Below are 72089 nucleotides of genomic sequence, written 5' to 3' on the forward strand. Positions count from 1 at the left end.
ATAAAGTGTAAAGATAAATGACAATAATTAAAGTGCGTAAAATAAATAACAATATTTAAATGACGTTAAATAAAATTTCAAATATTAAAATTGCGATAATTAAAATGATAATAAATAAAATAACAGTAAATAAAAGTACGATGAGAAATACAATAAAAGAATTATGCTTATTTAAACTTCCGTAATCATGATGTTTGACGTTTTGATTTTAATTTATTATTCTGGGTTAATTGTCATTTGTCCTGGATTTATTTGAAACCTATCTGGTTTTTGCCCATAATAGTCCATCGATCATAATTATAAAATGCTCGTCAAATTAACCTTATACCCGAAGTCAAATATTCCAACTAATTAGGGATTCAGAGTGTAACAAGGTTTTAATACTTTGTTAATAATTACACCAGGTTATCGACTGCGTGTAATCCAAGGTTTTAATACTTTGTGTGATAACCTGGAAATTTCCGACAAAATTTAAACCTAACTATTATGTAATTCCAACGATTCACGAACAAGTATTTGAAAATAATTACGGATTAATATTAATATTGTTTTAAACAATATTATCATTTATTATTTTATATCATTTACAATCATCATTATTAATACAACTCATTATTAATAATATTATTGTTATTATTATTAATATTATTATCATTATTATACTTGATATTAATTATTATCATTATCATTATTAAAAATGATAATTTATCATTTTTATTATTATTATTTTTATTATTTTGGTATTAATATTATTATTATTAATATTATTATTATTATTATTACTAATTCTATTAATATTAAAAGTATTATTATTAATATATTTACATTTATTAATTATTAATGTTAATTAAATCAGAAAAATACAAAAATTGGTTAGTTATCACTAACTGCTTTTGAAATTTTTTTTCTAATGTGATCTGCATTATTTGATCCAAATCTGCCTTTTGAATTTTTTTAAGTAATCGTGATCTGCATATCTACTTTTTATATTTTTTTTATTAAATCGTGATATTTTTTTTTATATTCCTGCTGCCATCGACGACTTCAAAGCAATTTATCAATTTATATTGCTGTATCAATCAGTCACAAGCACGTTGTATATATTCTGATAATTGTTGAAGAAAACGGAATCTGTTTATTTATTTAAATTTTTTTACAGCGTATAGCTCTGTTCTTACACTTTACAACCATATTTCGATTTCAAATGAATTTTCAAAATGTAATAATGCAATCATGTTAGGAATCATGTACTTAATCTATCTGTAAGTTTTCAAATTACAATTCATTATATCGATTACGAATTCGTGAGTCAAAGTTTAGTTTTCAAAAAGTCAAACGTTTTGTTCTTCGATCAAATTCGTAATTGTTTTTGTGTTTCAAGTTCAATTAAGGATTTAGAAAGATTTTAGGATATATTTGAAACCTAATTCGTGTTGTAAGTATTATCTAAAATGATCTCTAGTTCAAAAATTAATATATTTTTTTGTGTTTTTGGTCGCTACTGCAGTAGCAGTGATATTCATTTTTTTTCTTCTTTTTCGTTTTCCTTTTATACAAACATCTGATTTTGATTATTTATTATTGTTTAAAAATATCTAAAATCATTTTTGGGAACGATTTAAACTGTCTCTGGTCGAATGGAATTATGGAGAAGAAGAAGGAAGAAACATACAGACGGGTTATATATATATATATATATATATATATATATATATATATATATATATATATATATATATATACACACATATATATATATATACACATATATATATATACACATATATATATATATACACACATATATATATATATATATATATATATATATATATATATATATATATATATATATATATATATATATATATATATATATATAAGACAGATTAAATCAGAAAAATAGGAATGGAGGAGTGGTATAGAGGGTTATCAGGTTAGCGAGAGGTTGCGAGTTCGAGTCCCGTCTTGGGCATATTCTTTTTCAAAAAACTTCTAAGGTAGTTTGCAACTCTATATTTATTATTATTATTATTATTATTATTATTATTATTATTATTATTATTATTATTATTATTATTATTATTTACTAGTACTAGTACTATTGTATTACTAAATATTACTACCTCCGTCTCATTCCAATAGTCCACAGATAAAAAACACGCAGTTTTAGGAAATCCCACTAACTTCATTTCTCCACCAATGAAATATCTTCTCTCTCCAAATCCACCAATGAAATATCATCTTTCCTTTCTATTTATGGAAGTAGACTATCAGAATGGGACAACCCAAAATGGAATACTAGCCTATTGGAATGAGACGGAGGTATTATCATTATTGTTAATTGTTAATAACATGGACATTAAAATTTGTATCACTAATATAGTTTATATTATCATTATTATTAATATCATTAGTATTAACATTATTATCTTTAATGTTAAAGAAGTATTACTATCTTTAATGTTAAAGAAGTATTATTATCATTTAAAAGCTTATTAGTATTGTCATCACTAATATTATTATTATTATTAGTATTATTAATTATCGATATTATTATTATTACTAATATTAAAGTTATTATTAACATTAATATTAAAAACATGGTTATAATTAAAAGTATTATTTTAACTTATCATTTTTATCAAAATTTCCATCTTTATTGAAATTATTATTATTACTATCATTATTATCATTCATATTATCAAAGGTATTAAAATTTTCACTGTATTAAATCATCACTTTTAATAAAGATTTCGATTACTATTAAAACAATCATTTTAATTATCATCAATAGAATCATTAATATTATTATCATTATTATTGATATTAATATTATCATTATTATTGTTATTATCATTACTAATATTATTTTAGTATTATTAAAATTACTATTTTAACAAACAAATAATATATATATAAATATATTTACACATAACATAATAAAATTTATATTCTTATCTATTTAGAATATATAAAATGAATATAAGAAACTTATATGTTATTAATATAAAAATGGTATAACTAATAAATTTATATATACATATATATATATATATATATATATATATATATATATATATATATATATATATATATATATATATATATATATATATATATATATATATATATATATATATATATATATATATGTATATGTATATGTATATAAACTTATTCGATTACGAGTATACGTGTTAATTTATATACTTGATATAGGTTCGTAAATCCGAGGACAACTCCGCACTTGTTCAAGTGCCATCATACTCGTAATTACTACGAAATATCATAAAGTATCGTAAGTTTTCATAGCTCCCTTTTTATATATATTTTTTGGTTGAGAATACATGCGCAACTTTTATAACTGTTTTACGTTTAGACACAAGTACTCAAACTTTTATGCTATATACATGCTTTGTCATGCTAAATCCCTGCCGTAATATCGTTAATTGCTGAGGTATAAGATGCAAACTTAGTTATTATGAGTAGCGCTACTGAGAGTGACGTCTCTAGTCAGTTGACCGTTGGTCTTTGACTACATAATAATGATTTAATGACATGAATAACAAGTATCACAGGGTAACTTTTGTTTAGTCGCGATATTACAAACTCAGCATTAATTTTAGATTGGTATTTCTATATCAATCAACACTTTATATTGATATTTCTATATCAACTTTATTAAATCTTGTGGTCTAACAATATTATTAAAATCATTATTAATGATAAACCTATGAACTCACCAACCTTTTGGTTGACATTATTTAGCATGTTTATTCTTAGGTCTTACTTAATGTTTCCGCTGTGTATTTGCTAATTGAAAGCAACATTTCAACGAGTCATTCATGGATAATTTGAAGGACTTACATTTGCTAATTTGATGATGATTACTTGCTATGCTTGGAGTCTTCATTACATTTCATATTAATTAAAGACATTTAATGCATTGTTTATTAAATACAATGTAGTCTATTTATCTTCCGCTGCAAAAACTCAATAAAACGTCTCATATAGATTCGTTCTCGTTTATACAACTATAATTTGATATAATTAGTCACAAATACCCCAGGCCCTATTTGGAGGTGTGACAGATTGGTATCAGAGCAGGCTATTGTAGAGAACCAGGATTGCATTTTATGTGTACCTTATACAATTAGGTACCTTAGCAATGTAGGACTGCAAATTTCCTTGACTATAGTGCCTTTAATTGTTAAATGCTACACTATACTTTAGGAACTTTACTTATCTTATAATGTCGAGCCAATCTAAGAACTCTGCTAATTTCCCTAAGTATTATCCAATTATGCCACCGCATCTAAATGCGACACTATGATTTCTAAAATTCTTGACATTCTTAAGTCATCTATCATGGGTTGTGTATTACATATGTATTACATGAAATATTATCCATTAATTTTGAAACTCCTATATTTGTTACTATTCATACTCAAACGTATATAACTCCCTGTTATATCACGTACTTATATGCCTTATGCCTTTAGGCATCGGTTTGCGAACCAAAAAATGTCATTGGGTTATTGAGAATCTCAACGACATTATAATGTCATCACTACTCATATTCATTACTTTTAAATCTTTGACTTCTCGTTATTTTTTATCAATGAATTTTTTTGACGGATGAAGTCTACGAAACTCTAGAATGGAAGGGTTTGGATTACCGATTTTTGGATTACCGATTTAAAGGATCCTATAGCTCAAGCCCCTAGACCTGAATAGGCCATTACGAATTGAAAATCTTTAATCAAAAGATTATCCAATTACAAATACTTATCATCTAGACACGTCATACTACCATTATTGAAGTATAGACACATCATATCTTATTATATCTTATCATATCGATCTCAATAGACTTTGTCTAACACTTTTCCTAAATTTCCTCCGTAAATTACGGAAATCCTTTTGCCATATATACTATTCGAGGAGACGAATATATCATTCAGTAATCAACACCCACTCGTATCAAAAACCCTAATTCCAAACACATAACATGGATTTCTCAATTGATTCCTCGAGCTCCACAGACAGCGTAACCGGAAAAAATGAACCAATCAGCCATCATCTATTTTGGATGAATTGGGGATGGGTTCATAGCAAACTTAATCAATGGAGACAAGAAGAAGGTGATCCCTTCCACCAACCGAATTCACCTCTTGGTGAAGAACCTGAAGCACTTACCGGTGAACCCGTTCGGAACACTATTTTCACCCTCATTTCCAGGATATCTAATCACGAATATATAATATCTAAAATTCTAGATCTTATTCATCCACTTGTCCGAACTGTCAATCATCCCGGAATAATAGAAGAATTCAACGAGCTTCGCGCTCGAGTAGTGGCTCTGGAGAATATGGTGCGAAATCTACGAACACCAGCAGCAGCACCAGCAGCATAACCAGTACCACCAGTACGATCAGCATCACCACCCACAGCATCAGCTTCAACAACAACATCCACATTCCATACCTCAACATCACACTCGGTACCTCGAATATCAACATCATACGCCCCATAGATACCAAGGAATATTAGTAATAATGAGTTAAGATGTATTGACTAATTCTTCCTGAAGAACTATATATGTATACTTTATATATATGGATTGGAAAAATAATAAATCTTTTCGTACTAAGCTATTATGTTACGTGTGAATCTTAACTAGTATATACTACTTAGTTAATTCATATCACTAATATGCTATGATGTACATCTTTTGTTAATAACTGAACAATCGTTAATCACTGCTTCAGCACAATAAACTCCATTTCATAATAAACCAAGTGTATTATTCAAATACATGTTTGATTTTACACTTCTATTTTAGATGTACTCGAAACTTTTTAGAAAAACATTATTCGAAGTTCACAAGAATTCCACAAGAACTAACATCATATACCAAGGTATATCAATAACAATGAACAATGAAGCATTGATTCATAACTTCATTAGCAAAATATATATCAACAATTATGAAATCTCTAAGGTTTTGGAGATTATTTATTCTCGTTTCAACCGCAAATCAAATGAGGTTAATATTATATTAACTCATTAAATCTATATTATATCTGAAGAATACATATATGAACGTATATCTTCTCTTTTGTACAAACTGTTAATTGTGAAAATATTTTAACGGGTAGGTAAAACCCGAGAAATATTTATATCTCACATTATTATGTTACATTATACATTCTCCAATTCTGATTCGATAATCAGTAACTATACTACTTACATACACAAGATATATGTATCCGTTCACTAAAGAACGACCATTTTCAATTACATATTCTGATTTTAACATATCAGAATCCAAGTAAAGCTTTAGCAGGTGTTATCTTCCTAAAGATCATTGCATTCATGAATTATATTCATTCGTATTCTATGATGAATTATCACATCAACCCACCGAAATTATCATTCATTACTTTTGAAATCAACAAGGCCTATTCGTCAACCATTAGATCCGTTGAAGATTACAATCAGCGTTTAATTATCTAAAAATAAAATTTCTTGAAACCATTGATAACCGATGATTCAAATATGGCTGCATTAAATGCAGAGGAAACAGCAAAATTATAGAAGGACTTAAGAGCTAAAAGTTTGATGATAAAGAATGACGCATTGAAAAAGCTCAGATTTGGAACTAGAAAATGGATTAAGCAAACCATGCAGGAAGTTGTGGACAAATCACAAGGACTAAACCTGTAATCAAAGAATCTAGATGATTCGATTTCTGATGAAAACCACAGAAGATCTTTTTACGCATTCTAAATCTTTATGGATGAATTTTCCTCATTATCATTCGATCTTAGAAATTCTAAGATATCATCGTATCTTTCGTTATAAATATTGTGACAACCCGGAAATTTCCAACCAAATTTAAACTTTAATCTTTATATGTTTCCGACACGATAAGCAATATTTGTTAAGTTAAATTTCAAGAATTTTAAACTATGTTCATACATTCATTCAACCTCGACCAAGTTCCAACGATTCACGAACCATTAAACGAATATGATTATATATGTATATGTGTATATATATTATAACTTGAAACGTAAATAAAATATTAGATTAACTACTTTATATGATTGTATCTGTTTCAAAATGTTTATCAATAGAATTAGAAGATAAGATCAAATGATTGAATTATCAGATATATTGAATTATGATTACAAGTCTCTGTTGAAAGGCCCACGTTGATTTGAGAAATCTTTCCATTTTAATAATATTCGAAAAATGGAAAAGTGATTTATAAATAAGAACAAATTGTCAATCATTGAGAACTAGACAAAGGATAGTGGAAGATTGAATTTCATAAAGACTCGATTGATCTATTTAGTTTCAAACGTACAAAAAACGTTTTTAGTTTAAAAAGAACTTTATTATTAAAACGTATATAACTTTTATAAATATCTAGAACCACTTTTGACAACTCATTACTTAACTAGTATGATAAAGATAACGATATTTATATTTTATTTTATTAAATATATATAACGATTTAAATTAATATTATATATATTTATACGCGTATTATACGTACATAGTTTTATACTTTTACTATACTTGAACTTTACCTTTACTTTATTTTTACTTTACTTTAACTTTAATAATTCACTTTAATAATTCATACTTTAATAATTCACTTTAATAATAATTCATACTTTAATAATTCACTTTAATAATTCATACTTTAATAATTTACTTTAATAATTCATACTTTAATAATTCACTTTAATAATTCAAAAATCTATTATAAATAGAATTCAATAGGTTTCATTATTTCATAGAAACTTGAAAATATTTTTCTCTAAACTCTCTCAATCGATATACATATATATATTTACTCCGTATTATTTCAAGATATTATTAGTATACATAAAATATTACTACAGAGTGCTGTCCGAGTGATTTCGAAATTGTTTTTCGAGTGGGATATGATTAAGGAAATTATAGGTTATAGCTATGGAGGTGATTGAGTATGGTTCATGGGTATGCTCGTGAGGTCAATATAGTGTTTATCATTTCCGTTGCGTCTACGTACCTTTCCTGCAATATTAAATCTCAATATTGATACGTGAGTACTCATAATTTAACTTTTACATACTAATAGTGTATCCCTGACTAGTGCTCGAGTATTTAGGATTATGCATGCTTGTACTTTTGATATTGCCCTTAGACAGATTAGGTTGAATCTTGAATTAGTTACACTTGCGGTTGAGATAAGGTATAAGATATGCATGTCCTTGGAAAGCTAGCGAAAAATTAAGAACTTTTCCTTTAGATATCGAATGGTTTCGATGAACGGATTAGAAGTTATAATCAATTGAATTTTCGATATTTTTATTAAAAATGATTATTATTATCGTCGTTTTTATCGTCGTTCTAGTTTTATCTTATTATTATCATTATTATTATCTTTATCAATAAAAGGGATTTATCATTAAAAATTGTTATTTTTTTTATTATTACTATCGTTATTATCGTTAAAGTTATAATTAGTATTATTATTATTATCCAATTATTATTATTATTATTGGTATTATTATTATTATCATTATTAATATATATATCATTATTTAAAAATGGTTATTGTTATTATTATTATTATTATTACTATATTATCATTAAGATAATTAATAGTATTATCGTTAATAATGTTATAGTAACTATCATTATTAATATTAGTGTAATTAAAACAAATATTTGTAACACCTAATTATTTTGATTACTATTATTATCATTATTATGAACACGATATAAAAGACGATTAAAAGCTATTAAACGAAATGATTAAGAAATAATGGGTAAGAGTATCATGATGAAATTAAATATTATAAGATATTGATTTAGATAAAATTATCGTTCTTATTATTTTTATCATTACTATTATTATTAAAAGTATCGTTAGTATTAAACCTATCATTTTACCAAAAATTATCATTTTAATAGACATGTCATTGTTACTATAAAATATCATTATTATTATTATTATTTTAAATTGAATTATTATTTTAAAGATAATATTAAAAATTATCGTAAATATTAAAGTTATCATAATTAGAATTATCGTTTTATCATAATGTCATCTTAGTAATTATAAATATTGATATTTTTATAATAATTATTATTATTACAAAATAATACAACTTTTACTTACTATCATTATAGATATTATTTTATCAAATAAATATGTGATACAAACATATTTTACTACGTATAATAACTTGCTTTAATAATACCTATCATATTATCTTTATAATATTAAATGAACCCTATAAATTTTATTACTTAATATATATAAAAGTATATTTTAATATATAAATTTAATATAAAATTTTATTTATTAATAAATAAATTATATTATTTACTCTAATAAATCTTTTAAAAATATTTAAAAATATAAAATGACGATATTTAAACTATATATTAATCATGTATAGATTTTTGGAAATTATTTTGAGTCAAATTTACTTTTGTTGACTTTTGCATATTAGTCTCGAGCATTAGGATTGTGGTACACTATGACTTGACCTAATTTGTTAGACAAATATTGACCAACACATAAATATATATAATTAATTTAGGTTCGTGAATCCGAGGCCAACCTTGCACTTGTTCAATGACGTTATATGTATTTTTACTACGAAATACAGTATGGTGAGTTTCATTTGCCTTTTTACCCTTTATATTTTTGGGACTGAGAATACATGCGCTTTTATAAATGTTTGACGAAATAGACACAAGTAATTGAAACTACATTCTATGGTTGAATTATCGAAATGGAATATGCCCCTTTTTATTAAAGTCTGGTAATCTAAGAATTAGGGAACAGACACCCTAATTGACGCGAATCCTAAAGATAGATCTATTGGGCCTAACAAACCCCATCCAAAGTACCGGATGCTTTAGTACTTCGAAATTTATATCATGTCTGAAGGAGGATCCCGGAATGATAGGGGATATTCTTATATGTATCTAGTTAATGTCAGTTACCAGGTGTTCACCATATGAATGATTATTTTTGTCTCTACGTATGGGACGTATATTTATGAGAACTGGAAATGAAATTCTTGTGCTCTATTAAAATGATGGAAATAAATGATTATGATAAACTAATGAACTCACCAACCTTTTGGTTGACACTTTAAAGCATGTTTATTCTCAGGTGTTAAAGAAATCTTCCGCTGTGCATTTGCTCATTTTAAAGATATTACTTGGAGTATTTCATAGCATATTTCGAAGAACGTTGCATTCGAGTCATTGAGTTCATCAAAGATTATTATTAAATCAATTTATAATTGGATAGTGGATATTATGAAATGGTATGCATGCCTGTCAATTTTTGATGTAAAGAAAGATTGTCTTTTAAAAACGAATGCAATGTTTGTAAAATGTATCATATAGAAGTCAAATACCTCGCAATGTAATCAACTATTGTGAATCATTTATAATGTATATTGTAACGACCCGGAAATTTCCGACCAAATTTAAACCCTAATCTCTATATGTTTCCGACACGATAAGCAAAAACCTTAATGTTGAGGCTAGAAAGTTTAAAATCCATATTCAGATAATCAATTACCTTTTGACCAAGCCTGACGATTCACGAACATTTACGTATACATAGATATGTATATATAATATTTATTTGTTAATTGAAAACATTAACAAAGTATTTAATGTATAATATTATACTCTGAGAATATTATTATTTACTAACCTTATAAATATTACAAATATGGATATAATTAGTAGTATTTTTTTAATATTAATAGATTTGATATTAATAACTTTTAGCTATAACATTAAACTTAGATAAATACAAATTCTGTTTGATATCCTTATCTGTACTATTTAATTTGTCTCTCTGATTGATCAATCACTCGATCCTTTAATTTTCAATCAATATCACATAGTATTCTTTTTGTTTATTTCTTTCTGTTTTATTGTTCCATTTGGGAATCTGTCAACATTTTTTTTTTGGTATAAATCAACTGATGTATCATTCAATTAATCTAGCATTATTATCAAATGACATTTATCAACACTTAATCTTCTTCTCTTACTCTCCTTCCTCAATTTTTATTATCAACCATTTAAACTCTCAACACTCACCCGCCACTATCGCCGGAGAACCCTCACAAATAACCACTACCATCATGGAACAATCATCACCACCTCATAAGCTTGCTACATAACCGAGAACCACCTTTATTTCTTTATCACACACAACCCGCTACCACTTCAACCGTTGAGAAACACTCATCAAAGACCCACTTCTTTGTTCCTTTACCATGGCACCATAACTATATCACCACCATACGAGCATCATCAAGAACCCCACCTATTTAACCACCAAAACAACACAAACACCCATCGAGACCCACAACAAAACCCACTTGTATTGCTCCTGTTATTTTCTGTTGTACGACTTACTGTTTCTATTATATACCCCAAACTCCAATCAAACAAGTACTAGTTGATGGGTTACGATTGCACATCGATACATCATTGCTACGGTGTCCAGTCTATTTGTTTCTGTCTCAACCGCTAATAAAACCACCATCACCAAGAGAAACCACCACCATCCTCCGCCTATCTCTCGTTCTCTCACTCCCTCTCTAGTCATGATAAAAACCCTCGCAAAATCATACCCAAACCTGCTGTTGTTATTGTATTACCACCATGACTGTTTCAATTCAGTTTTTCGGCCTGTGTCCATCGAGCCATAAGCTAAACCATTATGTTTATATCCATTATCTTTTGAACAACCATCGGCCGTTGCAATCATCTCATCACCACCAATCACCTCAATAAATCACCTATCTCCACCACTTTCACCATTAAACCTGAATGATGATGATGATGATCGTGTGTCTGTTTGAAAGGCTCATCGTATACACCTTTATGATTGGCTGCAAATCATCTTCTGTAATTTCGTAACCCTACTTGCAACCTTCCGATATAATTTTTTTTTTCTTTTCTTTCTTTTCGTAACCTATCTTACTCTGTTCGAGGTTCTTGAGCTCCTGCTTCCTGTTAAAAACACAGCAATATTGATGAATGATTCGAAGATGGGGATTAACTGTGGGATGTGATAATAATAAATTATTGAAGATGATGACCCGTTTATGAGCTGTAACGATAAAGTGGGGGACGGTTAGATGATTAGAAGAATCTCTTATATCGAATCCTAAGTTTAAGCAAAAGAACGTGTACTTAATTCAATGATATCGGGCTGTTATGATTATGATCTGGGTCAAGTTAATTTTAGTTTAAGTGTTTGGCTTGGGTAAATGCTGTTGGGCCGTAAATGGCACTTGGGCCGATAGAAAATAGGAAGGAACGAGCTAAATGGATTCTAGTTGCAATTTAAAATAAAAACACGATTTGGTAGAGTGGTCTGGGAGGTTGGGAGGTGTTAGCAGTTTAATCAAGAGGTCATGGGTTCAAACCCGGGCTATGACATGTATTTCTTTTTAAGATGTTCAAGGTAGTCTTCTTTTATTATTATTATTATTATTATTATTATTATTATTATTATTATTATTATTATTATTATTATTATTATTATTATTATTAAAAGTATCATGTCTATTATTATTTTTATCATTGTTTTATGAATATTATTATTAACACAAAAATGTTTTGACATTGATATCCTATATATTTTTTAGAATAATATTAGGTAATTATTTTGAATATTGAAAATAAATATATATTAAGTTTAATACATAAGATAATACTTTTAATCATCAAAACAGGATATTTAAAATAAATGACTTAACCTACATTTTTAAATTTGATATATGAATACATAAAATACATATATAAATATTAAGTATTAAAAAAAATATACAAATGAATATAGTTAATAGATTATCAAGATAAGAAGTATATTAATGATATAAATATATAAACTTATTCGATTTCAATGATATGTTTTAATATGTATAACTTAATATAGGTTCGTGAATCCGAGGACAACCTTATATGTGTTCAATGGTGTTATATGTATTTTTACTACAAAATACAGTATGGTGAGTATATAGTTCCCTTTTAAACTCTAAATATTTTGGGCTGAGAATACATGCGCTGTTATATAAATGATTTAAGTTATGGACACAAGTGATCAAAAATAAAATCTACGTTGAGTTGTACCATGGCATATCTCTTTATACTTGGTAACTGCTAATTACGTGAGGAGCGTAAACGCGAATCCTGTTGATAGATCTATCGGGCTGACATCCCCAACCGGGCTGGACGACCAGCATTTAACGGTTGCACAGTACTTCGTTCTCGTTACTACACTTGGTACGGTGTAGGGTTTATTTAAGAATATGCTGCTGTGACTTTTAGTTAAGTATGGTTACCAAGTGCTCAACTGGTTTTCTATACACGAGGAGTGTATTATGTATAAACTTAAAATCTTGTGGTCCATAGTTATAACGCTGCTAGCATTAAACCTATATCTCACCAACTTTATGTTGACTTTTTAAAGCATGTTATTCTCAGGTACGAATTAAGTCTTCCGCTGTGCATTTGCTCATGTCAAGGACCTTACTTGGAGTCGATCATCGCAATGGGACCAAATGTTGATGATTTCGTCCAGGGGGATAAGGACGGGTCGTTATAGGTGGTATCAGAGCGTTGGTCCTAGCGAACCAGGTCTTGCATTAGTGTGTCTAACTGATAGTTGTTAGGATGCATTAGCGAGTCTGGACTTCGACCTTAGCTGCATATTATAAGTATTGTATATCATTCCTAGTGGAAAATTTCCTGCTAATCATTCCTAAGTCTAGACATGCCTTACTGCCTTTATTGCATAGATAGTGTATAGACAAATTTATATCTTAGCATATCTATTATGGTAAATTTTGCCTGATATCTTCCGTAAATTTCTCCGTAATTTAAGGGATCCTGGTACTATATATATCTAGGCATATTATGCATTGAGAATACCATCCAACTATCATTTGCTGTCACTAAGCTTTTCATACCAAAAATCTTTTCTGTGATCGCGTACGATGGCCTCTACGAATCGACCAAGTTCTTCTGACTCCGAAGATAGCGTGACGGGAGCGCACCAACCGACCAACTACCGTGATTTCTTTAGAAAGTGGGGATGGGTTGGCGAAATACTTACCCTATGGAGAAATGAAGAAGGTACTCCATATCACGAGCCGAACTTACCACCTAACGTCGGAGTGCTCGACCCGCTCACCGGCGAACCTGTTCGCAACACCGTTTATACCCTTTTTGCAAGAATTTTTTTGTCTTGAGGCTACCATTAATGGAACTAGAGAAGATATCCGACCTCTACCTCACACTGATAACCAACCAGGGTTAGTAGAAGAAGTTAAAGAACTTCGAGCTAGGGTGTTAACTTTAGAGAGCACGGTACACAATTTGCAAGCACTAGCAGTATCATCAACGCCAGTAACATCACCAGCCTCAGCACCAACAGCACTAGTACCACCAAGAACAACATCCGCGTCACCAGCTTCAACATTTCATTATGTACCTCGAGTATAATCATCGTTCTACATGACGTTCTACATCATTTATCTTAGTTCGACATAGTGATTATGTAATCTCTAATGTTTTAGAGATTATGTATTCTAGTTCTAACGGTAAATCAAATGAGATTAATGTCATATTAACTCATAAAATCCATGATTGCATCTGAAGAAAATATATATGTATATATGTTTTCATAAAGATTGTAATTAAAAATTCTTTAGTACAAAGTGTTAATTGTGAAAATATTTTAACGGGTAGGTAATACCCGAGGAATATTCAGATTTCACATTAATAAGTTACAATGTACATTCTTCGAAGCTGATTTAACAGTCGTTTACTATCCTACTTACATCCACCGATATACGTATCCATTCACCGCAGAACAACCATTATCATTCAATTTCATATTTGGATTTTGACCTATCAGAATCCAACAAGTGGCATAATGAAGAAAACATTGGACAAAATAAAATTTGTTAGAAACAAACGAATTAACTAATTGAAATTTTGTTAAGAATCCACGCTAACTGTTCCAGCTAACTGTTCCTAGCTAACTGATTACATTTTATTTATCGCAATTTAATTATCGCAATTTTATTTATCGTCATTTAATTTCTGTTATTTACTTTACGCATTTAATTTATCGTCATTTAATTTCTGTTATTTATTTTACGCACTTTAAATATCGGGACACGTATACAAGGTTTTGACATATCATATCGACGCATCTATATATATTATTTGGAATAACCATAGACACTCTATATGCAGTAATGCGGGAGTTAGCTATACAGGGTTGAAGTTGATTCTCAAATAATATATATACTTTGAGTTGTGATCGAGTCTGAGACATGTATACGGGTCACGAAACGTATTAATTAATTCGAATATTATATATTAAACTATATATGAATTATTGGACTGTTAACTGTGGACTATCGACTGTGGACTAATAATATTGGACAATTAAAAATGAATTAAAATATTGATTATAACATATGAAACTAAACAATTCTTCAAGTTTGCCACTTGATTCTATCTTAAACCTCATTCGTATCTTGACGATTACAATTCGCATTCACAAATTTTCGTGATTCTTGAAAACACCTCGACCGGAAAGATGAACCAACCGCACTTCATCTACAGAAGAAAAGATTTATGCACCTGAAAAACTCTCGAATCCAAATTCATAATTTTACACATATCGTGTTAAATCCTTTGCCATTTATTAGCAAAAACAACCCTACAATTTCTTTTCAGGAAGCTAATTTTGTCACAGCTCCACTTCGATTTTTTTTTCCAGTGAGACTACTCCTATTATAATCTCGATATTTATACCTTGTCCCTTCACCGTTGTTACCAGAGATCCTTTTATATTCCACGATATCATCATCAGATGTACCAGCAACTCGTTATCTCTTTGGCAAAATCCGCAATCAGTATTTTGAAAATCTCGTAGAAATTCTCCCAGTTATACCGAAAACGTCTATCCCTAAGAGTTACATATCTCGAATGTGAAGTTTCTGAAAAACACCCTGGACTATGAAGTAGTTCTTGAAATGCTGATGAAGCAGCAAAAAGTGTAAACGACTTTAACGGTCAAAAGTTTGATGATACAGTACAGTGTAGTGGTAAAGCTCCGAAAAAGAGAAGGTTGAAAACTGGAAAAAGGTTTGAGCAAAGTATGAAGGAGGCCGTGAACAAATCGTGAAAACTAAACCTGACTTCAAAGAATCCAAACGATTCAGTGCCTGCTGAAACCGTTAGTAAGAACCCTAATCCTTATTCTAAACCTTTCCAGTTGATATTCATCATCATCAACTTATCTTAGATATTATAAGATATCTTCATACCTTCTGTTATACATATTCTCCATATTTCTGGAGATCTTTTCACAACTATTCCTATCTGCGATCATGTATCTCTCCGTAATATCTGCGTTATAAAATAAAAGAAACTGTGTTAGTTTCTAAATTCTGAAACCTTCGAAATTAAAATATGAATGTTTTGAAGTAGTGTTGGAAACTGATGCATGAATTAGTATAATATAATGAAACTTGATCAACTTCATTATATTACAGTAAGTCATGTTAAGTTTCTAATGGAATATGATGATTCACAGTACCGTCATCATGTGCCATGTTACACGGCTCTTACATTCCATCTAATCCCCAAACGTATCAGGAACATATCGTCTTGATAGTTCTATCTTTTCCAGGGTATTCTGGTAATTTAACAAATCAAAATCGTGCCAATACCCTTTCTTTCTTAGAACATTAGTTATATTCATTCCAAACCTCATACCTACGAATTCCGGACCATTGCTCGCTTGGTTCGAGGACGGGAAGGAGAAACGAAGGGACAAAACCTCAAAATAGAAATTGGAATATAAATCACAGCAAATAGGAGAGAGTATTAGCTGTGAATGACAATGATTATGGGAGACATAAGGAGGGACATCGAATCATAAGGGAAGATATAAAACCCAATAACAACCCTGAAACTACAAACCATGCATATCAATACGTATTGCCACGTAAAGGCATGGGAAGATTAAAAACACTATAATCCCAAGATAATAGTAGAAGTAAATAAAATCTTCTGGTGGTAGATGGAAGAGAAAAATGACGGATGTGAAAATTAAGAGTATATCAAGAATCAGAATTGGATGAAGCATATTAACAAAGGTTTTGAAGTAGGAATTAAGGAGAAAGAATAAAAGATGTGAGTTGTGAAAAATAAGGAAACTAAGGGGATAGATTTATAGTGATATATCCGACAGAGAAATCAAAACAGATTTGCCGCATTAAATCAAAGGAGATCCTGTTTCCTAAATCGTCGAAGAACCAAATCTTATTACATAAGATTTTCTTTAAATCTCTTAAATTCCGGAAATCAATTCTAATCAAGTCATCGGTTAAAACAATTCCATATCCACTCATTTCATTCTTTTGTGATAGCTTCACTCGTGCATTTCACATGATCGAAACATTTTATCCAGAAATGATAAAACTCTATTATTACCTCATATTCGTCATGAAAACATTCCCATTGTTATCTATGACAACCTCTACCAAATTTCGGGGACGAAATTTCTTTAACGGGTGGGTACTGTAACGACCCGGAAATTTCTGACCAAATTTAAACCCTAATCTCTATATGTTTCCGACACGATAAGCAAAAACCTTAATGTTGAGGCTAGAAAGTTTAAAATCCATATTCAGATAATCAATTACCTTTTGACCAAGCCTGACGATTCACGAACATTTACGTATACATAGATATGTATATATAATATTTATTTGTTAATTGAAAACATTAACAAAGTATTTAATGTATAATATTATACTCTGAGAATATTATTATTTACTAACCTTATAAATATTACAAATATGGATATAATTAGTAGTATTTTTTTTAATATTAATAGATTTGATATTAATAACTTTTAGCTATAAAATTAAACTTAGATAAATACAAATTCTGTTTGATATCCTTATCTGTACTATTTAATTTGTCTCTCTGATTGATCAATCACTCGATCCTTTAATTTTCAATCAATATCACATAGTATTCTTTTTGTTTATTTCTTTCTGTTTTATTGTTCCATTTGGGAATCTGTCAACATTTTTTTTTTGGTATAAATCAACTGATGTATCATTCAATTAATCTAGCATTATTATCAAATGACATTTATCAACACTTAATCTTCTTCTCTTACTCTCCTTCCTCAATTTTTATTATCAACCATTTAAACTCTCAACACTCACCCGCCACTATCGCCGGAGAACCCTCACAAATAACCACTACCATCATGGAACAATCATCACCACCTCATAAGCTTGCTACATAACCGAGAACCACCTTTATTTCTTTATCACACACAACCCGCTACCACTTCAACCGTTGAGAAACACACATCAAAGACCCACTTCTTTGTTCCTTTACCATGGCACCATAACTATATCACCACCATACGAGCATCATCAAGAACCCCACCTATTTAACCACCAAAACAACACAAACACCCATCGAGACCCACAACAAAACCCACTTGTATTGCTCCTGTTATTTTCTGCTGTACGACTTACTGTTTCTATTATATACCCCAAACTCCAATCAAACAAGTACTAGTTGATGGGTTACGATTGCACATCGATACATCATTGCTACGGTGTCCAGTCTATTTGTTTCTGTCTCAACCGCTAACAAAACCACCATCACCAAGAGAAACCACCACCATCCTCCGCCTATCTCTCGTTCTCTCACTCCCTCTCTAGTCATGATAAAAACCCTCGCAAAATCATACCCAAACCTGCTGTTGTTATTGTATTACCACCATGACTGTTTCAATTCAGTTTTTCGGCCTGTGTCCATCGAGCCATAAGCTAAACCATTATGTTTATATCCATTATCTTTTGAACAACCATCGGCCGTTGCAATCATCTCATCACCACCAATCACCTCAATAAATCACCTATCTCCACCACTTTCACCATTAAACCTGAATGATGATGATGATGATCGTGTGTCTGTTTGAAAGGCTCATCGTATACACCTTTATGATCGGCTGCAAATCATCTTCTGTTATTTCGTAACCCTACTTGCAACCTTCCGATATAATTTTTTTTTTCTTTTCTTTCTTTTCGTAACCTATCTTACTCTGTTCGAGGTTCTTGAGCTCCTGCTTCCTGTTAAAAACACAGCAATATTGATGAATGATTCGAAGATGGGGATTAACTGTGGGACGTGATAATAATAAATAATTGAAGATGATGACCCGTTTATGAGCTGTAACGATAAAGTGGGGGACGGTTAGATGATTAGAAAGTGACGGCATAAAAAAAAGAATCTCTTATATCGAATCCTAAGTTTAAGCAAAAGAACATGTACTTAATTCAATGATATCGGGCTGTTATGATTATGATCTGAGTCAAGTTAATTTTAGTTTAAGTGTTGGGCTTGGGTAAATGCTGTTGGGCCGTAAATGGCACTTGGGCCGATAGAAAATAGGAAGGAACGAGCTAAATGAATTCTAGTTGCAATTTAAAATAAAAACACGATTTGGTAGAGTGGTCTGGGAGGTTGGGAGGTGTTAGCAGTTTAATCAAGAGGTCATGGGTTCAAACCCGGGCTATGACATGTATTTCTTTTTAAGATGTTCAAGGTAGTCTTCTTTTATTATTATTATTATTATTATTATTATTATTATTATTATTATTATTATTATTATTATTATTATTATTATTATTATTATTATTATTATTATTATTATTATTAAAAGTATCATGTCTATTATTATTTTTATCATTGCTTTATGAATATTATTATTAACACAAAAATGTTTTGACATTGATAACCTATATATTTTTTAGAATAATATTAGGTAATTATTTTGAATATTGAAAATAAATATATATTAAGTTTAATACATAAGATAATACTTTTAATCATCAAAACAGGATATTTAAAATAAATGACTTAACCTACATTTTTAAATTTGATATATGAATACATAAAATACATATATAAATATTAAGTATTAAAAAAAATATACAAATGAATATAGTTAATAGATTATCAAGATAAGAAGTATATTAATGATATAAATATATAAACTTATTCGATTTCAATGATATGTTTTAATATGTATAACTTAATATAGGTTCGTGAATCCGAGGCCAACCTTATATGTGTTCAATGGTGTTATATGTATTTTTACTACAAAATACAGCATGGTGAGTATATAGTTCCCTTTTAAACTCTAAATATTTTGGGCTGAGAATACATGCGCTGTTATATAAATGATTTACGTTATGGACACAAGTGATCAAAAATAAAATCTACGTTGAGTTGTACCATGGCATATCTCTTTATACTTGGTAACTGCTAATTACGTGAGGAGCGTAAACGCGAATCCTGTTGATAGATCTATCGGGCTGACATCCCCAACCGGGCTGGACGACCAGCATTTAACGGTTGTACAGTACTTCATTCTCGTTACTACACTTGGTACGGTGTAGGGTTTATTTAAGAATATGCTGCTGTGACTTTTAGTTAAGTATGGTTACCAAGTGCTCAACTGCTTTTCTATACACGAGGAGTGTATTATGTATAAACTTAAAATCTTGTGGTCCATAGTTATAACGCTGCTAGCATTAAACCTATATCTCACCAACTTTATGTTGACTTTTTAAAGCATGTTATTCTCAGGTACGAATTAAGTCTTCCGCTGTGCATTTGCTCATGTTAAGGACCTTACTTAGAGTCGATCATCGCAATGGGACCAAATGTTGATGATTTCGTCCAGGGGGATAAGGACGGGTCGTTACATATATGAACGGGTCCTTTCAGTTGGTATCAGAGCAGTGGTCTTAGCGAACCAGGTCTGCATTAGTGTGTCTAACTGATAAGTCGATAGGATGCATTAGTGAGTCTGGACTTCGACCGTGTCTGCATGTCAAAAGTTTTGCTTATCATTTTGTGTCGAAAATTAACTACTTATCATCCTCATGAAATTACCTGCTTATCATTTTTAGTCTAAGACACGTCTTGCTGCATTGATTGCATGAATAGTGTATAGACAAAAATTCATATCTTAACATATCTGCTAAATCATATCTTTTCGTATCTGTTACTTTAAACTTTGCCTGACATATCCCGCAAAGTCCTCCGTAATCTAGGAAATCTTTTGATATATATATATATATATATATATATATATATATATATATATATATATATATATATATATATATATATATATATATATATATATATATATATATTCTATGTAATTAGAATACCATCCGTTAGCCAAAATCATTTCATATAAAAAAATCCTTTATCCATTCGTACGAAATGGAATTCGTCATCAGTTCAAGTCACTCAGATTCTGAAATGGAATTCCATTCAAGCTCCGAAAGCAGTGTGACCGGAATAGATCAACCAATTAGTCATCACCTATTCTGGATGAATTGGGGATGGGTTCGTAGCCTCCTCAATCATTGGAGACAAGAAGAAGGTGATCCCTTCCATCCACCACATTGCCCTCTTGACGAAGAACCTGAAGCACTTACCAGCGAACCTGTCCGAAATACTGTGTTCTCGCTCATTTCCAGAGTATCTCATCACGATTATATATTACATCAAATTTTAGATTTTATTTATCCGCTCGTCCGAACCGACAATCACCCCGGTGTAATAGAAGAAGTCAACGAGCTTCGCGCTCGGGTAGTGACTTTGTAGAATATGGTGCAGAGATTACAAACACCAGCAGCAGCATCAGCAGCATAACCAGTACCACCATCATCAACGCCAACAGTACCATTACCACCTCCAACCACAACCGCGTCGTAAACCTCAACTTCACAATCTGTCCCACGAGCATCAACGTCATACGCACCATAGATACCAAGGAGTACCAACAACAATAACTGACGAAGTATTAATTCATAACTTCATTGGAGAAACATTCCGCGACGATTATGTAATCTCTAAAGTCTTAGAGATTATCTAATCTAGCCCTAACCATAAATCAGTTAAGCGAACCAAAATGATAGAAGGAAGAGTAGAAACCCTGACAAAAATGGTGTGTGATTAACAAGCTAAACATGCTTTACCAACAGCATCAACAGTACCGTCAGCGTTACCAGCATCGTCAGTACAGTCAACATCCGAATCAACAACACCGATAACATCACAAACTCCGTCAGTTCAAGAATCACTGTGGACATCATTACGAATCAATAACGTGTATATTGTATCAACGAGTTATGAAGAATTAAGTCATTCCCTCTGAAGAAATTATATGTATATTATATATATATATATATATTTATATATATATATATATATATATATATATATATATATATATATATATATATATATATATATATATATATATATATATATATATATATATATATATATATATATATATATATATTTTTATAACAACCCGTCCTTAATCCATCCGGACGAAGTCCATATTGATTACAAACGAATTACAATAGTTGATAACATCGCGAGGTACTTGACCTCTAAATAATACGTTTACAAACGTTGCATTTATTCTTAAAAGGCAATCTATCTTTACATCAAAAATTGATATGTTCGACTAACATTTCACAATATCCAAATGACCTAATCTGTCATTTACTTAATAATAGCTTATAATGATCTTCGATGACTCGAATGCAACGAATGCAACGTTCTTGTATCATGGCTTAAATGGTCCCAAGTAGTATCCTTAACATAAGCTAATGCACAGCGGAAGACTTAATTCGTACCTGAGAATAAACATGCTTAAAAGTGTCAACCAAAAGGTTGGTGAGTTCATAGGTTTATCGTAACAACAGTTATCAAAAGTTTCAATAGACCACAAGATTTCATAATCATAAATATAATACACTCGCAAGTGTATAAAACCATTCTGCTTATGTTGAGGCCTCAGTAACTAACCTTAACAATAATATAATAAGTCATCTTCGCAAAGATGGATATGTACACTCGCAAGTGTATGAATAATCCTCGAAGTACTAAACATCCGCCCACTAGTTCTTATGTCTAGTGCAGCCTACTGGATGGGGGTGTTAAACCCGATAGATCTATCTTTAGGATTCGCGCTTACATGCTCTTATAACATGTAACTAAATTACCTAGCACATCAATCCGCAGAATATCATTTTTAATTACTTGTCTCTATTTCGTAAAACGTTTATAAAAGCAGCGCATGTATTCTCAGCCCAAAAATATATATTGCAAAAGCAATTAAAAAGGGAGCAAATGAAACTCACCTAATGTATTTTGTAGTAAAAATACATATAACACCATTGGTAACTTATAAGGTCGGCCTTCGATTCACGAACCTAATTAATTATATATTTATGTATTGATTAATATCTAATTAACAAATAAAGTCGATTTACAGTGTACCTTATTCCTAATGCTCGAGACTAATATGCAAAAGTTAATAAAAATTCGTTTGACTCAAAAAGACTTTCAAAAACCTTTATAAAATTATAACCGTTTACATATATTTAAATATAACAAATTTTATAGTTTAAAATATTTTACAAAATGCATTTAGTGATAAATAAGACTCTATGCATATCAAAATATTAAATTAATACTTTATAATAATAATATTTTCAAAAATTAATTCATAATTAAATATCGTTGTCATCTATTTTCAAATATTTTATAAAATTCTTTAAGGTAAACTATAAAATTTTATAACTAAAACTTTTTTATAAAAATTATACCAAATGTTAAGTTAATATTTTAGAATAATAATATTTTCATAAAAATAATATTTCTAATAAAAATTAATAATTTTAGTGTTAATGAACATAAATTGATAGTTTCATTAATAATAATCAAAATGATAGTTTAATAGTTTTTGATAAAAATATTAGTTATCTTTAGATATTCATAATAACAATTATGATAATATTTATAATAATAATGATTTTAACAACGTCGTAATAAAAATATTCATTTTTAATAATTTGTACAAAAGTTCAATTGGCTATAACTTCAAATCCGTCCGTCGAATCCATTCGACATCTAAATGAAAAGTTTATAGTTTTTCGCCACCTTTCTAAAAACATATAATTCATATATCTTATCTTAACCGCATGAGTAACTAATTCAAATTCTATCCTAAAAATATAGTTTGACAGAAATAGATATAAAAATGTACACTATCCTAATTTCTCGAGCACTAGTCAGGGGCACACTAAAAGTAAATAAAATTTAAGTTTAGAGTGCTCACGTATCAATATTGAGATTCAATATTGCAGGATAGTATTTGGGTAAAACGGAGTTGACAAACACTAGTTTATTTCACGAACAAAACCCCCAATCCATACCCATAACTTTCATAAATTTGACCCATAATCTCCTTAATCTTATCCCATTCATGAAATTAGTTTTTGGAATACTTGGGCAGAACCTCGTCATAATATTTTATGTGATAATACTAATAATATAGCTTTTAATACTACTAATAAGATTAATAAAAATCATAATACTGATTTTGATAATCAAAATCATAATATAATTAATAATATAATTAGTATTAGAAGTAATTAATATAGAATAGTATTTAGGTAGATAGACAGAGAAGAGATAGAAAAGAAAGAAAGAAGAAGAAAAAAAAAATAAGTGAAAAAGTTACGCCCAAGTTCGGTTTTTAAAGGGGGTTTTTGGCCACCATGTACTCCTCATGCGACTTGCATGGGGTTGTGAGGGTTAGCCATGCAAGTCGCATGGCTTAAGATATCATGCCACAATCGTTTCATTTTCCTGCCGACATTTCTTAATATATATTTAATTATTTAGTTTAATTAATTAATTAAATATTATATTATATTTATGTTAATAGTAAAAATATAATTTTTACAAAAATTACTTTTACGTTGTCACCTGACTAAAGTTCCGGGTCCGGTTTTCCAAATATAATTTCGTACGCTGAGAAAACTAACAATTTACGTTTTGTAACTCGTATCTTTATCAAAATATATACTTAAATTTATGGAAAACTAACCCACTCAAAAAGTAACTTAATCTTTTGAGTATTGTGGTCATTACTTGTAAAAATCAAAGTTTAATTATTTGTCAAAATATATTTTTAAATTGAAAACGTTTAATATTGTTTTGTAAAATACATATATATATATATATATATATATATATATATATATATATATATATATATATATATATATATATATATTTAATGAACACGTTTTATTAAATATTCGTTTTTATAAAATCACGAACCGTTACATTTATCATTCAACAAAAAGTTTCTAGAAAAGTTACGACTTTTATAATAACGTTAAAACGTTTAATCTTATTAAAATAACTCTTAAATAATTTGGTAAAATGGTTTCAGATATTTATAAATCCTATTATCTTTTACTCTTGCCAATAAATGTAATTATCTTATTTCAAAACCTATTACGTATCTAATACTTTGTTATCGTTATTCATAAATATATAACACGTATACACATAAATGTTCGTGAATCGTCAGGCTTGGTCAAAGGGTAACTAATCATCCAGATATAGATTTCAGACTTTCTAGACTCAACATTAGAGTTTTTTTTTTTTTTTTTTTTTATCGTGTCGGAAACATATAGAGTTTAGGGTTTAAATTTGGTCGGAAATTTCCGGGTCGTTACAATTTTGAAATAAATCTTTCCGTGCTAAGCTATTGTGTGTGAATCTTAACTACTCGGTTAATTCATATTACAAATATGCAATAATGTACGTCCTTCGGCCGCAACTTAACCAGCGTTAACTACAATCTCTGTCGCAATTCAACAAATTCCAATTCATAATAAATCAAGTATATATTTGATTTTACACTTTCATCATCGATGTACCCGAAACTTTTCAGATAACATCATTCGTACTTTGCAAAATTCACAAGAATTCCACGAACCGAACATCATACATCAACAAATAACGAAGTATTGATTCATAATTTCAATGTCATTAAAGAAATACTGCGTAAAAGTTATGTACTTTTTAAAGCCTTTAGGGATTATTCAATTCTAGTTTCAACCGTAAATCAAATGAGTTTAATTTAACATTAACTCATTAAATCTATGTTACATCTGAAGAAAATATACATATATATATTTTCATAAAGACTGTAATAAAATTCTTTTGTACAAAATATTAATTGTGAAATTTTTTTTTAACGGGTAGGTAATACCCGAGAGATATATAAATTCATAAATAATATGTTACATTCTTCGAATCTGATTCAGCAAATCATCCATTATACTCCCTACTTTCACAACAGTATACATTCTTTTATAGAAATCAAAACAACCATACTCATTCAAAATTTAATTACATATTCTGATCTTGAAATCTCAAAATTCAACTCGAGATATGACTAAAATCATCACTCTTAGATCCTTACATCTTTCACAAGCTATATTTTGACTTCAAAACTATGTTAGAACATCAAATGTATGTTAACGATTACAATCTGTGTTCAAACCCTTCGAAAATTTCTGAAGACACTTCGAATGATGAGCAATCGAGATGAGGATCCAACCACATGTTACCCACAGTTATGTACCCGAAAAACTCTTGAAACCAAAGTAAAAGTTTAAACAACGTATCCGCGTCAGATTCTTTGGCATTTATTAGCAAAAATAACTTTGCGACTCCTATTCAAAGTAGCCAGTTTTGTCACAGCTCCAGCAAGTCAACTTTGACTTTTCAGTCAGACTAACCTTATTATAACCTTGAGATATACACCATCGTTACCAGGGAACCTTTTACATTCCACCACATTATTAGCAGATGTACCAACAACTTCATTACCCTTTGACTTTAGCCTCTCCAAAAAGTCATTATAATTATTTATTGAAACCCCATCATTTCCTCATTCGCATCTTGTAATGAGAATTGCCATACGAATCATTGGGAATTAGCAATCAGTATTTTGAAATCTCGCAGCATGTCTACGCCAACAGTTATATGTGTATATATAACGTCTATCTTCTGGACTTAATTTGAATGTGAAGTTTCTGAAAAACACTCCGAACTACGAATTGGTTCTCCGAAAATGGAAAAAAAATACCGATGAAGCAGCAAAAACTATAAACGACTTTAAACGGTAAAAGCTGGATGATAATAATGAAGTGTGCTGGCAAAGCGCAGAAAAAGAGAAGTTTTGGAACTTGAAAACGGATTGAGCAAAGTAGGAAGGAGGCTGTGGACAAATTACAAAGACTGAACCTGACTTCAAAGGATCCAAATGATTCAGTACCTACTGAAGTCATTAACGAATACCTTGCTCCTGACTCTAAACCCCTGCGGACAATATTCTTCATCATCCTCTGATATTAGAAATTCTAAAATATCATCATATCTTTCATTATAAATATCCTCCATATTTCTGAAGATATTTTCTTAATTTTTCTTATTTGAATTCATTTACCTCTTCGCGCTATCTGTATTACATCATAAAAGAAACTATTTTAGTTTCTAAATTCTGAAACATTCAAGTTTAAAATAGGAATATTTTGAAGTAGTGTTGGGAACTGAAGCATGAATTAGTATAATATAATGACACTTGATCAACGTGATTATATTACAGTAAGTCATGCTAAGTTTCTAAATAGAACGTGATGATTCACAGATCATAACATCATCATGTGCCATGTTATACGACTCTTGTATTCTATTTAACCTCTAAAATATCAAGAAAATATTTCTTGATGATTCGGCCTTTTCCAAGGTATTCTAGTAATTTGACAAGTCAAGATCGTGCCATCACAATTTCCTTCCTAGAACATTAACAATGTTCATTCCGAAATTCATATCTATGAATTCTGGACCATTACAAGCGGTGCTTAATCGCAAGAAGAAGAAACGAAAGGACAAAACTCCAAAATAGAAATTGGGGTATAAATTGAGGCAAGTAAAAGAGAGCATTAACTGTGAATGATAATGATTATAGAAGACAAAAGCAGAGACTTTGAAATATAAGGGAACATATAAAGCCCAACGATAAACCAGAAATTATAAACCATATATATCGATGCATATAGCAATATAAAGACACGGGAGAACTAGAAACACTATAAACCCAAGAGTATAGTAGAAGTAAATAGATTCTTCCGGCGATAGATGAAAAAGAAGAATGACCGATATGAAAGTTAGAAGTATATCGAGAATCAGAACTGGATGGAGCATATTGATGAATACTTTAAAATATGAGTTGAGGGGGAAAGAATAGAAGGTGATGAAACATGACTAGGAATTTAGAAATCAACAGATTTAACTCACACAATGGCGGAATAAGTGAATCAAACCCTCTAGTGAATAGGTTAAGTTTTTTTTTTTTTTTGATTAATTTAGTCAAACCACAACTAAATCAAGTGTGATTAGATCAACACCTAGAGCTATTATTCACCACCTGGGTGATTTGGACTGAGAGAGAATCGGAGGAGCTTACTAGATCTGAGTGTGTGTAACAAATGAGAGGCTTAACCTAAAATGAAGAACATAAGATTTTATATACCCCTGCTGTTGACTCACCCATACGATTCATTCATCACACGTACGAGTTGGCTTCATCAGCCGTACGGGTGATCACTCACTCGTGTCTTCTCATTTAGGTTGTAATTGTGACTTAACTCGTACGTCTGACTAAGTCTAATATAGTCAAACATCTAAATCTCGTTCCTGCAGTTCTTGTAACCACATACAAACACGGATAGGATAATAACGAGCAATCATGGTGGCCTGTAAACTGTTGTACCTGCAATGGACGTGGGTAGATGTCTAGGGACTTGCATAAAATGCATCAACGGAAGGTGTGAGTTGTAAGGAAATGAAGGAGGTGAATTTATAAGAAAATCTCCGACAGAACAATTAAAATGGACGATCGCATTTAAAGCGGATCCTAATTCCCTTGATTACCGAAGAGTAAAATCTTATTAAGAAGATTTTCTTCAAATCCCTTGAAATCTGGGAACCAATCATATCTACGCCAAATGATAAGATGAATCTACACTTACTCATTTCACTCTTCTATGTTAGCTTCATTCGTACTCTTCATATAAATGGATTTTTTATCCAAATTATTCGCTGATGATAAAACTCTAATTTTCAGCCCGTATGCATCATGAAAACATATTTATTATCATTCACGACCTTTCCACTCAAATTTCGGGACGAAATTTCTTTAACGGGTAGGTACTGTGACAACCCGGAAATTTCCAACCAAATTTAAACTTTAATCTTTATATGTTTCCGACACGATAAGCAATATTTGTTAAGTTAAATTTCAAGAATTTTAAACTATGTTCATACATTCATTCAACCTCGACCAAGTTCCAACGATTCACGAACCATTAAACGAATATGATTATATATGTATATGTGTATATATATTATAACTTGAAACGTAAATAAAATATTAGATTAAATACTTTATATGATTGTATCTGTTTCAAAATGTTTATCAATTGAATTAGAAGATAAGATCAAATGATTGAATTATCAGATATATTGAATTATGATTACAAGTCTCTGTTGAAAGGCCCACGTTGATTTGAGAAATCTTTCCATTTTAACAATATTCGAAAAATGGTAAAGTGATTTATAAATAAGAACAAATTGTCAATCATTGAGAACTAGACAAAGGATAGTGGAAGATTGAATTTCATAAAGACTCGATTGATCTATTTAGTTTCAAACGTACAAAAAACGTTTTTAGTTTAAAAAGAACTTTATTATTAAAACGTATATAACTTTTATAAACATCTAGAACCACTTTTGACAACTCATTACTTAACTAGTATGATAAAGATAATGATATTTATATTTTATTTTATTAAATATATATAACGATTTAAATTAATATTATATATATTTATACGCGTATTATACGTACATAGTTTTATACTTTTATTAAACTTGAACTTTACCTTTACTTTATTTTTACTTTACTTTAACTTTAATAATTCACTTTAATAATTCATACTTTAATAATTCACTTTAATAATTCATACTTTAATAATTCACTTTAATAATTCATACTTTAATAATTCACTTTAATAATTCATACTTTAATAATTCACTTTAATAATTCAAAAATCTATTATAAATAGAATTCAATAGGTTTCATTATTTCATAGAAACTTGAAAATATTTTTCTCTAAACTCTCTCAATCGATATACATATATATATTTACTCCGTATTATTTCAAGATATTATTAGTATACATAAAATATTACTACAGAGTGCTGTCCGAGTGATTTCGAAATTGTTTTTCGAGTGGGATATGATTAAAGAAATTATGGGTTATAGCTATGGAGGTGATTGAGTATGGTTCATGGGTATGCTCGTGAGGTCAATATAGTGTTTATCATTTCCGTTGCGTCTACGTACCTTTCCTGCAATATTGAATCTCAATATTGATACGTGAGTACTCATAATTTAACTTTTACATACTAATAGTGTATCCCTGACTAGTGCTCGAGTATTTAAGATTATGCATGCTTGTACTTTTGATATTTCCCTTAGACAGATTAGGTTGAATCTTGAATTAGTTACACTTGCGGTTGAGATAAGGTATAAGATACGCATGTCCTTGGAAAGCTAGCGAATTAAGAACTTTTCCTTTAGATATCGAATGGTTTCGATGAACGGATTAGAAGTTATAATCAATTGAATTTTCGATATTTTTATTAAAAATGATTATTATTATCGTCGTTTTTATCGTCGTTCTAGTTTTATCTTATTATTATCTTTATCAATAAAAGGGATTTATCATTAAAAATTGTTATTTTTTTATTATTACTATCATTATTATCGTTAAAGTTATAATTAGTATTATTATTATTATCCAATTATTATTATTATTATTGGTATTATTATTATTATTATCATTATTAATATATATATCATTATTTAAAAATGGTTATTGTTATAGTTATTATTATTATTACTATATTATCATTAAGATAATTAATAGTATTATCGTTAATAATGTTATAGTAACTATCATTATTAATATTAGTGTAATTAAAACAAATATTTGTAACACCTAATTATTTTGATTACTATTATTATCATTATTATGAACACGATATAAAAGACGATTAAAAGCTATTAAACGAAATGATTAGGAAATAATGGGTAAGAGTATCATGATGAAATTAAATATTATAAGATATTATTTTAGATAAAATTATCGTTTTTATTATTTTTATCATTACTATTATTATTAAAACTATCATTTTAACAAAAATTATCATTTTAATAGACATGTCATTGTTACTATAAAATATCATTATTATTATTATTTTAAATAGAATTATTATTTTAAAGATAATATTAAAAATTATCGTAAATATTAAAGTTATCATAATTAGAATTATCGTTTTATCATAATGTCATCTTAGTAATTATAAATATTGATATTTTTATAATAATTATTATTATTACAAAATAATACAACTTTTACTTACTATCATTATAGATATTATTTTATCAAATAAATATGTGATACAAACATATTTTACTACGTGTAATAACTTACTTTAATAATACCTATCATATTATCTTTATAATATTAAATGAACCCTATAAATTTTATTACTTAATATATATAAAAGTATATTTTAATATATAAATTTAATATAAAATTTTATTTATTAATAAATAAATTATATTATTTACTCTAATAAATCTTTTAAAAATATTTAAAAATATAAAATGACGATATTTAAACTATATATTAATCATGTATAGATTTTTGGAAATTATTTTGAGTCAAATTTACTTTTGTTGACTTTTGCATATTAGTCTCGAGCATTAGGATTGTGGTACACTATGACTTGACCTAATTTGTTAGACAAATATTGACCAACACATAAATATATATAATTAATTTAGGTTCGTGAATCCGAGGCCAACCTTGCACTTGTTCAATGACGTTATATGTATTTTTACTACGAAATACAGTATGGTGAGTTTCATTTGCCTTTTTACCCTTTATATTTTTGGGACTGAGAATACATGCGCTTTTATAAATGTTTGACGAAATAGACACAAGTAATTGAAACTACATTCTATGGTTGAATTATCGAAATGGAATATGCCCCTTTTTATTAAAGTCTGGTAATCTAAGAATTAGGGAACAGACACCCTAATTGACGCGAATCCTAAAGATAGATCTATTGGGCCTAACAAACCCCATCCAAAGTACCGGATGCTTTAGTACTTCGAAATTTATATCATGTCCGAAGGAGGATCCCGGAATGATAGGGGATATTCTTATATGTATCTAGTTAATGTCGGTTACCAGGTGTTCACCATATGAATGATTATTTTTGTCTCTACGCATGGACGTATATTTATGAGAACTGGAAATGAAATTCTTGTGCTCTATTAAAATGATGGAAATAAATGATTATGATAAACTAATGAACTCACCAACCTTTTGGTTGACACTTTAAAGCATGTTTATTCTCAGGTGTTAAAGAAATCTTCCGCTGTGCATTTGCTCATTTTAAAGATATTACTTGGAGTCTTTCATAGCATATTTCGAAGAACGTTGCATTCGAGTCATTGAGTTCATCAAAGATTATTATTAAATCAATTTATAATTGGATAGTGGATATTATGAAATGGTATGCATGCCTGTCAATTTTCGATGTAAAGAAAGATTGTCTTTTAAAAACGAATGCAATGTTTGTAAAATGTATCATATAGAGGTCAAATACCTCGCAATGTAATCAACTATTGTGAATCGTTTATAATGTATATGAACGGGTCCTTTCAAATATCCTCTATATTTCTGAAGATATCTTCATAACGATTCTTTTTCGCAATTAATTATCTCTTTGCGATATCTTTATCACATCATAAAGGAAACTGTTTTAGTTTCTATATTCTGTAAAATTCAAGTTTAAATTATAAATGTTTAGAAGAAGTGTTGAGAATTGAAGCATGAGTTAGTATAATATAATGACGTCAGGCCAACGTGATTATATTACAGTATGTCATGCTAAATTTTTAATGGAAGATGATGATTCATAGACTTTATAATCATCATTTCTCATGTTACACGACTCTTACATTCTATTTAATCTTTGAACATATCAAGAAAATATATTCTTGATAGTTCTATCCTCAGTAATTCTGGTAATTTACCAAATCAAATCGTGATATTATGCTTAGAACAGTAGGTCCATTCGAAACTTCATACCTACGAATTCTGGGCCATTACTCGCTTTACTTAGAGTCGAGAGGAGAATAAAAAGGCAAAGAGCTCCGATATATAAGGGAAAATATAAAGCCCTATAACAACACGAAAATTACAAACTGTGTATATCAATACATATTGCAACGTAAAGACACGGGAGAATTAGAAACATTATAACCCCAAGAGAAATGTAGAAGAAAACAAATTCCTCTTATGGTAAATGAAAAAGAATAATGACTGTATATATGGTCAATATAATAACCAGGATCAGAACTGGATTAAGCATTTCCTTAATGTTTTGGAAGTTTGAATTGAGGAAGAAAGTATAGAAGTGATAAAGATAATGAAATGGAAGAAGCTAATTTATAGCGAAATTCCAGGCACAACAATCGAGACAATTCACCGCATTTAATCAAAGAAATCTCAAAATTTCTTAATTACTGGAGAATCAAATTTTATGGATTATGAAGATTTCCTTTAGTTCCTTGAATCCGGAAATCAATCGAGACTACGTCAAAAGTTAAGACGAACATTTAATTTTCTCATTCACTCTTTTATGATAGCTTCGTTTATACGCTTCTTATAATCGAATCATTTTATCCATATTATTCAATAGTAATAAAACTTTATTTTCCAACTTATATTCATCATTACAATATTCTTGTTGTAAACAATGATGATCTCTATCAAATTTCATGACTGTGATTTTCATGAACACCTCTCTATTTATCTGCCCTAATATTGTGGCATAAATGCTCAAGGTTTAAAATGAGCTCAATATTATTCATAACACATTTCATGTGTTCAATTTACTAAAATGCTGGTATAGCACCATCATCCCTTTTGAGGATAACCTAGTCAAATAACGCTCTTGATATCCCTTTATATAACCTCAGCATTAAAAATAAAATGCACTTCGTAGAATTTATGGTTCATATGATTTAAACGCTTGAAACAAAATAATATACTATCCGTTGGAATTCACACAAGGCCCCAAGCATACCAGGGAACGTGAAGACAAAATAAAACGAAAATATCCTCACCTGTTTACAAACAACGCCGATTAATGCAACAACTAAATTTCGGGACGAAATTTCTATTAACAGGGGGATACTGTGATAACCCGAAAATTTTCGACAAAATTTAAACCTAACTATTATGTAATTCCAACGATTCACGAACTAGTATTTAAAAATAATTACGTATTAATATTAATATTGTTTTAAATAATATTATCATTTATTATTTTATATCATTTACAATCATCATTATTAATACAACTCATTATTAATAATATTATTATTATTATTATTATTATTATTATTAATATTATTATCATTATTATACTTGATATTAATTATTATCATTATCATTATTAAAAATGATAATTTATCATTTTTATTATTATTATTATTATTATTATTTTGGCATTAATATTATTATTATTAATATTATTTTTATTAATACTAATTCTATTAATATTAAAAGTATTATTATTAATATATTTACATTTATTAATTATTAATGTTAATTAAATCAGAAAAATGCAAAAATTGGTTAGTTATCACTAACTGCTTTTGAATTTTTTTTCTAATGTGATCTGCATTATTTGATCCAAATCTGCCTTTTAAATTTTTTTAAGTAATCGTGATCTGCATATCTACTTTTTATATTTTTTTTATTAAATCGTGATATTTTTTTTATATTCCTGCCTGCCATCAACGACTTCAAAGCAATTTATCAATTTATATTGCTGTATCAATCAGTCACAAGCACGTTGTATATATTCTGACAATTGTTGAAGAAAACGGAATCAGTTTATTTATTTAATTTTTTTTACAGCGTATAGCTCTGTTCTTACACTTTACAACCATATTTCGTTTTCAAATGAATTTTCAAAATGTAATAATGCAATCATGTTAGGAATCATGTACTTAATCTATCTGCAAGTTTTCAAATTATAATTCATTATATCGATTACGAATTCGTGAGTCAAAGTTTAGTTTTCAAAAAGTCAAATGTTTTGTTCTTCGATCAAATTCGTAATATTTTTTGTGTTTCAAGTTCAATTAAGGATTTAGAAAGATTCTAGGATATATTTGAAACCTAATTCGTGTTGTAAGTATTATCTAAAACGATCTCTAGTTCAAAAATCAATATTTTTTTGTGTTTTTGGTCTGCATTAGCAGTGATATTCATTTTTTTTCTTCTTTTTCGTTTTCCTTTTATACAAACATCTGATTTTGATTATTTATTATTGTTTAAAAATATCTAAAATCATTTTTGGGAACGATTTAAACTGTCTCTGGTCGAATGGAATTATGGAGAAGAAGAAGGAAGAAACAAACAGACGGGTTATATATATATATATATATATATATATATATATATATATATATATATATATATATATATATATATATATATATATATATAAACAGATTAAATCAGAAAAATAGGAATGGAAGAGTGGTATAGAGGGTTATCGGGTTAGCGAGAGGTTGCGAGTTCGAGTCCCGTCTTGGGCATATTCTTTTTAGAAAAACTTCTAAGGTAGTTTGCAACTCTATATTTATTATTATTATTATTATTATTATTATTATTATTATTATTATTATTATTATTATTATTATTATTATTATTATTATTATTATTATTATTATTATTATTATTTACTAGTACTAGTACTATTGTATTACTAAATATTATCATTATTGTTAATTGTTAATAACATGGACATTAAAATTTGTATCACTAATATAGTTTATATTATCATTATTATTAATATCATTAGTATTAACATTACTATCTTTAATGTTAAAGAAGTATTATTATCATTTAAAAGCTTATTAGTATTATCATCACTAATATTATTATTAGTAGTATTATTAATTATAGATATTATTATTATTACTAATATTAAAGTTATTATTAACATTAATATTAAAAACATGGTTATAATTAAAAGTATTATTTTAACTTATCATTTTTATCAAAATTTCCATCTTTATTGAAATTATTATTATTACTATCATTATTATCATTCATATTATTAAAGGTATTAAAATTTTCACTGTATTAAATCATCACTTTTAATAAAGATTTCCATTACTATTAAAACTATCATTTTAATTATCATCAATAGAATCATTAATATTATTATCATTATTATTGATATTAATATTATCATTATTATTGTTATTATCATTACTAATATTATTTTAGTATTATTAAAATTACTATTTTAACAAACAAATAATATATATATAAATATATTTACACATAACATAATAAAATTTATATTCTTATCTATTTAAAATATATAAAATGAATATAAGAAACTTATATGTTATTAATATAAAAATGGCATAACTAATTTATTTATATATATATATATATATATATATATATATATATATATATATATATATATATATATATATATATATATATATATATATATATATATATATATATATATATATATATATATATATATATATATATATATATATATATATAAACTTATTCGATTACGAGTATACGTGTTAATTTATATACTTGATATAGGTTCGTGAATCCGAGGACAACTCCGCACTTGTTCAAGTGCCATCATACTCGTAATTACTACGAAATATCATACAGTATCGTGAGTTTTCATAGCTCCCTTTTTGTATATATTTTTGGGCTGAGAATACATGCGCAACTTTTATAACTGTTTTACGTTTAGACACAAGTACTCAAACTTTTATGCTATATACATGCTTTGTCATGCTAAATCCCTGCCGTAATATCGTTAATTGCTGAGGTATAAGATGCAAACTTAGTTATTGTGAGTAGCGCGACTGAGAGTGACGTCTTTGGTCAGTTGACCGTTGGTCTTTGACTACATAATAATGATTTAACGACACGAATAACAAGTGTCACGGCGTAACTTTTGTTTATTCGCGATATTACAATCTCAGCATTATTTTTAGATTGGTATTTCTATATCAATCAACACTTTATATTGATATTTCTATATCAACTTTATTAAATCTTGTGGTCTAACACTATCATTAAAATCATTATTTATGATAAACCTATGAACTCACCAACCTTTTGGTTGACATTATTTTGCATGTTTATTCTCAGGTCTTACATAATGTTTCCGCTGTGTATTTGCTAATTGAAAGCAACATTTCAACGAGTCATTCATGGATAATTTGAAGGACTTGCATTTTCTAATTAGATGATGATTGCTTGCTATGCTTGGAGTCTTCATTACATATCATATCAATTAAAGACATTTAATGCGTTGTTTATTAAATACAATGTAATCTATTTATCTTCCGCAGCAAAAACTCAATAAAACGTCTCATATAGAGTCGTTCTTGTTTATACAACTGTAATTTGATATAATTAGTCACAAATACCTCAGACCCTATTTGGGGGTGTGACACTTTGTTAACAATTATACCAATTACCCTTGTATGTAATCTACCCATTTTTTAATTAGTCCATGATACATTAATTTATTCACTTGGCCATAATGAATAATAAATTACCCAATCCAATTGATTAATTAAATGATTGTAAAAGATGTCGTATAAACGTCACTAAATAGGACATTCGTAATCATTTAATAATTATTAGATTAACTAATTTGAAGATAGGTTCGACAGACTCCAAAGAGTTGTCATTCGATTAGACAATACCCCCATCTATTAATAGTCCATAGTCTAATGTCCACAAGTGTCGGTCTTTTCTCCAAACCCTAATTATGGTACAAAATCCAATAACCCCATCTTAATATTTAGTCCAACATCACGATTACTTCGGCTCAAATAAGCATAATAATAATTTAATTACGAGACATTAATTTAAAAAGGAAGAACATAGCTTACAGTGATTATTAATCGCGTTGCGTTACACGGACAGAGTTTCGTCTTAAAACCCGTAAAACATTCTTACAATAACCTTATTATTATTAACTTAAATTAAAATTATAATTATAATTATAAATATATATATTACATATAGAGAGAAAGAAGTATGTGAAGGTGTGTTTTAACTCGTCCGAAAACTGGCTATTTATAGAACCTGACCTGACTTTTAGAGCCATGCGATCGCATGGCGGTGATGTCTTATTCCCAGGCGATCGCATGGACAGCCTGTCCAGCAACCATTTGAGTTTAAAACGTGGGCGGCTAAATTTAAAATAATATATAATATAATATATATAATTTTATATAATTATATATTATATTATATTATATTATATTCTTATGCCTAGTTGACTTGTAATTTTAGGTCCGTTGACTCGCACGTTGATGCTCGGTTTATGTCTCGGTTCCGGATTTTTAAACGTCCTTTCGTACGCTTAGATATCTTGTACTTTGCATTCTGCGACTTGTACTCTTGTAAATTTTAGACATTTCTTATCAATAAATGGAACCACTTGGATTGTATCTTGTACATTTGAGCTTTTTGGTCATTTGCGTCTTCAAATCTTCGTTTTAGTCTTCTGTCTTCTTATTTATTTATTTAAACAATTATTACATAAAAATAGAACAATTGCAACTAAAAGCTTTACATATTGGAAGGATATTGCGCCTAAATATATATTCAGTTGGAGCACTATCAACTACACGTGCCTTAATGAATCTGCACCACACGCGACTCACTACCTCCACCACAACAACAATCGGGATTGGCCGAACATACACGCGCCCTAGTGAATTCGCACCACACGAGAGTCACTATCCCAATAGAATGACCGCATCCACACGTGTCATTGTAAATCCGCACTACACACGACTCACCACCCAAAATACCTCAACACATGAATGGTACTCCCATTCTGATATTGTTATACCATGCCGATATAACACTACTCCCAAGGTGAAGTTAGCGGTCCGAGTCGACGGCCATAACCCACCAATCACACACGCTCTTTTGGCCTCAATCAACGAGTAGTGTAGCATCGCGTACTGCATACACCATAGTGAATCCTAACGGAATACACTAACCATCCACCATAAGCAACAAGTATATACACATAATTAGAATTTTTCGCACACGAATTACACGCACGCACGAACAACGCTATCACAATAGAGCCAAGAACCACCTATATCGTACATAGGACACTAAACAATAATTCTCTATAAGAGAATCCAACACGCACATCCCTTAACCGGAGATCTCACCTTGCTCGTCAAACACGTCCATTTATCTCCCAATGAGATTCACCACATTACCACCTCGGTGATAATTTTAAATTCAAAATCATAAGTACAATTTATTCCAAACGTACTTTTACCACAATCGACCAACGTAGGTCTCAACGCTAGCTTCGAATCTATACGAGCATCGCCCAATATCAACACACTAGAACATTTTCATGCGGGAGTTCAAACTCCCCCACTTAGAACTCCGTTCCATAACCACATCATCGAGATAAAAGTATCCCGCGAAACAACTATCCACTCATTGTTGACTTAGTCAACCGTCGAGTCCTTCTTCGCCTCACCGAGACTCATACAACCAAATGGTAAAGAAAGACAAGATCCAAATGTCTTGTATTCCATAATATACCCATCACGATACTTTTCTCCAACCTTGAGCATACGAAGGATTCTGGATCGTCCTTCTCCACTTCATTCTAATTGTGAAGGTATTTCATATGCCCAAGAGACATAATTAATTAATGTGGCCAATGTGTTATGATCCAAGTCGGGTCATACCCAATAACAAACCGTCAACACTTTTATGTATTTATTTTAATGAGTGGATCTTTAAAATAAATACTTGACACTTAGACTTTAGAAATTGGTTTTCTAAAGATAAAATGCAAGAAATAATTATTTGGATAATTATAGGTGCAAGTTTAATTATTTATGATTAAACTTATATGTGTGTGTTATAATTTTATAAAGTGGCTTATAAAATTATATATATATATATATATATATACATGTGCAAGTTATATATTTATCTTTGTAATTGGTTTATAAAGATAAAAACAAGTACATGTATTAATATATAAAAGTGCAAGTATCATGGGATTTAATTTATCAAGTTTATAAAATATAAAAGATAAAAATTAAAATGGGGAGGGAAGGGGGCGGTTTTGAGGGCTCCTAGGCACCTCCCTCATTGGTTTTTATTAACTTGTAATTACTCCTAAACTAGCATGCTTGCACAAGAAAACACACACACACTTTACTACTTGCAAATTTGAAAATCAAACCTCCCTTTCATCCTCCTTTTGGCCAAAATTTTTGGGAACAAAGAAGGGTTCTTTCAAGCTTGATTTTCTTGTTATTTTGTGTCTTAAATCCTAACCAAGAAGAGGGTGTTGATTCAAGGGTTTGTGGGTATCAAAGGCTTGAGGTTTCAAGTGAGAAACTAGCATCTTCATCATCTTCATCTTGTTTCTTCAACCTCCATTTTGGAGAAGGTATAAACACCTCTTACTAGCTCTATTTACATTTTAGTATATTTTCAAGACTAGATCTATAAATGGAATTCATGTTTAAAAGGTTAAACTACACATGCAAGGACTTAAAATTGCTTCCGCTTGATATATACATATACACGAATTTATATATACATAAAATGGGTTTTGTGACTTTGTTTATGTGTTGAATTCCATCAATGGTATCTAGAGCCAAAGTCTTGTTAATATGCTTCTTGTTTTTGGCTAGTAAACTCATTTATTTTGCAATCTACCAACATGCATGAAAGTAGAATGAAAAATCTTGAGTTTTGGTGGGTTTTGGTTTTGGCCGAATTTTTGAACCCCAAAAATGGGTTTGGGATTTCAAAGTTTGGCCAAGATTTGTTGTTGTTTTGGTTCACAATCATGCCTTGACCTTGTGGTTGGATTTGTGTGTGATTTGGTTGATTATTCATTCTTATGGTTTGTAATAATTATTCATTCATTTTGGTTTGTAAAGTTGTAATTAATCTTGTAATTTCTTGATGTAATTTATTCTATTTGGTTTGTAAAATAGAATAGGTTGTTATTTCATTTTCTAGAAAAGAAATGTATTAGGATATAATTTTGTAAAGAGAAAATGAAGATTCATGAAGAAGATTACAAGTTGAAACTTTGAAGATTACAAGATTAAGTGGGAGATTTTGTTTAAAATCTCTTACTTGTTTAACCCTTTAGGTAACACTTGTTTTGGCTAAACAAGTGCTTACCACTTTGGCATGATTGTGGACTTTTATTTTGCATGCTTGTATGGTTTTTTGTATGTGTTTGGTTGATACAAAATCTCTTGAAACAACTTGCAAAAATGACATTATAATTGGTTATAATTATAACAACATGACACTAATAAATGGTTATTAGGTACTAGATGAAATTGTAAATAAAATAGTTTATTTAAAAGGTAATGAATTGGTAATTGGTTTACTAAAAGGACATGAAAATAGGTTTTTCATAAAACACTACACACCAAATGCATGTTGGTGTATAGCATTTTGTTTTCTAAACTAGAATGTAGAAAACATAAAATCCCTTTAACTAAAACAAGGTAAAAAAGTTAAACGCCATCCTTTTATGGAAACACTTAGACATATTAGGAATCTCTTGATGGGATAAAGGTCACCTAACCGTCATGAGTGAACTAATATGAATAAGGTACACTTCGCATACATGTGGGATAAAGGTCACCTAACCACTTGTAGGTTAAGTCTACATGTTTACACAAGTAGGACGACTTGATTTGGGAATCATGAACTTAGGATCACCGAAGCATGAGGAACAAATAGGCGTTGATGGGATTAATATGCCATGCAAAAGGATTGCATGATCCCATAACTTAGAAGTTGCAAAAGGATTGCAATTGTCATTATGACTACCTAGCTAAATCAAATGACGGGATAAAGGTCACCTAACCGGAATTTGATTTACCGTTGGATTCTAATATTTAATAAAACAAATTAAAAGGGTATTGTTTATTAAATCTAAAATCGATACTTAAAATGAACCTTGTTGAATTTTGTAGATGGCCGCTAATAACAACAACAACATGCAAAATGCACCACTTAACATGAACAACCTATCGTTACGGTCTCTCCTCGAGAAAGACAAACTCAACCATACCAACTTTATGGATTGGTTCCGCAATCTTCGGATTGTCCTCAAACAAGAGGATAAAGCGTATGTACTTGAGGACCCCATTCCCAATCAACCGGATGAGAATGATATGGAGGCAATGGCCTCTTACGATAAGTATTGCCACGACTCCTTTCAAGTCTCATGCTTAATGCTTGGGACTATGATACCCGAACTCCAAAAGGATTTCGAGCACCATAGTGCATACGACATGATAACGCAATTGAAGGATATGTTCCTTCAACAAGCGCGTGTCGAGCGCTTCGAAACGGTTCGGGCGCTACATGCTTGTCGTATGGACGATACCCGATCGGTTTCATCTTATGTACTTAAGATGAAAAGCCTTATCGATCGTGCTAACCGTCTTAACCTAAACATATCTAATGAGTTAGCCACCGATCTTATCCTTAACTCCCTATCAAAAAGGTTTGATCAATTTGTAATTAATTACAATATGAATGGGATGGATAAGAGCATAGGTGAGCTTCATGGTATGCTTAGAACGGCGGAAACTAGCATGGGTAAAAGGGCTTTACCCGTGTTAGCAATCGATCAAGGTGGATCCAAAGGTAACACCTCTAAGCCTAAGGTGGCTAAGAGAAAAGGACCCGCCCATCAAGGCAAAGGGAAGGGGAAGATGGTTACCCCAACCATCAACAAGGCTAAGAAGCAAAAGGTAGCCGAGAAGGCAAACCCCAAGGAAGACCCATGTTTCGGTTGCGGTGAGATGGGTCATTGGAAACGAAACTGTCCGGTCTACCTTAAGGAGTTGAAGGACAAGAGGGATGCAGGGCAAACCTCAGGTAATATATATATGGTATATATAGAGCTTAGTATTACTTCTTCTAATACATGGGTATTAGACACTGGATGTGGAACTCATATTTGCAATTCTTTGCAGGGGTTCAAAAGAAGTGATCATAAGGCGGGAACATCAAGTCTCTATATGGGCAATGGTGCAAAGGTGCATGTTAAAGCTCAAGGAGATTTTATTTTGAAGCTTCCAAGCGGATTGGAACTTATTTTAGAAAATGTTTTGTATGCTCTGGATTTGTGTAGAAACATTATTTCTATTTCTCGCTTAAAACAATGTTGTTACGTTGTTAATTTTATTGATGATGATATTCATGTTTCTAAAGATAATGTATTCTATTTCAAGGCTTCGCCTTCAAATGGAATTTATGAATTGGTTCATGATGACGCATCATCGAGCTCTATATACCATACTAGCACCAAGAAACTCAAAAGGGATTTGAGTGATTCCTATTTATGGCATTGTCGCCTTGGTCACATAAATAAGAACCGAATGCATACACTTCAAAAGAATGGACTTTTGAAATCAAATGAAATGGATTCGTTTGATGTATGTGAATCTTGTTTACAAGGCAAGATGACTAAAGCACCTTTCAAAGGGACTTATGAAAGGGCTAAAGATTTATTGGGATTAATACATTCGGATGTATGTGGAACCTTTAAACCCATGACTAGGAATGGTGAAAGATACTTTGTTACTTTCATTGATGACTTTAGTCGTTTCGGATATGTCTACTTATTAAGACACAAGGACGAAACGTTTGAAGCATTCAAAGAATATCAAAACAAAGTACAAAATCAACTCAATAGGACAATTAAGGTACTTCGTACCGATAGAGGAGGTGAATACCTAAGCGATGCCTTCCAAGATCATCTTAGGAGTTGTGGGATTATCTCACAACTTACTCCACCCGGAACACCCCAACTTAATGGAGTTTCCGAAAGGAGGAACCGAACCCTAATGGATATGGTTCGATCTATGATGGCAAGAAGCTCGTTACCTCTATCATTTTGGGGTTATTGTCTAAGCTCCGCGGCTCGTATTTTAAATATGGCCCCAACCAAGAAAGTGGAACGAACTCCTCATGAGATGTGGTTTGGAAAACCACCTTCTCTTTCATACTTAAAAGTATGGGGATGTGAAGCTTATCCTAAGCGTTATGTAGCTAATAAGCTACATGCTCGACCCACAAAGTGTATCTTCATAGGATATCCCAAAGATGACATGGGATATTACTTCTATGATCCATCCGAGCAAATGGTATTTGTTGCTCGAAAAGCGGAATTCCTTGAAACCAAATTCCTTATGGAAGGTGATGGTGAAAGGAAGATAGATCTTGTAGAGGTACAAGATCAAGCCGATGATACACAATTGGTTGGCACTAGTACTCAACATGAGGATGTTGAAAATGATCAAGTGGATGATCAAGGTACACAAGACGTTCGAAGATCTAGTAGGATTAGTAATCCTCCCGAGATATATGGGTTTCTCGTGGATGGTTGCTATATGGTTGATTTGGATGAACCGACAAACTACAAAGATGCTTTATCAAGGATTGATAAAGATAAATGGCAGGAAGCCATGAACGCCGAGATGCAATCCATGTATGAAAACCAAGTTTAGGAACTTGTTGTGCAACCTCCTAGCTCTAAGCTAGTTGATTGCAAATGGCTTTTCAAGAAGAAAACCGACATACATGGAAACTTGGATACATACAAAGCTAGACTTGTAGCAAAAGGTTTCACTCAAACTCAAGGGGTTGACTATGATGAAACTTTCTCGCCAGTGGCAATGCTAAAGTCTATTAGGATATTATTTGCCATTGCTGCTCACTATGACTATGAAATATGGCAAATGGATGTCAAAACCGCTTTCCTAAATGGATATCTTGAGGAAGATGTCTATATGGTACAGCCCGAAGGTTTTGTTGATCCGAAAAATCCTAAAAAGGTATGCAAGTTAAAGAAATCAATCTACGGATTGAAACAAGCATCTAGAATGTGGAATCATCGTTTTAATGAAGAGGCAAAGAAATTTGGCTTCATTAAAAATGGTGATGAAGCTTGTGTATACAAGAAGGCTAGTGGGAGCTCTATAATGTTCCTTATGCTATATGTGGATGATATATTATTGTTTGGGAATGATATTACCACAATGCAAGAAGTCAAAACTTGGCTAAAGAGTTGCTTCTCCATTAAGGATCTTGGAAAAGCACAATACATATTGGGGATTGGGATCTATAGGAATAGATCCAAGAGATTGATAGGTTTAAGTCAAAGTACATACATTGATAAAATCTTGAAAAGGTTCAAGATGGAAAACTCTAAGAAAGGTTTGGTACCTATTCAAAAGGGAACCGTTCTCAGTTCATCTCAGTGTCCTACCACGAAAGATGAACAAGAGAGAATGAAGAAAGTCCCATACGCATCTGCTATTGGGTCTATCATGTATGCAATGATATGTACTAGACCGGATGTGTCATGCGCTTTAAGCTTGACAAGTAGATACCAGAATAACCCAGGAAATAGTCATTGGACTACGGTTAAATGTATATTGAAATACCTTAGAAGGACTAAGGATATGTTTCTAATATATGGGTCTGGTGAGGAGGAACTCGCTGTAAAAGGTTACGTGGACGCGAGTTTCCAAACTGATCGAGATGACTCTCGATCACAATCCGGTTATGTCTTCATGTTGAATGGTGGTGCGGTCTCTTGGAAGAGCTCAAAACAGGAAGTTGTTGCGTTATCCACTACAGAGTCGGAGTACATTGCCGCCTCATTGGCAGCCCAGAAAGCTGCATGGATGAAGAAATTCATCGACGACTTAGGAGTGGTCCCTTCCATTCAGGACCCTCTTGAGATCTTTTGTGACAACGAGGGTGCGATTGCTCAAATCAAGGAACCTCGTGCTCATCAAAAGACTCGTCACATTGAGCGGAGATTCAACTACATTAGGGATGAGGTTGAAAAGGGAAAGATATGTATTCACAAAGTTCACACAGATCATAATGTTGCGGATCCACTCACGAAGCTTTTACATGGGCCAAAACATGAGGGACATGTTTGTGCATTAGGGCTTCGATATTCTAGTGATTGGAAATTGAAAGGACCCGTTCATATACATTATAAACGATTCACAATAGTTGATTACATCGCGAGGTATTTTGACCTCTATATGATACATTTTACAAACATTGCATTCGTTTTTAAAAGACAAACTTTCTTTACAACGAAAGTTGACAGAATGCACACTATTTCATAATACATCCAACTATAATTGACATAATAATAATCTTGATGAACTCAATGACTCGAATGCAACGTCTTTCAAAATATGCCATGAATGACTCCAAGTAATATCCTTAAAATGAGCTAATGTATAGCGGAAGATTTCTTTAATACCTGAGAATAAACATGCTTTAAAGTGTCAACCAAAAGGTTGGTGAGTTCATAGGTTTATCATAATAATCATTTCAATATATTAATAGACCACAAGATTTCCGTTTATAAATATATGTACACTCGCAAGTGTATAAAAGTATTCTATAAGTTGTAGGCACCCGGTAACAAGCCTTAACGTTCATGTTTTACCCTCTGAAGTACACCAGATAAGGTGTGTTTAAAATAACCTCGAAGTACTAAAGCATCCCATAGTCAGGATGGGGTTTGTCAGGCCCAATAGATCTATCTTTAGGATTCGCTCCTACCGTACATAGACAAGTAGTTTAATGTTACCAAGCTAAGGGTATATTTCTGGTTTAAACCCACGTAGAATTAGTTTTAGTACTTGTGCCTATTTCGTAAAACATTTATAAAAACAGCGCATGTATTCTCAGTCCCAAAAATATATATAAAAGGGAGCAAATGAAACTCACCATACTGTATTTCGTAGTAAAAATACATATAACGTCATTTAACAAGTGCAAGGTTGGCCTCGGATTCACGAACCTATATTAATTATATATATTTATATGTTGGTCAATATTTGTCTAACAATTTTTGGTCAAGTCATAGTGTACCACAATCCTAATGCTCGAGACTAATATGCAAAAGTCAACTTGACCCAAAATGACTTCTAAAATTTATACGTGTTTATTATATAACTTAGCTATAGTCGTTTTATATATTTAAATATATTTATTAGATTTTATAATAATAAAAGTCATTTATTAATAAAAATTTATATTAACGTTTATATATGATAAAATATACTTTTATATATCTTAAGTAGTAAAATTTATAAAGTTCACTTAATATCGTAAAACTATAGTGGTAAGTATTATTAATGTAATTATATTACGCGTGGTGAAAAATATCTTTGTATCCCCTATTTATTTGATAAAATAATATTGATCATAATAATAATAAGTAAAAGTTGTATTATTTTGTAATAATAATTATTATTATTCTATAAAAAAATAACAATATTTATATTTACTAAAAATGTTATTATGATAAAATGATAATACTAACATAATAGTAATAATGATATTTTATAATAACAATAATATTTCTATTAAAATAATAACGACGATAGTAATAATAATCATTTTAACAATAATACTAAAATTCAGTTGACTATAACTTCAAATCCGTTCATCGAAACCATTCGATATCTAAATGAAAAGTTCTTAATTTTTCGCTAGCTTTCCAATGACATGCATATCATCTACCCTATCTGTCATAACCCGTCCTTAACCATAAGAACGCGTTAGATAACGTATGATTTCATTGCGAGGTATTGACCTCTATATGAGACATTTTTGAAAGAAAACTGCATATATTATACATTGCAAACCATAACCATTATTTTTGTTACAAGCTTAAGACAATAAAAAGAAGATTAACGTTTAGCGATAATCTTCGACTTACAAACTTTACAAATGATGACAACAACACGGTTTCTAGCATATTTTACAATACAACATCTCGGATATGCAGTTTTATTTTTGACACAAACATGCGTACGCAAGATCCTGGTTAGATCCAACATGATGCAGCGGAAGCTTTAGAAATCACCTGAGAATAGACATGTTTTAAAAGGTCAACATAAAGTTGGTGAGATATAGGTTTAATGCCGGCAGCAATATATATATAGACCACAAGATTTCGTATATAAACAGTTTAATAAAAGTATTCTAAGTGGTTGAGCACTCGGTAACCATACTTAACATTTTCACGTCGCATATTCCCTTTAATATGAAATCTTACTACACCGTACCAAGTGTAGTCACAAAAACGAAGTACTGTGCAACCGTTGAATACTGGTCGTCCAGTCCGGTTGGGGTTGTCAGGCCCGATAGATCTATCAACAGGATTCGCGTTTACAATACCGCTGTAAATATTAGTTACCAAGCTACAGGGAAGTATGCCAGTGGTACAACTCAACGTAGAATATATTTTTCAGTTACTTGTGTCCATATCGTAAAACATAAAATACATGTATTCTCATCCCGAAATATTTAGAGTTTAAAAGTGGGACTATATACTCACTCTTGTCTTGATGATATAAATAATTTGACTCGGTCTTCCGGTTGATATCACGAACCTATCCATATATAATATATCAATATGTTTTCATTCTTAAACAAACGTTATAAATATATACTTGTTATACTTTTAATACTTTGAATAATTCCTTAGTCCGTAGTTAGCAGTCCGATGTTAGTAATTCAATTTTAATGGTTCATTTTTAGATGTTTAATATACCCGCAATGAAATAAATAAAACCCCCAACAAAATAAATAAAACCCCATCGTATATGTATTGGTCGAGATTAATCTTGACCCATGGTACCGGTGTTGTCAAATGACGTGTTGCGTACAATCATGGGATCTTATGATTAATCTTCTCGTGTTGTTTACGGGTGATCCTGAACCATATAAAATTGAATTATAAGTACATATATATAAAATATCATGTTATCTTAGAAGTATGTGATTTTATGTAAATTTTTCCAATGAATCCCGAAGTCATTTAAGCCTTGGATAACCAATTTTGTTTCGGTCATAGTTTCTTCGTTACAAGTCCGTTTTCGTTGATTCAACTTGCCATCTCCTTGGATCGAGTCCCTCTTTAAGACTATGAACTGTAAATACCTTAGTTTGTATTCAAAATCACACGGCATAGGTCAAACTTTAGTGAAACTTATGAAGTTAATCATTTTCGTTACAACAAAATCATTTAATGACCATTTTTCTAAAAATACTTATACTTTGAAAAACCAAGTTTTACCTTGTTAAATTAGCATATACATAAGTTATATTACAGGTCTTGAAGTATTTTAAAAGTTAAGTTAGAAGGATCTATTTAGTTTGCAAACAAGTTTGAAAACATTCAAACTATGTTCTTGTTGTTAAACTTGTATACCACAAAATATGATAGCTATATATATATGAATCGAATAAGGTTATGAACATATATTCTACCTCAAGTTCCTTGGATGAAGTTGCTGTAAAAGAGAAGTAAGAAGCTAGAATCAAAAGGGTGATAGAAGTGGATGAAAGATTGGAAGTAAGTTGGTGTTCTTGGAGGGTTTTCTTGAAGTGTTTTTGTATGGTTTTCTTATGGTGTTTTAGTATGGTTTTTGAAGCTAGATCTTCATAGATGTGAGCTGAGATGATTAAGGGGTTTAAGGGTTATGGAAGAGTGTGTGTTTTGCTAGAAAAATGGAAGAGAAAGTTGAATCAAAGTGATGATACATGAGGCTCCTTAAAAACGTGTTCTTAAGGTAGACATGGACAAAATTTAGTTTGTTATCTTATGTAATTAGTCAATAAGCTTCCAAAAGTAATTACCTAGCCCTCATGGCATGAATAATGGCTGGTTAGGTGGTGATTTTGATGTGTATTTACTATTAGTAAATACGTATAGGAGCTTGGTATGATACGAGTACAAATACTCTAGGTATACGTATAGAAATTTTGTGAAAAATGGAATGAGGATTCAAATATAGCTATCTTTTGTGAATACACTTATATGGTTTTATGTATTTAAGTCTTTAAAAGTGATTAAATACATTACTTATACAATATATGTATAAACATTATATGTCTTAAGTATTTATGTCAAATAACGTTACGTATAGTTATCGTTTTGAAAACTTAAGTTAGTAGTTTCAAAATACACATATAACTTGTTGTTATTAATACAAAATGAGATATTAAAACATTTATTAATCATGTTAAATATGTATATATACATTTATATACACAAACGTATAATTATCATATATTGTATAGTTCGTGATATCATCGGTCAAACTAGACGGTCAAACGTTGTGTAAAACTCTTTTCGGAAATATCAGTCTCGACAATTTGGATTGCTTATCATGTTGGCAAGGTTTAATTTATGTAAATATTAATCTTATAAGTATAGTATGATCGAAAAAGTGCGGGTCGTTACATTACCTCCCCGTTAAATAAATTTCGTCCCGAAATTTTAAAATTGTACCTATTTTGCGTCATCGAGAAACAAGTGCGGATACTTTCGTTTCATCTGATCCTCGCGTTCCCAAGTAAACTCGGGACCTCTTCTAGCATTCCAACGAACCTTAACAATCGGTATATTGCTCTGTTTGAGCTGTTTAACTTCACGGTCCATGATTTCAATTGGTTCTTCGACGAATTGTAGTTTCTCGTCGACATGGATTTCTTCAAGAGGAATGGTGAGGTCTTCCTTTGCAAGACACTTCTTAAGGTTTGAGACGTGAAAGGTATTATGTACTCCGGCGAGTTGTTGCGGTAACTCGAGTCGATAAGCTACCGGTCCAATGCGTTCGATGATCTTAAACGGGCCTACGTACCTTGGGTTCAGTTTACCCCTTTTGCCGAAACGTATTACACCTTTCCAAGGTGACACCTTTAGCATAACCATGTCCCCGACCTGAAACTCTAATGGTTTCCTTCGGACATCGGCGTAGCTCTTTTGGCGACTGCGGGCTGTTTTTAATCTCTCCTTGATTTGTACTATCTTCTCGGTCGTTTCGTGTATGATCTCGGGACCAGTTAATTGTCGATCTCCTACTTCATTCCAACAGATAGGAGATCTACACTTCCTTCCGTACAATGCTTCAAATGGCGCAGCTCCAATGCTCGCATGATAACTATTATTATACGAGAATTCTGCTAACGGTAGATATTTATCCCATCCGTTTCCAAAATCGATCACACATGCCCTGAGCATGTCTTCGAGAGTCTGAATCGTTCTCTCACTCTGTCCATCGGTTTGTGGATGATATGCGGTACTCATATCCAAACGAGTTCCTAGTGCCTCCTGTAGTGATTGCCAGAATTTTGAGGTAAATCTACTATCACGATCGGATATAATGGAAATAGGTATTCCATGCCTTGAAACAACTTCCTTTATATACAATCGTAATAGTTTCTCCATTCTATCCGTTTCCTTTATAGGTAAGAAATGTGCAGACTTGGTGAGACGATCAACAATCACCCAAATGGTGTCGTATCCCCAGGCAGTCTTTGGTAACTTCGTGATGAAATCCATGGTAATACCGTCCCATTTCCATTCTGGAATTTCTGGTTGTTGAAGTAACCCTGACGGCTTCTGGTGTTCTGCTTTGACTTTGGAACAAGTTAAACATTCCCCAACATATGTTGCAACGTCTGTCTTCAAATTAGGCCACCAATAATGCGTCTTAAGATCTTGGTACATCTTTCCAACTCCAGGATGTATCGAATATCTTGTCTTATGTGCCTCGTTCAATATCAACTTCCTTAATCCACCCAACTTCGGTACCCAAATACGATTTGCAAAATATCGAATTCCATCTTCCCGCATAACGAGTTGCTTCTCATACTTCTTCATTATTTCATTTCCTTTGTTTTCTTTAGTAAGTGCTTCTCGTTGAACTTCTTTGATTTGTGAGTTGAGATTCATGCGAATTTTTATATTCATTGCTCGAACTCGAATTGGTTCTCGTTCCTTTCTGCTTAAAGCATCGGCCACCACGTTCGCCTTTCCGGGATGATAACGAATTTCACAATCATAGTCGTTTATTAACTCGACCCACCTACGTTGCCTCATGTTCAATTGTTTCTGATCAAAAATATGTTGAAGGCTTTTATGATCAGTAAACACAGTGAATTTAACCCCATACAAGTAGTGTCTCCACATCTTCAATGCAAACACGACTGCTCCCAATTCTAGATCATGCGTCGTATAATTTCGCTCGTGAATCTTCAATTGTCGGGATGCAAATGCAATAACTTTCTTCCGTTGCATAAGAACACAACCAAAACCTTGTCGCGAAGCGTCACAATATATTTCAAAATCATTGTTCCCTTCTGGTAACGATAAAATAGGCGCCGTAGTTAACTTCTTCTTCAGTAATTGAAATGCGTTCTCCTGCTCCGAGGTCCATTCGTATTTCTTCCCTTTTTGTGTTAATGCTGTCAACGGCTTAGCTATTCGGGAAAAATCTTGAATAAACCTTCTATAATAACCGGCTAAACCCAAAAATTGGCGTATCTGCGTTGGTGTCTTAGGAGTCTCCCATTTTTCAATAGCTTCAGTTTTTGCTGGATCAACCTGAATTCCTTCGCTATTAACAACGTGACCAAGAAATTGCACTTCTTTCAACCAGAAAGCACACTTAGAAAATTTAGCATAAAGTTGTTCTTTTCTCAACAACTCTAGTATCAACCTTAAATGCTCTTCATGCTCTTGCTCACTCTTGGAATAGATAAGAATATCATCAATGAAAACGATAACAAACTTATCTAAATACGGACTACAAACTCGATTCATGAGGTCCATGAATACAGCTGGCGCATTCGTCAATCCAAACGGCATAACCAAAAATTCGTAATGACCATAACGTGTCCGAAAAGCAGTTTTCGGAATGTCCTCTTCTTTGACGCGTAGTTGATGATAGCCCGATCTTAAGTCGATTTTCGAATACACACATGATCCTTGCAATTGATCAAATAAGTCATCAATTCTCGGTAGTGGATACCGATTCTTGATAGTTAACTTATTTAATTCACGATAGTCTATACACATCCTAAAAGATCCATCTTTCTTCTTAACAAACAAAATTGGAGCTCCCCACGGTGAAGTACTCGGTCGTATGAATCCACGGTCCAGTAATTCTTTTAACTGACTTTGAAGTTCTTTTAACTCGGACGGTGCAAGTCTATATGGAGCACGAGCCACTGGTGCAGCTCCTGGTACTAAATCTATTTGAAATTCTACCGATCTAAATGGAGGTAATCCCGGCAATTCTTCCGGAAAAACTTCAGGAAAATCTCTTGCCACAGGCACGTCGTTGATACACTTTTCTTTCTTTTCGACTTTATTAACATGTGCTAAAATAGCGTAACATCCCTTTTCTAAACACTTCTTGGCTTTCAAACAGCTAATGAGTTTTAGTTTTGAATTACCCTTCTCTCCATAAATCATTACCGGTATTTTATCCTTACCAGGAATACGAATTGCCTTCTTGGCACAAACAACTTCCGCTCCTATTTTGGACATCCAGTCCATGCCGACTATTACATCAAAACCTCCTAATTCTACGGGTATTAAGTCGATTTTAAACATTTCTCCGGCTAGATTTATTTCACAACCACGACAAATTTTATCGGCTTTAATTAGTTTACCATTAGCTAACTCAATCAAGTACTTAGCATCTAGAGGTACTGATGAACAATTCAATTTAGTGTAAAAATTTATACACACGTAACTTCTATCGGCGCCAGTATCAAATAAAATAGATGCTGATAAGTTATTAATGGTAAACGTACCCGTAACAAGCTCCGGGTCTTCTCGTGCCTCTCTAGCATTAATAACAAACGCTCTTCCACGTGCAGGTCCGCCATTCTGATTCGGGCACTGGCTCTTATAATGACCTTGTTTTCCACACCCAAAACAAGTAATGTTAGCCAAAGCAGTTCTATTTGCGTTGGTGGCAGGAGTCTTGTTACCATTTGCATTTGTAACGAGAGCCTTACAATCTTCAGCAAGATGTCCCTGTCGATTGCATTTGGTGCACAACACACTACAGTAACCAAAGTGATGTTTGTGACAACGGTTGCATAAAGGACTTTGTCCTTTGTAACCAAAACCTGAACCGCTACCCGCACCTTTCGTGGTTTCTTGTTTCTTATAAGGTTGTTGTTGGTTACCTCGATCATAACCTCCATTCCACTTTTTCTTGTTCCCCAATACCTTCACCTCAGTATTGAATGCTTTTTTGTCCAAAATGACCTGATCCATTAGCTCGTTCGCCATGGTTATAGCTTCATGAATTGTCTTAGGTTTCGACGCCGTAACGTTTGCCTTGACCTTTTTGGGCAAACCACCTTTGTACATTTCAATCTTCCGTGCTTCGGTTGGAACCAATTCAGGACATAGTAAAACCAATTCCATGAATCGCTGATTGTAGTTGGTGATTTCAGTACCAACCACCTTCAAACTTCGTAACTCATCTTCTAACTTAATAATCTCATTCCTTGGACAATACTCGGTGATTATCATTGCTTTGAATTCTTCCCATGGAGTATCATAAGCTACATCTCCTCCTACCGCCTTCACATAATTCTTCCACCATGTGAGTGCACTATCTTGTAAAGTGCACGATGCATACTTGGTCATGTCTTTTTCATCACAACCGCTGATTTTGAACACCGTCTCCATCTTTTCTATCCATCGGGTTAAACCGATAGGTCCTTCCGTTCCACTGAATGATGAAGGTTTGCAAGCTTGAAACGTCTTGTAGGAGCATCCTACACGAGGATTTGGATTAACTGCAGTAGCTCTTGCAGCTTCGACCCATAGCATTCTATCGTTGACTCGCTGGTTGATGAAGTTCTCGACTTCTTGTTCCGTCATTCGGTTCAATCGCGCCATCTCCTAATGAAAGAAAATAATTATTCACATGGATTATTATAGATGTAGTGTGTATTTATAGTACATTTATAGCTTGTTAATAATATGAACCAGGTATTATTATAAAAGCCTTTTCTTCTTATTAGCGTTTTATAATTATATCTTGGGTAGTACCTACCCGTTAATGTTCATACTTAATAGCTTAGTACAGAATCAATTACTACAATCTAAATAATACTTAACCATGGAAAATTATTGCATTTCATACTTCGCTATTTTACATATGCTTATCTTACATCAAACTTTAAGCAAACCACACTAATAATATTATACAAAACATTATATGATTCCATGGCTTAATACGGCAGTGCATCGTTCGGTCTATTTTCTAGGGCGTTTAGTTCCAATGAATGGCCTAACGCTTATCCTAGCTGTCTGCCTACGTTTTGGCTGAGGAGCCGAAGAACTAGATGCGGGGATAGCACTAATAGGAATAGCGGGAATAGGGGTGGTAGTGTTGAGTGGAATTGGTGCTACGTCATTCTCACTAAGTTCGGGATTTGAATTTTCTAATTCATTCGCTTTTCGTTTCTTTCCTTGATCGAATTTTTCTTTCGTAATTTCTAGTATTTCTTCCTCGGGTTCACTTTCTTCTTCGGGTTCACTTTCCTCTTCGGGTTCACTTTCCTCCTCGGGTTCACTTTCCGATATTTCTATAGTTGGTTCATCTGGAAATTGTGAGTCTTCCCCAAAAATACCATTTTCGTCATCGGATATGTTAATGACTGAAACACAATCTGAAGATTCTGATTCGGAGTCGCTGAATGTGATAATAAGTTTCGAGCCCGACATCTATCACATAACAACTAACCCATTAGTACTTACATAATATTTACATATAAATTTTTAACCAACAGTGATAAGCAATGGTTTTTAAAATCAGACCCGGTCAAAGTCCAGACTTTACTAATGTATCCTAACGACTTCTTGGTTAGACACACTAATGCAAACCTGGTTCGCTAAGACCAACGCTCTGATACCACATGTCATAACCCGTCCTTAACCATAAGAACGCGTTAGATAACGTATGATTTCATTGCGAGGTATTGACCTCTATATGAGACATTTTTGAAAGAAAACTGCATATATTATACATTGCAAACCATAACCATTATTTTTGTTACAAGCTTAAGACAATAAAAAGAAGATTAACGTTTAGCGATAATCTTCGACTTACAAACTTTACAAATGATGACAACAACACGGTTTCTAGCATATTTTACAATACAACATCTCGGATATGCAGTTTTATTTTTGACACAAACATGCGTACGCAAGATCCTGGTTAGATCCAACATGATGCAGCGGAAGCTTTAGAAATCACCTGAGAATAGACATGTTTTAAAAGGTCAACATAAAGTTGGTGAGATATAGGTTTAATGCCGGCAGCAATATATATATAGACCACAAGATTTCGTATATAAACAGTTTAATAAAAGTATTCTAAGTGGTTGAGCACTCGGTAACCATACTTAACATTTTCACGTCGCATATTCCCTTTAATATGAAATCTTACTACACCGTACCAAGTGTAGTCACAAAAACGAAGTACTGTGCAACCGTTGAATACTGGTCGTCCAGTCCGGTTGGGGTTGTCAGGCCCGATAGATCTATCAACAGGATTCGCGTTTACAATACCGCTGTAAATATTAGTTACCAAGCTACAGGGAAGTATGCCAGTGGTACAACTCAACGTAGAATATATTTTTCAGTTACTTGTGTCCATATCGTAAAACATAAAATACATGTATTCTCATCCCGAAATATTTAGAGTTTAAAAGTGGGACTATATACTCACTCTTGTCTTGATGATATAAATAATTTGACTCGGTCTTCCGGTTGATATCACGAACCTATCCATATATAATATATCAATATGTTTTCATTCTTAAACAAACGTTATAAATATATACTTGTTATACTTTTAATACTTTGAATAATTCCTTAGTCCGTAGTTAGCAGTCCGATGTTAGTAATTCAATTTTAATGGTTCATTTTTAGATGTTTAATATACCCGCAATGAAATAAATAAAACCCCCAACAAAATAAATAAAACCCCATCGTATATGTATTGGTCGAGATTAATCTTGACCCATGGTACCGGTGTTGTCAAATGACGTGTTGCGTACAATCATGGGATCTTATGATTAATCTTCTCGTGTTGTTTACGGGTGATCCTGAACCATATAAAATTGAATTATAAGTACATATATATAAAATATCATGTTATCTTAGAAGTATGTGATTTTATGTAAATTTTTCCAATGAATCCCGAAGTCATTTAAGCCTTGGATAACCAATTTTGTTTCGGTCATAGTTTCTTCGTTACAAGTCCGTTTTCGTTGATTCAACTTGCCATCTCCTTGGATCGAGTCCCTCTTTAAGACTATGAACTGTAAATACCTTAGTTTGTATTCAAAATCACACGGCATAGGTCAAACTTTAGTGAAACTTATGAAGTTAATCATTTTCGTTACAACAAAATCATTTAATGACCATTTTTCTAAAAATACTTATACTTTGAAAAACCAAGTTTTACCTTGTTAAATTAGCATATACATAAGTTATATTACAGGTCTTGAAGTATTTTAAAAGTTAAGTTAGAAGGATCTATTTAGTTTGCAAACAAGTTTGAAAACATTCAAACTATGTTCTTGTTGTTAAACTTGTATACCACAAAATATGATAGCTATATATATATGAATCGAATAAGGTTATGAACATATATTCTACCTCAAGTTCCTTGGATGAAGTTGCTGTAAAAGAGAAGTAAGAAGCTAGAATCAAAAGGGTGATAGAAGTGGATGAAAGATTGGAAGTAAGTTGGTGTTCTTGGAGGGTTTTCTTGAAGTGTTTTTGTATGGTTTTCTTATGGTGTTTTAGTATGGTTTTTGAAGCTAGATCTTCATAGATGTGAGCTGAGATGATTAAGGGGTTTAAGGGTTATGGAAGAGTGTGTGTTTTGCTAGAAAAATGGAAGAGAAAGTTGAATCAAAGTGATGATACATGAGGCTCCTTAAAAACGTGTTCTTAAGGTAGACATGGACAAAATTTAGTTTGTTATCTTATGTAATTAGTCAATAAGCTTCCAAAAGTAATTACCTAGCCCTCATGGCATGAATAATGGCTGGTTAGGTGGTGATTTTGATGTGTATTTACTATTAGTAAATACGTATAGGAGCTTGGTATGATACGAGTACAAATACTCTAGGTATACGTATAGAAATTTTGTGAAAAATGGAATGAGGATTCAAATATAGCTATCTTTTGTGAATACACTTATATGGTTTTATGTATTTAAGTCTTTAAAAGTGATTAAATACATTACTTATACAATATATGTATAAACATTATATGTCTTAAGTATTTATGTCAAATAACGTTACGTATAGTTATCGTTTTGAAAACTTAAGTTAGTAGTTTCAAAATACACATATAACTTGTTGTTATTAATACAAAATGAGATATTAAAACATTTATTAATCATGTTAAATATGTATATATACATTTATATACACAAACGTATAATTATCATATATTGTATAGTTCGTGATATCATCGGTCAAACTAGACGGTCAAACGTTGTGTAAAACTCTTTTCGGAAATATCAGTCTCGACAATTTGGATTGCTTATCATGTTGGCAAGGTTTAATTTATGTAAATATTAATCTTATAAGTATAGTATGATCGAAAAAGTGCGGGTCGTTACACTATCTTAGTAGCATATGTATCTAATTCAGGATTCAACAAACCTATCTAAGGACAATATCGAATGTACAAGCATGCATAATCCTATATACTCGAGCACTAGTCAGGGATACACTATTGATATATAAAAGTTAAGTTATGAGTGCTCACGTATCAATATTGAGATTCAATATTGCAGGAAAGTACGTAGACGCAACAGAGATGATAAAAACTAGATTGACCTCACGAGCATACCCATGAACCATACCCATCACCTCCATAGCTATAACCCATAATTTTCTTAGCTTCGGCTCATTCAAAAAAATTATTTTGAAATCACTCGGACATCACTCCGTCGTAATATTTTATGTATACTAATAATATCTTGAAATAATATAGAGCAAATATATATATATATATATATATATATATATATATATATATATATATATATATATATATATATATATATATATATATATATATATATATATATATATATATATATATATATATATATATATATATATATATATATATATATATATGTAAATTGATTGAGAGAGTTTAGAGAAATATATTTTCAAGTTTCTATGAAATAATAAACCTATTGAATTCTATTTATAATAGATTTTTGAATTATTAAAGTGAATCATTAAAGTATGAATTATTAAAGTGAATTATTAAAGTATGAATTATTAAAGTGAATTATTAAAGTATGAATTATTAAAGTGAATTATTAAAGTATGAATTATTAAAGTTAAAGTAAAGGTAAAGTAAAGTAAAGGTAAAGTTAAAATATAGTAAAAATATAAAAACTATGTATGTATAATACGTGTATAAATATATATAATATTAATTTAAATCGTTATATATATTTAATGAAATAAAATATAAATATCGTTATATTTATTATACTGGTTAAGTAATGAGTTGTCAAAAGTGATTCTAGATATTTATAAAAGTTATATACGTTTTAATAATAAAGTTCATTTTAAACTGAAAACGTTTTTGTACGTTTGAAAATAGATTAATAGAATATTATGGAAACCAATTCTCCAATAGCTTTTGTCTAACTTTCGTAAATGACACTTTTTATTTTTATTTATAAATAGCTTTACAAATTATTCCGAATATCGTTAAGAGGAATAGATTTCTCAAATCATAGTGGACCTCTCAACAGAGACTTGTAATCATAATTCAATGTTTCTGATAATTCAATCATTTAATATATATTTTTTTTATTTCGTCGATAATCATATTGAAACAAATACATTCATATAAAGCATTATACTTTTAAATACTTTGTTGACATTTTCAATTTATAACATATACACATATACATACATATTCATATATGTTCATTTAATGGTTCGTGAATCATTGGAATTTGGTCGAGGTTTAAATGAATGTATAAACATAGTTTAAAATTCTTGAGATTTAACTTAACAAACATTGCTTAACGTGTCAGAATAATATAAAGATAAAGTTTAAATTTAGTCGAAAATTTCCGGGTCGTCACAGTACCTACCCGTTAAAGAAATTTCGTCCCCGAAATTTGATAGAGGTCGTTATGGCTAACAATGAGAATGTTATTATGATGATTATGAAGTTTTATCATGTCTAAGAAGTATGGATAAATTAATTCGATTACTCAAAGCGTATGAGGGAAGTTATCGTAAATGAAGGAAATAAGATTATAGTGATTCGTCATATCTTTTAACGTCATCACAATTGATCTCCGAATTTAAAGAAAATCTTTGTAATCTATGTTGGATTTGATGCTTCGGTGATTAAGGAGATTATGATTCTCTTCGAATTAATACGATAATCCATCTTGATTTCTCTGTCGGGTATTTCACTATAAATCCACCTCCTTCGTTTCCTTACAACTCACACCTTCTATTCTTTCTCCCTCAACTCATATTTTAAAGTATTTGTCAATATGCTTCATCCAGTACTGATTCTCGATATACTCCTCACTTTCATATCTGTCATTCTTCTTTTTCATCTGCCTCCGGAAGAATCTATGTACTTCTACTATATTCTCGGTTTTATAGTGTTTTTAGTTCTTCCGTGTCTTTATATTGCTATATGCATCGATATATACTGTTTATAATTTTTGGGTGGTTGTTGGGTTTTATATCTTCCCTTATATTTCAAAGCCCCTGCTTTTGTCTTCTATAATCATTGACATCCAAGTTAATGCTCCCTTCTATTTGCTGCGATTTATACTCCAATTTCTATTTTGGAGTTTTGTCCTTTCGTTTCTTCTTCTTGCGATTAAGCAATGTTTGTAATGGTCCAGTATTCGCAGATATGAATTTCAGAATGAACATAGTTAATGTTCTAAGAAGGAAATGGTAATGGCACGATCTTGATTTGTTAATTTACCAGAATACCCTGAAAAGACCGAATCATCAAGAAAATATATTCTTGATATTTTTAGAGATTAAATAGAATACAAGAGTCGTGTAACATGGAACATGATGACGGTATGGTCTGTGAATCGTCATGTCCCATTAGAAACTCAGCATGACTTACTGTAATATAATCACGTTGATCAAGTGTCATTATATTATACTAACTCATGCTTCAGTTCCCAACACTACTTCAAACATTCATAATTTAAACTCGAAAGTTTATAGAATATAGAAACTAATAGTTTCTTATATGATGTAACACTGATAGCGCAAAGAGATAAATGACTTCAGATAAGATTAGTTGCGAAAATATCTTCAGAAATATCGCGGATATTTATAATGAAAGATATGATAATATCTTAGAATTTCTAATATTGATGGATGATGATGAAGATTTGTCTGTAAAGGTTTAGAATAAAGAGTAAGGTATTCGTTAATGACTTTAGCAGGCACTGAATCATTTGGATTCTTTGAAGGCAGATTTAGTCTTTGTGATTTGTCCACAGCCTCCTTCATAGTCTGTTCAATCCGTTTTCCAGTTCCAAACCTTCGCTTTTTCTCAGCTTTACCACCTTACTATTCTTTGTCATCAAACTTTTTACTGTTAAGATCGTTTACAGTTTTTGATGCTTCGTCAGCATTTCAAGAACTAGTTTGCAGTTCAGAATATTTTTCAGAACTTCACATTCAAAGTATGTAAGTCCAGGAGATAGACGTTTTACGTACACATATAACTGTTGGCGTAGACATGCTGCGAGATTTCAAAATACTGGTTACTGTTTTTCGATGATTCGTATGACAATTCTCGTTACAAGATGCGAATGAGTAAATGATGTGATTTCAATAAATATAATGATTTTTCGAAAAGTCAAAGATAATTGAAGTTGTTGGTAAGTTTATTACTAATGTGGCGAGATATGAAAGGTCCCCAGTAACGATGACGAAAGGGCAACGTATCTATCGAGGTTATAATAAGACTAGTCCGACTGAAAAGTCGAAGTTGACTTACTGGAGCTGTGACAAAACTGTCTACTTTGAAAAGGAATTGAAAAGTCATTTTAGCTAATAAATGCCAAAGGGTCTGACACGGATACGCGTCGAACTATGACTTTGGCTTCGAGAGCTTTTTAGGTACATAAATGTGGGTAATATGTGATTGGATCATCATCTCGATTGTTCATTGTTTGAAGTGTCTTCGAAAACTTCGGAGAGTTTGAACACAGTTTGTAATCGTTAATATACATATGATGTTCTAACACGGTTTTGAAGTCAAAGTATAGCTTTGAAAGATGTAGGAATCTAAGAGTGATGTCTTCTGTTAAATCATGACTTGGATTTTGATTTGTCAAAATCAGAATGCGTAATCAAATTTGGGTGAGAATGGTTGTTTTGATTTCTATACAAGAATGTATATTGTTGTGAGATTTTGAAAGTATAGTTGATGATTTGCTTAATCAGATTCGAAAAATGTAATATATTAATTGTGAATTTATATATCTCTCGGGTATTACCTACCCGTTAAAAAAAATTCACAATTAATATTTTGTACAACAGAATTTTATTACAGTCTTTATGAAAATATATATGTGCATATTTTCTTCAGATGTAACATAGATTTAATGAGTTAATATTAAATTAAACTCATTTGATTTACGGTTGAAACTAGAACTGAATAATCCCTAAAGACTTTAGAAATTACATAACTTTTACGGAGTATTTATTCAATAAAATTGAAATTATGAATTAATACTTCGTTATTTGTTGGTGTTTGTAACCCTTGCACCATATTCTCTAAAGCCACTACTCGAGCGCGAAGCTCGTTGACTTCTTCTATTACATCGGGGTGATTGTCGGTTCGGACGAGCGGATAAATAAAATCTAGAATTTGATGTAGTATATAATCGTGACGAGATACTCTGAAAATGAGAGAGAAAATGGTGTTTCAGACCGGTTCGCTGGTAAGTGTTTCAGGTTCATTGCCAAGAGGGCAATGTGGTGGATGGAAGGGATCACCTTCTTCTTGTCTCCAATTATTGAGGAGGCTACGAACCTATCCCCAATTTATTCATAATAGATGATGGCTAATTGGTTGATCCATTCCGGTCACACTGCTTTCGGAGCTTGAGTGGGATTCCATATCGGAATTCGAGGGACTTGAACTAATGACGAATTCCATTTTGTTCGATTGAATAAAGAATTTTTCGATATGAAATGATTTTTCGGCTATCGGGTGGTATTCTAATTACATAGAATATCTATATATATAGCGCAAAAGATTTCGTAGATTACGGAGGAAATTACGGGATATGTCAGGCAAAGTTTACAGTAACAGATACGCTAAGATATGGATTAGCAGATACGCTAAGATATGAATTTTGTCTATACACTATTCATGCAATCAATGCATTAAGACGTGTCTAGACTAAGAATGATAAGCAGACAATTTCCGACAAAAATGATAAGAAAACTTTTGACATGCAGACACGGTCGAAGTCCAGGCTCATTAATGCATCCTAACGACTATCAGTCAGACACACTAATGCAGACCTGGTTCGCTAAGACCACCGCTCTAATACCAACTGAAAGGACCCGTTCATATACATTATAAACGATTCACAATAGTTGATTACATCGCGAGGTATTTTGACCTCTATATGATACATTTTACAAACATTGCATTCGTTTTTAAAAGACAAACTTTCTTTACAACGAAAGTTGACAGAATGCACACCATTTCATAATACATCCAACTATAATTGACATAATAATAATCTTGATGAACTCAATGACTCGAATGCAACGTCTTTCAAAATATGCCATGAATGACTCCAAGTAATATCCTTAAAATGAGCTAATGCACAGCGGAAGATTTCTTTAATACCTGAGAATAAACATGCTTTAAAGTGTCAACCAAAAGGTTGGTGAGTTCATAGGTTTATCATAATAATCATTTCAATATATTAATAGACCACAAGATTTCCGTTTATAAATATATGTACACTCGCAAGTGTATAAAAGTATTCTATAAGTTGTAGGCACCCGGTAACAAGCCTTAACGTTCATGTTTTACCCTCTGAAGTACACCAGATCAGGTGTGTTTAAAATAACCTCGAAGTACTAAAGCATCCCATAGTCAGGATGGGGTTTGTCAGGCCCAATAGATCTATCTTTAGGATTCGCTCCTACCGTACATAGACAAGTAGTTTAATGTTACCAAGCTAAGGGTATATTTCTAGTTTAAACCCACGTAGAATTAGTTTTAGTACTTGTGCCTATTTCGTAAAACATTTATAAAAACAGCGCATGTATTCTCAGTCCCAAAAATATATATAAAAGGGAGCAAATGAAACTCACCATACTGTATTTCGTAGTAAAAATACATATAACGTCATTTAACAAGTGCAAGGTTGGCCTCGGATTCACGAACCTATATTAATTATATATATTTATATGTTGGTCAATATTTGTCTAACAATTTTTGGTCAAGTCATAGTGTACCACAATCCTAATGCTCGAGACTAATATGCAAAAGTCAACTTGACCCAAAATGACTTCTAAAATTTATACGTGTTTATTATATAACTTAGCTATAGTCGTTTTATATATTTAAATATATTTATTAGATTTTATAATAATAAAAGTCATTTATTAATAAAAATTTATATTAACGTTTATATATGATAAAATATACTTTTATATATCTTAAGTAGTAAAATTTATAAAGTTCACTTAATATCGTAAAACTATAGTGGTAAGTATTATTAATGTAATTATATTACGCGTGGTGAAAAATATCTTTGTATCCCCTATTTATTTGATAAAATAATATTGATCATAATAATAATAAGTAAAAGTTGTATTATTTTGTAATAATAATTATTATTATTCTATAAAAAAAAAATAACAATATTTATATTTACTAAAAATGTTATTATGATAAAATGATAATACTAACATAATAGTAATAATGATATTTTATAATAACAATAATATTTCTATTAAAATAATAACGACGATAGTAATAATAATCATTTTAACAATAATACTAAAATTCAGTTGACTATAACTTCAAATCCGTTCATCGAAACCATTCGATATCTAAATGAAAAGTTCTTAATTTTTCGCTAGCTTTCCAATGACATGCATATCATATACCCTATCTCAGTAGCATATGTATCTAATTCAGGATTCAACAAACCTATCTAAGGACAATATCGAATGTACAAGCATGCATAATCCTATATACTCGAGCACTAGTCAGGGATACACTATTGATATATAAAAGTTAAGTTATGAGTGCTCACGTATCAATATTGAGATTCAATATTGCAGGAAAGTACGTAGACGCAACAGAGATGATAAAAACTAGATTGACCTCACGAGCATACCCATGAACCATACCCATCACCTCCATAGCTATAACCCATAATTTTCTTAGCTTCGGCTCATTCAAAAAAACTATTTTGAAATCACTCGGACATCACTCCGTCGTAATATTTTATGTATACTAATAATATCTTGAAATAATATAGAGCAAATATATATATATATATATATATATATATATATATATATATATATATATATATATATATATATATATATATATATATATATATATATATATATATATATATATGTGTAAATTGATTGAGAGAGTTTAGAGAAATATATTTTCAAGTTTCTATGAAATAATAAACCTATTGAATTCTATTTATAATAGATTTTTGAATTATTAAAGTGAATTATTAAAGTATGAATTATTAAAGTGAATTATTAAAGTATGAATTATTAAAGTGAATTATTAAGGTATGAATTATTAAAGTGAATTATTAAAGTATGAATTATTAAAGTTAAAGTAAAGGTAAAGTAAAGTAAAGGTAAAGTTAAAATATAGTAAAAATATAAAAACTATGTATGTATAATATGTGTATAAATATATATAATATTAATTTAAATCGTTATATATATTTAATGAAATAAAATATAAATATCGTTATATTTATTATACTGGTTAAGTAATGAGTTGTCAAAAGTGATTCTAGATATTTATAAAAGTTATATACGTTTTAATAATAAAGTTCTTTTTAAACTGAAAACGTTTTTGTACGTTTGAAAATAGATTAATAGAATATTATGGAAACCAATTCTCCAATAGCTTTTGTCTAACTTTCGTAAATGACACTTTTTATTTTTATTTATAAATAGCTTTACAAATTATTCCGAATATCGTTAAGAGGAATAGATTTCTCAAATCATAGTGGACCTCTCAACAGAGACTTGTAATCATAATTCAATGTTTCTGATAATTCAATCATTTAATATATATTTTTTTTTATTTCGTCGATAATCATATTGAAACAAATACATTCATATAAAGCATTATACTTTTAAATACTTTGTTGACATTTTCAATTTATAACATATACACATATACATACATATTCATATATGTTCATTTAATGGTTCGTGAATCATTGGAATTTGGTCGAGGTTTAAATGAATGTATAAACATAGTTTAAAATTCTTGAGATTTAACTTAACAAACATTGCTTATCGTGTCAGAATAATATAAAGATAAAGTTTAAATTTAGTCGAAAATTTCCGGGTCGTCACAGAAATGATCTATTTTATGTATTGTAACGGAACGAATTAGTTCAAACTCATTAATATAATTATGGTATTAATTTATTTATGATTCATGTTCCAATTTTGCATATTTTATCCATGAATAAACTATTATTCTGAATTCCGTAGTTGATCACATTTGTGGGAACAAGTGTGAGGTCTAGACTATTATGAACTTGGATTGGTTAGCATTCAAATGGTGAATGTGGGGCAAGGTTGAAACCAAGGTTCATAGATATTTGTGGGACACAAATATTGGAAGACCCGCTCTCAAGATTTACTATATGGAGCCTTTGTGGTTGATCACATGTAATCTTGAGTAAAGGAGAATATCATTATATCCTCTGACCTGAGACACATATTGGGTTCAGACATTCACCGAATATTGTTCCTTGATTCTTTCCTTCGCTATTCTGAAGCATGGTAGTACATAAGGGAGGCTTCAGGTATGGTACGAAGTGTAGTGTCTAGGATGTGTGTAATCAAGATGGAATTTGTCCCTCTTATTCGTTGAGAGTCGGATGTCTAAGGCCTGATAAAGTTAGATCTATAAGAGAGTGATCACTCTATGTCTCTTGGATTTGACATGACATCTGGGACGAAAGGATATATTGAAAGATTCACCTAAAATCATATTCGAGATGGGAACTCGAAAGGGATGATGTTATTGAATGGCACTAAGTCATAACACATTGGGGGTGATGGACGGTCGTTAGGTGGTATCCGTCACTTGCATTAATTCCTTATGTTTCTCGTGCAAGTGGGAGATTGAAGGTATTTCATATGCCCGAGAGACATAATTAATTAATGTGGCCAATGTGTTATGATCCAAGTCGGGTCATACCCAATAACAAACCGTCAACACTTTTATGTATTTATTTTAATGAGTGGATCTTTAAAATAAATACTTGACACTTAGACTTTAGAAATTGGTTTTCTAAAGATAAAATGCAAGAAATAATTATTTGGATAATTATAGGTGCAAGTTTAATTATTTATGATTAAACTTATATGTGTGTGTTATAATTTTATAAAGTGGCTTATAAAATTATATATATATATATATATATATATATATATATATACATGTGCAAGTTATATATTTATCTTTGTAATTGGTTTATAAAGATAAAAACAAGTACATGTATTAATATATAAAAGTGCAAGTATCATGGGATTTAATTTATCAAGTTTATAAAATATAAAAGATAAAAATTAAAATGGGGAGGGAAGGGGGCGGTTTTGAGGGCTCCTAGGCACCTCCCTCATTGGTGTTTATTAACTTGTAATTACTCCTAAACTAGCATGCTTGCACAAGAAAACACTGATATCGCATATTTCGTATGCGTTTTCCTTAGCGATATCGGGTACATTTTGGTCCTTTTGGATACGATTTGGAGTTATTTTGGTTAAAGTTGTGAAAGTTTGATTTCCAAGTCCAAGGAGTTGATGACGTGGCACCAGGGTAACTATGGGTCGCTTAACACGAGTTTGGGTCAGGTTCGGACAGAGGTTGGTAATTTGGGCGAACGTGTTAGCAGGATAGAGTATGATGTTCAAGGGATTCGAGCCCACAATTAGTGGGAAATTCATCAGAGGCAGCTCCAACGGCAGATGCGTCGTGTGCCGGATGCGTACATTCCTACGCAAACCACCATTCCGGACTACACCGCCGTGACGCCTCCGAGACCGGATCCATCTTATGACCCGTATCAAGCGTGCCAAGATACTTATGGCGTGACTTGGGACCCGTTGAGAGATTTTTGGCCGGGAAGCAATTGATGTGTTGCACGTATTATTGTTGTATTTGTTTTAGACTATTTCCGTTTCGATTTGGTTGTACTTGATCTTTTTATTTTTCGTATGATGTACTTTGAGACCTTATTAGGGGCAAGGCGTTTCGGTACCGGGTGGTACCACCTTGTTCCCTTTATGTATTTGGTGTGTTTTGCTTTTTCTTAGGTGTGTTGGTGAAACGGTTTTTCAAGTCTGGCATTAAGTTCAGCAAAACTACTTGAGTGATGATATTGGTGTGAGAATCGGGAATGGACGATGTTCTTATGCTGGCAGTCAGTTCAGCGCCATCTGTCACTGTCATTCCACGATTTGTGGTTAAGCTCGATAAGTTTTTATTTTTCTTACCCTTTTGATTTTAATCCATTTTTGATCTTAAGTAATGGGGACATTACTTGATCTCAAGTGTGGGGTGGGGGATGTAAAATCTCTCGGGTTGGTTATTAATAGAATCATCATTATTTTGGTTTTGATATCTAAAAGACTTGGCGTTTCACGGGGTTTTGGTCGTAAAAAAAATTGAAAAATTTAGGGGAAAATAAAAAAAAAATTTGAAAAAAATTAGTTAGTGAAAAAGAGAAAAAAAAAATAGAAAAATAGTTAAAAATTCGACCAAAACCCTTGTTTAAGAGTTGGCTTGGTATTTATTTCATGATGTTTAAAGAAGCCAAAGTTGTTCCACATGTTCATTACCATTGAACATGAAATCCTACTAGTTCAAAGAACTAAATAGTAGGTCACATGTACCAAAACGGGTGTAAATCGTGAGAGAGCAGTGATTGCATAGCGTGATTGTGACCGAATCACGTGCCAGATCAAAAACTTTTGGTTACTTGGTATAGCATACTTCCGAAACTATATCATTTTATTATTGCATCATTTAATGATGTGATACTGTGGGAAGAGGAGCCTTGAGTTTCACCAGTGTTGTCCTTTTTAGGAGCAATAGCTACGTGCTTGTGTTTGCTTAGACAACACAACCCATAGCCAAAAGATATGGCACCCGAAGGTTTTCGAGATTTACCGGAAGTAAAGTCTTCCGAAAGTGCTTCAAACCCGGTGTCAATTGAAATAGATTGGCACTTCCGAGTGACCCAGATCCACTCATTAAGGAAGTAAAGTCTTCCGACCGTTCTACTTGGTTCGTATACCTCTTAAGCGTGCCATTTCATTACCCATCATTTCACGATGAGGTACTGTTAGAGGAGAAAGTCGTGAACTTTCAAAACACGTTCATTATTTTGAATGTGAAATCCTACATGAACATTCAGTTCATACGTAGGTCACTTGTACAAAAACGGGTGTCAACCGTATGAACGGTGATTGGATCGTGTGGTCGAAGCCGGGCCATACGCTAGATCGAAAACTTTATAGGGCGGTCTTCATTGTTTCTCCTAACAAGGACAATGTATGCGCTCGACCACCTTTTATGACCATATAGGATGAATCCACTCCATCCTAAAGGGAGTCAAGTCTCCCGAACGACACACTTGCTGATTTATTTCAGAAGTTGTAGTCCAGACCAGTTGTAGGGTGACGAAAAGTCTTGAAAAGTCATTGCTAAAATCGACTGGAAATCTACCAGGCCTCAACATCAAACAGGGAAACTGGTAGTCAAAGCTTATCTCAATGAAGGAGATTTGCTAGCCAAATGGGAAGCGCACCATGATACACAAAATGTCAGTGATTGATCAGATTCCCAGTGGATAACCTCCGGAAAGGTAATATATCAGCTTTTAAGTCTGATGACCCTCAATATTTATGGTTGACTTAACGGATTAGACGGTTACCTCATAACCATCGATGATATCCGGACGTAATGTGTATCCTCCTAAGCACATTATTTTCTACCGACATCTCGCGATGTTAGGTACTGTGGGAGGCTTGGCTTGACCAATTGCGGGGTAGCCCGTACGTTCTCTTGGCACACGTGTTCGATTGTTTTATCTTTGGTGCTCGGTTCCCACTTAATTCCCGATGCTATTGAAGACTTATATTATGACTCGAGATTCTCTACTTCATCATTATGGTACGTAATCGAGATTATTTTTGGTTTCTTTATCCGTTACATATTGTTTGCGGTTTGGGAAGTTTCAAGGGGGAATGCAAGTGGGAACCATGGTTGTTATTTACTCCAAATCGTGCCCACGCTAGTTGCTTGTTTGGTTTCTTGTTCGTTTGGTTCTACATATATTTTTGAAGACATTATTTTATTGTAGAAGATTATTATCGAGTTTCATTTCTTGAGGACAAGCAAAACTCTAGTGTGGGGTTGTTTGATATCGCGTATTTCGCATGCGTTTTCCTTAGCGATATCGGGTACATTTTGGTCCTTTTGGATACGATTTGGAGTTATTTTGGTTAAAGTTGTGAAAGTTTGATTTCCATGTCCAAGGAGGTTAAATTTGAGGTTATTTGATGGTTTTGGATGTTTTTCGATGTTAACGAGTGAAAAGGTTTGATTCGATTCGAGTTTTGGTGTTAATATTGAGTTTTTCAGCTAGTTTCAGCATTTTCAGCATGGAGCGCCGCTCCAAATGGTGGCGCGCCGCGCCAATTAACTGGAAAAACAAGTCGAGCATATTCAAAAACCAAGGCTCAGATCACAGTGAAACGGCGCGCCGCGCGGGGTATCTGGCGCGCCGCGCGACTTTCAGCCCGGGTTCAGGATTTTCTCATATTTAAGCCCGAAAAATACCCTAATGATTCATTATCGTATCTTGACGAATTCCAGCCACTTTTTGACGAACTTAGGTGATTTTTGGAGATCTTCAAGGTCATTCTAAGGTACCAATCATTCCGGAAACAAGTCTTGATTCGTGTATCTTTCAGGATTCAATCTTTGATTAGTTTTATCTCTTTGTTATCAACAATGAATTTCTCTATTTCTTTGATTGTTATTTTGGTTTTAGCCATGATTGTAGGCTAAACTCTTAATGTTTGTCTAGATTGAATATTTGCAAGTGTTTGGATGTTACTTTGATGTTTTATTAATTGATGCATGATAATTATGAGTTTTGATTAAGAACCATTCTTGTGGGTGTTGATTATTGTTACTAGGTTGATTAGTGAATCTTGTTTGAACAAAGGGAACCCTGTTTCAATTTAGTGATCTAATTTCCAATTGATTTGTCTTAACCGATTGGGTGCTTACTGGACCAAGGGGGTAAATCGGGTAACGTAATTGAACAAAATAGGGGTGAATTGTGTGGAGCGAACGCGTAACCAATTGAATCTTAATCTTATAATTAGCTAGTTACTAAGTCACAAACGAAAGATGGTATTTGGTGAAAGGGAACCCTAAGCCAATTAATCCTAGTTTGACGTGTTTGCTAAAAGAGAACTCTGGGTAAACCGACTCTGTAATTGCGTGCATTGATTAATAGAACTAGTGCTTAATAACAAATC

Source organism: Rutidosis leptorrhynchoides, chromosome 2 (assembly GCF_046630445.1).
Source record: "Rutidosis leptorrhynchoides isolate AG116_Rl617_1_P2 chromosome 2, CSIRO_AGI_Rlap_v1, whole genome shotgun sequence".
NCBI classification, from domain to species: domain Eukaryota; kingdom Viridiplantae; phylum Streptophyta; class Magnoliopsida; order Asterales; family Asteraceae; genus Rutidosis; species Rutidosis leptorrhynchoides.